At 40.3% G+C, this 61,625-nt stretch overlaps 1 protein-coding gene across 1 annotated transcript; it reads left to right on the top strand.

Annotated features, from left to right (window-relative positions):
- The first annotated feature begins 24,632 nt into the window (after positions 1-24,632).
- Sord (sorbitol dehydrogenase) lies at positions 24,633-60,165 on the top strand. Its single transcript, XM_046461003.2, has 9 exons — positions 24,633-24,802; positions 38,249-38,282; positions 42,295-42,459; positions 46,617-46,776; positions 51,907-52,025; positions 53,426-53,491; positions 54,569-54,744; positions 57,721-57,842; positions 58,769-60,165. The coding sequence occupies exons 1-9, from the start codon at positions 24,737-24,739 to the stop codon at positions 58,932-58,934; spliced, it is 1,074 nt and encodes a 357-aa protein (XP_046316959.1). The 5' UTR covers positions 24,633-24,736; the 3' UTR covers positions 58,935-60,165.
- Positions 60,166-61,625: the final 1,460 nt, after the last annotated feature.

Raw genomic sequence — 61,625 nt, forward strand, 5'->3', positions numbered from 1 at the left:
CCCTATCTCTCACCATGCACAAAAGTTAACTCAAAATGGGATCAAGGATCTAGGGATTAAACCAGAGACTCTGCGTTTAATAGAAGAAAAAGTAGACCCTAATCTCCATCATGTGGGGCTAGGCCCCAACTTCCTTAATAAGATGACTATAGCACAAGAATTAAAACCAAGAATCAACACATGGGACGGATTCAAACTTTTTAAAGTTTTTTTCTCAGCAAAAGAAATAATATGTGAGGTGAATAGGGAGCCTACATCCTGGGAACAAATTTTTACCCCTCACACATCAGATAGAGCTCTAATCTCTTGAGAGCTTAGTAAGATACACATTTAAAAAAAAAAAAAACAAATAATCCAATCAATAAATGGGCCAAAGACTTGAACAGACACTTCTCAGAAGAGGATATACAATCAATCAACAAATATACGAAAAAATGCGCATCATCTTTAGCAATCAGAGAAATGCAAATTAAAACTACTCTAAGATACCATCTCACACCGGTAAGAGTGGCAGCCATTATGAAGACAGATAACAAGTGCTGGCGAGGATGCGGGGGGAAAAAGGTACACTCATACACTGCTGGTGGGACTACAAATTGGTGCATCCAATTTTGAAAGCAGTATGGAGATTCCTTGGAAAACTGGGAATGGAACCACCATTTGACCCAGCTATTCCTCTTCTAGGACTATACCCAAAGGACCTAAAGGAAGGTTTTTATTTCATCATCAAATCTAAAGCTTAATTTTGCTGGATATAAGATTCTTGGTTAGCATCCATTTTCTTTCAGAGCTTGATATATGTTGTTCCATGATCTCCTGGCTTTGAGGGTCTGGGTTGAAAAATCTGCTGAGATATGATTGGTCTCCCCCTATATGTGATCTGATTCCTTTCTCTTTCAGCTTTTAAGATTCTATCCTTATTCTGTATACTTCGCATTTTCATTATAATGTAACTTGGTGTAGATCTGTTGTAATTTTGTACATTTGGTGTCCTGTAAGCCTCTTGTATTTGATTTTACAATTCATTCTTCATGCTTGGGAAATTCTCTGATATTATCTCATTGAAGAGATTGTTCATTCCTTTGGTTTGAAACTCTGTGCCTTTCTCTATCCCAATAACTCTTAGATTTGGTCTTTTGATGCTGTCTCACAATTCTTGGATGTTCTGTTCATGATTTCTTACTATCTTCACTGTGTGGTTAACTTTATTTTCTAGATTGTATACTTTGTCTTCATTATCTGACTTCTTCATTCCAAGTGATCTAGTCTGTTGGTTATGCTTTCTATTGAGTCTTTTATTTGGTTTATTGTTTCCTTCACTTCAAGAATTTCTGACTGTTTTTATTTTTTCAGAGTCTATCTCTTTCTTGAAGTAATCTTTTGTTACCTGTTTTTGCTCTCTTATCTCTTTGTTGGAGTTATCAATTTTTGCCTGTATTTGCTCATTTAGGTCATTCTTTAATTTACAGATCATTTTAATTATGAACCTTCTGAACTCCTTCTCTGACATTTCATCAACTTCACTGTCCATGGGTTCTGTTATTGTAGTATCCTGGTTTGTTTGAGGCACTTTCCTCTCTTGTTTTTTCATGGTGTCTCTGTGTTTGCCTTTCTTTCAGTGTAGATCTGAGATATTACAGATTCTACCCTATATTCTTGTAGTGCCCGCGCAGATTGTCTGTGCCTCACCTTGATGTTGGGCTTCCAGACCCTACTGGTTTCCCTCAATGTATGCTACTGCAAGTATAGGTGGTGGTGGCAATAGCTAAGATAACTCAAGATAATAGTGGAGGTTCCCCAAGATGGATGCAACATCTTACAGAGTTGGGGCTGAAAGGTTGGGCCTTACACTGTCTTTGGGATGCCTGCTCTGAGATGCAGCTGCTTCTAGGCCCTGTCTGTTGTCAAAAAGTGAAGGGGCTACTGCATGGGGAAGGCTATGGTGATGTCTGTAGTGTCCCAAGATGGAAGTGGGTTAGGTTTGGGCTCCCAGGTGGGATGGGGGGTGGTGGCGGCAGACTGGTACCTACCCTGAGCCTGGGTCCTGAGTATGTCAGTGTGGGTGGATCTGGGCCAGGCCTGAGCCTCTGCTAGTTATTTCTGGATATGTGTTTTCTTTTTTCCCATGGTGCTAGAACCCCTCATTTCTACCCAATTGCATAGTACCTAGAATAAAGACCATATTCTCAGTCTCATTTGAAATTAAGTATAGCTGTACCATGATATTTTGGCCAACAGATATATATCAAAAATGACTTTGGGGAACTTTTCTTAAAGATAGATGGCATCTATACTTTGTCCCCCTTTCCTTCCACTCTCACTCTTTCTGTCTTCTTGCAGCTTGTTACCTGTAATGGGGTTGCAATAGTTACTGCTTTGAACCATAAAAACAAAAACTATTCTCTAGGGTTGGTAAAGAAATGACTGAAAAGGAGTCTGAGGTTCCAAGGACATTCAGGAGAAATCTGCCATCCCAGCCCTAGTTGCCTACACTTACAACTTGATGTGAATTTATTTTATGTCAATTACTGCCAAACTAACCATTACAGAGGCTTAAGGGTAGTCTACTGAGCTTGTTTAATGGGAGAGAATTGTGTGGAAGATGCCAGTTATTTGCATCTGTAAAGTATTGATCAGCTTATTACCTTGAAGTTGTGTATGTTACCTTAGTGACAATACATCTTTGTCAGATTTTTAGCAGCTTTAGTAAAAAATCGTTCTTTAAAATGGACTGCTTAGTCATGGGGGTAAACTTCCCAGCATTCTGTGATCAAAAGATTTAGAGATGGGAGGAGAGCTTTGGAAGAGATAATTTGCTTTTCTGTTCACAGTATAATTACAGAGGACAAAAAACAAATGCTATGTTTGATGGAGAGAAACAACCCTTTGGCTAAAACCTCACAGCTGGCTTTCCCCGCCAGGAACTTGAAATTGACCTGTTCCCTCCCCAATGTGATATTCTACTTCACCTACTTGTGTCCTCAGTGAAAGTGGTGATGTTACAGAGCAAGGGTCACCATGGAGCCAAGGCAACTGAGAAGGTCCTCCATTACCAGTTCTTGAGATTTTGCTGGAAAGATTTCAGACATGTTGCTCAGAGTAGCAGGCATGAATTTATTATAAGGGATAGAAAAAAGGAAATAGGGGGATGCTCTTAAGGAAGAGAGAGCCCTCTCAGAGATGGAAAAGATAGTGCACTCCTTCCCTCCAGTTTTATTGAGGGTCCCAGCGAAGTTTCCAGGGTCCTTTCCAGACCCACCTCTTGACTTTTTACTGACAGCAGGATTGCATCAGACTTCCAAGTACCTATTTGTGCATAGTAAAGGTCTAAGGCAACTCTGGGTCACTTTGGCCCATACTGACTGGTCCTAATTGGAACTTGTTTACAGATTTTATGGTTAGGAAGAATTATTTGTAGCCACCCTGAGTTCTGGAATCCTGTCTGTCACAAAAATCTCCCATTTCAGGATAACTTGGCAGGGAGGACCCTTTCAGGCCTGCATTTCTCCAACAGATAACAGACTGTTTGCTGATGAATGTAGCATATGGTATTGACTTAAGCCAGGCAGGGCTCAGGTAAATTTCTTTTCAAAAGAAAGCATGTAGGGGTTGCACAGTAGGTCCAATTTATAGAATTAGTCCCTTAACATCATTTTCCCACCACTCACTCACATCTGTCTCCTACCTTTCATTGACAGTCCTTACTTTTTTTTTGTACTGGAGACTTAACCCAGGGACATTTAACCACTGAGTCACAAACCCAGGGATATTTAACCACTGAGTCACATCCCCAGCACCCCCCCCCCCATTTTAAAAAACATTTTTAGACAGAATCTTGCTAAGTTGCTTAGGGCCATGCTAAGTTGTTGAGGCTTGTCTTGAACTTTCTATCCTCCTGTCTCAGCCTCCCACATTGCTGGGATTACAGGCATGCCCCACCATGCCCAGTGATAGTCCTTACTTTTCGAAGAGACCTGTAATGAACTGGAGTCTGATCAACTTGAGCAAACATCCCTATAATAATGTGGGGACAGTTTGCTTCCTTGGCTGTCATGTCTCCCTGGAGGTAAGTAGCTCATTTGATAAAGAGGAGGAAATGTTGTTACCAAGAGGCTCCCTGGTCAGCAAGGGCCTGTACAGGTAGCTTACCCTGGCTTTCACAATAGCAGAGACTGCATGAGACTTCCCAGTTTTAGCATCTTTAAAGAATTTGAATCCCTGAGTGGGAGCTGGAGGAGGGCATATGCCAACAATAGGATCTGAGACTGGAAAGGGGATGCTCAGAATAGTCCTGCCCCAGGCTCAGGACAGCCTACCAAGGAGGTAAGAGAGTGGCAAACAGTGTAAAGACCTTGGAGTTGGGAGATGTGTTCTGTTCCCAGGAGCCACTAGCTGTGTATCACCAGCAAATCATCTAATCAAAATAGCCTCACTCATAAAATGAGGGTTCTGACTCTCAGATCTAGTCAAGATGGCAAACTAATGTGTAACAGCAGAATATCTAACTCAAATGCCTGTGTAGCAAGTGTATTTAGAACTTTATTTAGTGTAGCCAGTGATTAATGTTTAGCCCCTCTGGCTTCATTTCATTTAACGAGGTTATATAACACCTACTATTTACAAAACATGTGTTAAACTTTGCAAGTGATAAAAAGGTGGAAGGAACAGTGGTCTTTCAGGTCCCAAGAATGCCTCTGACACAAAGCAGGAAGTGATGAGACTAGAGCATATCAAAACAAACAGAGGGGCTGGGGATGTGGCTCAAGCTGTATTAAAAAATTTCTCTCTCTCTCTCTCTCTCTCTCTCTCTCTCTTTAAAAAACAAAAAAAAACAAAAAAACAAACAACAACAACAACAAAAACAGAGGCCAGGCAGGGCTGGGCTCTATGTAGCTTAGTGATAGAATGCTTGCTGGAGGCCCTATGTTTGATCAGCACTGAAATCAATCAATCAGTCAAACAAATGAAGTGTGCTCAGTTATTTAGCAGAATACAAAATTGAAAATAACCTCAATACTTAATAATGAATGGAGTGACACCTTAAATTGTATTGCATCAATTTAATGGACTATCTATAATATAACTTGCATACCATACATTTCACCTATTAAACTATACAATTAAATGGTTTTTTAGCTCATTGACAGAATTATACAGGCATCATCACCACTGTCCAATTTTATGTTTGTTTTTGGTGCTGAGGGTTGAATTGAGGGTCTTTCACATGCCACAATTTCGTTGTAGAACATTTTCATCATCCCCAAAAAGAAATCCCTTGTCTATTAGCAGTCCATACTCCAACACACATCTATATCCCCAGCTCTAGGCAATTACTAATTTACTTTCTGTTTCTTTAGATTTCCTATTCTACATATCTTATACAAATTGAATAAAATATGCTCTTTTGTGTCTGGCTTCTTTCACTGAACACAATGTATCTGAGATTCATCTATATTATAGCATGTATCAATAGTTCATTTCTTTTTATTGCCAAGTAATATAACATTGATATGGATGTCACTTTTTTGTTCTTTTTAGTTATATACGAAGTAGAATGTATTTTGACATATCATACATATGTGGAGTACAGATATACCACTTTAAAAATATTTTTATTATTGACGGACCTTTATTTATTTGTATGTGGTGCTGAGAATCAAACTCAGGGCCTCACACATGCTAGGCAAGTGCTCTACCACTGAGCCCCAGCCTCCTACTTTTTATTTATTCATCAATTGATGGACATTTGGGTGGTTTCCACTCTTTGGCTATTATGACAATGCTGTATAACCATTTCTTGTACAAAAGTTTGTGTAGATTTATGTTTTGTGTTATTTTTAAGGTTTATATTTTGCAGAGTCATATAATTATGTTTATCCTTTTGAAGAACTGCCAAACTGTTTTCCAAATTAGCTGCATCATTTTTATATCTACCAGCAATATACAAGGGGTTTCAATTTTTCCATATCCTTGACACTTGTTATTGTCTATTCTTTTAAATATAGCCACCCTATATAGTGAGTTTGAAGTGGTATCTCATGGTTTTGACTCACATTTTCCTAATGGTTAATGATATTGAACATCTTTTTACATCCTTATTGGCTAGTTTTTCTCCCCCCCCCCCTTTTTTTGTACTGAGGATTGAACTTAGGGGTGCTCAACCACTGAGCCACATCCCCAGCCGTTTTTTATATTTTATTTAGATACAGGGTCTCATTGAGTTGCTAAGTGCCTTGCTAAATTGCTGAGGCCGGCTTTGAACTCTCAGTCCTGCCTCAGCCTCCTGATCCACTGGGATTACAGGAGTGTGCTGCTGCTAGTTTTTCATTTTCAATGTCTATGCAAGTTTTGCCCATTTTTAATATGGGTTATTTGTCTATTATTGAGTTTTAAGTGTATATACTCTGCTTCTAAGTACTTCATTGTATATATTCTTTGCAAATATTTTCTTCTATAAGTTATTTTTCCCTTTCTTGACAATATTGTTTGAAGCACAAAAGGTTTTTAAATGAATTTTTGATTTAAATGAATCTAATATATATACATTAGATTTCATATATGTATATCTGCTTGTACTTTCAGTTTTGCATCTGAGAAAACTGCCTAATCTGGCATCATTTAGATTTATTCCTATGTTTTCTTCTAAGAATTTTATAGTTTTAATATTTACATTTAGGTCTTTGGTTCATTTTTAGTTAATTTTTGTATATAGTAAAGTAGGAGTCAAAATTCATTCTTTAGCATGTGGATATTCAGTTTTTCCAGTACCATTAATTGAAAAGATTATTCTTTCCCCTATTGAAGTGTCTTATCAGGAATGATAATTTTAAAATTTACTTTTATGGGGTCTGGGGGTATAACTCAGTGGTAGAGTGTATGTTCAGCATATGCAAGGCCCTGGGTTCAATCCCCAACACCCACAGAAATGTATTTTTCTTTGTATGGTGTGTTATTATAGAAAATTAAGCATCATATACATATAAAAATAAAAGGTAAAAGATTCTTAGAATGCCACCTCCAAAGATAATTGCTAATACTATAAATGATCTCAGAGGGAACTTTTAGGCTTATGAATGTATAAAATCTTGCTAGGCAAAAATAACTCCCACAAATATTATTTAGCATAAAATCCTATTTAGTGTGATTCTCTGAAGTATTCAAATGAAAGACCTTGAGACCCAGTGATATATCTACCATACCATTGCTACTGCATAGTAGGAAGAAACATCTGAAGTTATTAATAATTTTATTTAAATCTACAGAACTTTCTTGGAATACCTATCTGGGTTTTTTGTTTACTTGCTTGCTTTGCATTCTGCATTATGCCAAGTCAAGCATACTCATAAATGACACTGAATTTGTACACTTTGCCTTAGAGAGAACATCACATTTCAGTGGCAGTATAAGGGAGTAACTAAGAGAAGGGAATCAGACTATCTTGGTTTAAATTCTTTCTATAGTGTTTATCTAGTGTGACTTTGTACTGGTTACTTAATCTGTCTGTGGCTCTGTTTTTTGGTAAGTGGGAGTCCTAATAGGCAATTATAGGTAAATTATGAGGTCTTAATAAGGTGTTACATGTGTAATTCTTTGAATAATACCTAGCACTTAGTAGGTGCTCAATGAAAAAGCTATAGTTTAATTACATTATTACTAGCATGTTCTGGTGTCTGTCACCAAGTCAGTGATAATGATACCAAACTAGTTCTTTTTAAACTCAAATTGAGATTACTGGGTTTGGGGCAATGAGAGTTAGGGAACTTTGTACTCTGTAAGACACAAGTAGTTCATGACAGCTCTATTTTTTCCCTGCAGTATTAGAAAAGACAGAAATTATCAGTAGCCAAAGATTTTTTTAAAAATGCATTTTTCCAAGATTATTACATGCTTGAAACTTTGAACAAAAGCTTTAAAAAAAATCTTGATTAACTGAAAAATTATTTGGAGTAGTTTTTTTAGTAAACACCATTAACATATTATCCCTCATTAACATAATATTCCCTTCTCAGGGAAAATACTTTCTTTCCCCTTTAGGGAAAAATCTATAGTAGAAATGTTAATTATTTACTCTAACTACATTTATCCTAATATAAATAATTATCTTAAAGGTAAGTTCAATAAATAGTTAAAAGACTGCAAATGGCAGTATGAATTTTTAAAAATAATCACATGCTGCTCATACACTAGAAGGAGATTGAAATATTGAAAGTAAAAGAATGGAAAATGATATGCCATGTAAAAACTAACCAGAATAAAGCTGACTTTGCTATATTAATATCAGACAAAGTAAACTCCAAGACAAAAAAGCATTACTAGTGGCTAGGTTCAGTGGCTCACATCTGTAATCCCAGAGGCTCAGGAGGTTGAGGCAGGAGTATTGCAAATTCAAAGCCAGCCTCAGCAATTATCAGGGTTCTGAGGAGCTTAGTGAGACCCTGTCTCAAAATAAAAAATAAAAAGGGCTAGGGATGTGGCTCAGTGGTTAAGTGCTCTTGGGTATAACCCCTGGTTTAAAAACATCATTACTAGTGATAAAGAGAAATACTTGACAAAAAAGGTTGTGTCAGGGACGAGAGGTAGGAGGGAAAGGGAGAAAGAAGGGAAATTGCATGGAAATGGAAGGAGACCCTCATCGTTATACAAAATTACATATAAGAGGAGGTGAAGGGAAAGGGGGGAAAAAAAACAAGGGAGAGAAATGAAGTACAGTAGATGGGGTAGAGAGAGAAGATGGGAGGGGAGGGGAGGGGAGGGAAGGGGGGATAGTAGAGGATAGGAAAGACAGCAGAGTACAACAGACAATAGTATGGCGGTATGGAAAAACGTGGATGTGTAACCGATGTGATTCTGCAATCTGTATACGGGGAAAAATGGGAGTTCATAACCCACTTGAATCAAATGTATGAAATATGATATGTCAGGAGCTATGTAATGTTTTGAACAAATAATAAAAAAAGGTTGTGTTTATCAGGTAGCTACACAAGTAAGTTTGCCTTCACCTACTATCATAGCCTCAAAATATGTAAAACAAAAAAATTAAAGAATCAGGACCCGGGTGTGTAGCTCAGTGGTTGAACACTTGCCCAGCATGAAAGAAACCATGAGTTTGAGCTCCAGCACCAGGAAAAGAATGGGCAAATCCAGAATCATATTGAGAGATTCTTAACACACCTCTCTCAGTAATTTATAAAAGCAAACCAAGCCATTAAGGATGTAGTTTAGGATACACAAACTAAAAAACTTGACTTGATACATATAGAACATCACTCTACAGTTGAGATAATCCCAGCAGCCTGTAATCCCAGTGGCTTCGGAAGGTTGAGGCCTGAGGATTGTGAGTTCAAAGCCAGTGTCAGCAACTTAGTGAGGCTATATAATTTTTTAAAAATATACATAGAACATTTACATAAATTTATCATGTTCTATATAACTATCGATGCATTACAAATACCCATAATTGTAGAGTTTAAAACAGCAATTTATTATTATCTCTTAGTGTTCTATGGGTTGCCTGGACTCATGGGTGGTTCTTACTTGGGGTCTTTTATGTGATCTAAGTAACATCTGGGACTATAGTCATCTGAAGACTTGAATGGATTAAATGTCCAAGATGCTTCCTTTAGTCATGTCCTGGCACAGTGGTGCTCATTGGCCTCTCTTTTCTTAAGTGTCTCATTCCTCAGGTTTTTTCCAACTGGCTTAAGTCTCATGGCATGGTGATTGCAGGGTAGTCACATTTCTTCCATGGTGGCCATCTTCCAAGAAGCTGGGAACAAAAACTATGAGGCCAGCTATTTGACTCTCAGTCAGTTACAGGGCCTATTTTCTCTTGGTCAGTAAAGTGGCAAGTCACAATGCAGAAGAACATGTGACATGGGGGATATTTTTGTGGCCATTCAGATAGTATGCTGGGCCATAAAGCAACTCCCAACAAATTTCATTTCCTTTATTTTTATGTGGTGTTAAGGATTAAACTCATACATGCAAGGCAAGTGCTCCACCACTAAGCCACAGTGCTATCCCCCCCAAAATTTCAAGAATTGAAATCATTAAAAATATTTTTCCCTGAATTAAGTACAATTAAGTAAGAAATCAATTTAAAAAACTACAACTAGAAAATCCTCATATTGGATGTGGGGAAAAAGATACACTCATACATTGTTGGTGGGATTACAAATTAGTGTGACCACTTTGGAAAGTGGTGTGGAAATCCCTCAGAAAACTTGGAATGGAACCCCCATTTGGCCCAGCTATCCCACTCCTTGGTCTATATCCAAAGGACTTAAAATCAGCATACTACAGTGACTAACCATACCAATGTTTATAGCAGCTGAATTCACAATAGCTAAACTGTGGAACCAACCTAGGTGCCCATCATTAGATGAATGGATAAAGAAACTGTGGTATATATGCACAATGGAATACTACTCAGCATTAAAGAGAATATAATTATGGCTTTGCATAATTCATAATTCTAAATGGATGGAGTTAGAGAATATTATGCTAAGCCAAGTAAACCAATCCCCAAAAACTAAAGGTCGAATGTTTTCTCTGATTAGTGGATGCTGATCTATTATGGGAGGGGGGTGCATGGGAAGAATGGAGGAATTTTGGACTGGCAAAGGGGAGGGTAGGGAGGAGTTATGAGGGTAGGAAAGATGGTGGAAAGAGATGGACATCATTACCCCATGTACATGTGTGATTACACAAATGGTGTGTTTCTACACTGTGTACAACTAGAGAATTGAAATGCTGCACTCCATTTATGTATGATGAAATGCAATCTGCTGTCATGTACAACTAAGTAGGACAAAAATAATAATAATTTAAAAAGAAAATCCACATATTAAAATATTAAAAAATACTTCTATATATTCTATGCATCAAAAAAGAAATCACAATGAAAATTATAAAATATTTTAAACTAAATATTTAAAATATTTTAAACTAAAAAAAAGTTGTGGAATGCAAGATAAAGCTACATTTTAGAAAATTTTATAGTCCTAGATAGTTTATTTATTTATTTGTGGTTTTGGGGATTAAACCCAGGGGTGCTTAACCACTGAGCAATATCTCCAGTACTTTATAACTTTTTATTTTAAGACAGAGTCTGGGGGCTGGGGATGTGGCTCAAGCGGTAGGGCGCTCGCCTGGCATGCGTGCGGATGTTGTGTCTGCTGAAAACTAAAAAAAAATAAATAAATATTTAAAAAAATTTCTCTCTCTCTCTCTTAAAAAAAAAAAAGAAGTCTCATTAAGTTAATCAGGGCCTTGCTAATTGCTGAGGCTGGCTTTGAACTTGTGATTCTCCTGCTTCGGCCTTCTGAGCTGTTGGGATTACAGGTGTGCACCACTGCACCTGGCTAGATAAACTATATAGATATGAATAAAGGCTAAAAATCAGTGAGCTAAGAATTCATCTCAAGAAATTTTTAAAAAGTCACCAGGTACTGTGGCACATGCCTGTAATCCCAGTTGTTCGGGAGGCTGAGGCAGGAGAATTGTGAGTTCAAATCCAGCCTCAGCGATTTATTGAGGCACTTAGCTCCCCCATGAGACCTTGACTCTAAATAAAATATATATTTAAAAAAAGGGCAGGGGATGTGGCTCAGTGGTTAAGCACCCCTGGGTTCAATCCTCAGTACAAAAAACAAAAACTAGAAATTAGAATACAGTCATCAACTAGCCAGCCTGAAAAACCCCCAAGAAAATGAAAGGAAGGAAATAAAAGATAGGAGGATAAATTAATGAAATATGAAACAAAGTTTTTATATACAGGATTATCGAATCAAGAACTTATTTCTTTGGAAAGACTAATAAAAATAGATATATCTCTGACAAGACTAGAAAAAAATTAAAAAGACTTGGAGAAAAAAGGTAAGAAAAAACAACTAAAGTTAAAAACAACTAATTTTAGAAGTGAAAATAGGAAAAGATCCCAGTCCTATAGATATTTTAAAAATTGTAAGAGGAAGTTGTGATCAAATTTATGCCATTCTTTTCAGTACTAAAGATTGAACCTTGGGCCTTATGCATGCTAGGCAAGTAATATATATGTACATATTATACAAGTCAGAACATTGCCCACATCTCCTGTGTCCCATAAAATTCTTTTCAGCATATCTGCTTTCTTCTCATGTTTTCTCTATTACTCTAGGGCTTTGTTCAAATCTGACTTGGCACACTCTTTAAGAGATTTCCCTTTCCTTTTTAAAAAGAATTTAACCTTTATTTTATGTGAAACTGAGGATTGGACCCAGGGCCTCACCCATGCTAGACAAGGGCTTTACTACTGAGCTACAACTCCAGGCTGATTTCCCATTTCTTGATCAGAGTGTTCATTTTTGCAGTCCTTGCTTCTGTCACCCTGAGCCTGTGACTTAGGGCTACCTTATGTCCTTATGGAATCTCCAAATTCGAGAGCTCTTCTTCTTGGTGGTGTTGCTGAGTACCAGGGTGCCTACCAGCTATGGAACTCTCACCTCTGTTAATGGGGTTTGTTACCCTTCTTCTCTTGTGATTTCTTCCAGTTTATTCTTTACAGTCAAATTCATTTCCTTGTTTTCTCAATTAGTCTCTTCACCACACTCTTCTGTGTTGTTTCCTCCTCATTTGTCAAATTCTTAAAACTTTTCCTTCCTCCATTTCTACTTATATAAATCCTGTTCTTCTTTCAGGCATTATCTCAGAGGATATCCCTGATTAAAGCCTCTTCTGCAACCTCTTCTTCTTGTACCTCTTCCCAGAAGACTTTTATTCCCCTTACATACACTTAGGTTACTTAACCTAAAATTACAATTGTTTGTATATACTCATCAAAGACCCTTCTCTGTTGCTTGGGACTTGGGAGCAAGAATTACTTATAACCCATAATTTATATATATATATATATATTTTAGTTGTAGGTGGACACAATACTTTTATTTTATTTTTATGTGGTGCTGAGGATCGAACCCAGTGCCTCATGTGTGCTAGGTGAGGGCTCTACCACTGAGCCACAACCCCAGCCCCATAACCTACCTTTGAAGCTCCCACAGACCAGTACAGTCCCAGGAGTATGAGAATTGAATTAATTAGCAGGAGGACCCAGAGCAGGAGGAACCATAGGATAATTGGATTAATGAGCAGGAGGACCCAAGTATTCCCTTCAATTTCTAGGCTGGATTCCAACAGTTCCTATATGGGCTTCACTGTTTATTAAGAAGCTGCTTATATGGACTGTAGGTACTAGATGAAACAAAGGTTTCCACAATACATACTCTTATCTTCCTTGTAAGGGGGAGGGGGTATCTCATTTATTTATTCATTCATTTAACAAACACTTATTGATGACTAAGTGCTAAATCCACAGATTTTATTTTTTTTCCTGTAAAGAAAGATGACAGGGAGTGGGACGCTGCCATTAAGACATTTATATTTGGGGAGTCTGAAACATAACAACTGACTGTAGACAAAGTAAAGTAGGTCCAATAATAAAGTATAAGCCAAATTACCTGGGAGCACTTTTCTTAATCTCGAGAGGAGAGAGAATAAAGATACTGGAATAAAGATGTTTCAGAAGAAAAGCAATTTGCTTTTCCCAGTGGACTCATAGCATCATCATGACAACAACAAAGCTCACCCTTCAAATCCCTGGCACCATCTCTATGCTTAATGGGAGTGGAGGTAGATTGGGAAGGAGAAGGTAAATAAGTTTATTCAAGATGTGTGCTGTTTATTAGTAGTCAGATATAGCTATTGGGCACTTGAAATGTGGCTTATATATAAGTATAAATTGGGCATGGTGGCATACCTATAATCCCAGCAACTTGGATGGTTTCTTCCTCCCTCCCTCCTTTCCTTCCTTCCTTCCTTTCTTCCTTGGACACAGGGATTGAATCCAAGAGCATTTACCCCACTGAGCCACATCCCTAGCCCAGCCCTTTTTATTTTTTATTTTGGGACAGGGTCTAACTAAGTTGCTTAGGGACTTGCTAAATTGATAAGGCTGGCTCTGAACTTGCCTCAGCCTCCCAAGTTGTTGGGATTGCAGGCATGTGCCACCTTTTTTATTTTTTAATGAGAATATTTGAAAATTTATGATTAGGTATGGGACTCTTGTTATGTTTCTGTTATTCAGTGCTGTTATAAAGGCTAATCCACAGGGTTAGGTAGCCCAGGATATTTGGAAAACTCTTGAGGTGCACAGATTTAAAATATATATATATATATATTTTAGTTGTAGTTGGACACAATATCTTTATTTTATTCTTATGTGGTGCTGAGGATTGACCCCAGAGCCTCGCCTGTTCTAAGCGAGCGCTCTACCACTGAGCCACAATCCACCAGCCCCAGATGTTTTTGTTGTTGTTGTTAATTTTCTCTTCTCATTTCTTCTTCTTCTTCTTCTTTTTTTAGTTGTCAATGGACCTTTATTTTATTTATTTATATGCGGTGTTGAGAATCAAACCCAGTGCCTCACACATGCTAGGCAAGCACTCTACCACTGAGCTACAACCCCAGCCCCAAACAGACAGATCTTGATATTAAGTCAGGACCCAGGCCTAGTCCTGACATGAACCCATATCCCAGGGCTTCAGAAGTCCTATAAGTCATCACTTGATTCTGAGTTGGGGCAGCGTCAGGCCATAGACAGAAAACTTCATTTTCTTCCTTCTGCATTTCTCTATGTCTTAGACCACAGACACAAATATGACAGAATGTGGGTTTGTTATCTGTTTCTTTCAAGCAGCTTCCTTGGAGAAACAATAGCTTTTGAATGGCAGATGTAGAGCTGATCTGGTGAAATCTTCAGTGATAGCAACTAGAATTTTGTTTTGCTTTGTTTTAGCATTGTTAGGAATAGAACCCAGGGCAGGTGCTCTATCACTTAATTACATCTCCAAACCCCTGCAACTAGAGTTTTGATCAATAATCAGTATACTGCTTGCTTGCCTTGTGACTTATTTTTATAAAATTGTTGACTGATCTTTATTTTGTTTATTTTTTGGAATATTTTTATTTTTTTTTAGTTGTAATTGGACACAATACCTTTATTTTATTTATTTTTTATGTGGTGCTGAGGATCTCGAACCCAGGGCCTCGCATGTGCTAGGCAAGTGCTCTACCACTGAGACACAACCCCAGCCCCTATTTTGTTTTTTTTTTTTTTTTGGTAGTTTATTACAAATACATTTTTGTATTATTTTTATTTGTTTTTTTAAGATATACATGACAGTAGAATGTATTTTGACATATTATACATACACAGAGTATAACCCATTCCAATTAGGATCCCATTCTTGTGGTTGAATACTATGTGGAGTTACACTGGTCGTGTATTCATATATAAACATAGAGAATTTATGTCTGATTCATTCTACTGTCTTTCTTATTCCCATCCCCTCTCCCTTTTCTTCATTTCCCTTTGTCTAATCCAATGAACCTCTACTCTCCCCTGACCCTTATTGTGCATTAGCATCCACATATCAGAGAGAACATCCAGCCTTTGGTTTTGAGGGATTGGCTTATTTCGTTTAGCATGCTATTCTTCAGCTCCATCCTCACTGGCAAATGCCATAATTTCATTATTACTTGTGGCTGAGTAATACCCCATTGTGTATATATACATTTTCTTTACCATCCATCTGTTGAAGGGCACTTAGTTTGGCTCCATAGCTTAGCTATTATGAATTGAGCTGCTATAAACATTGATGTGGCTGCATTACTATAGTATGCTGATTTTAAGTGTTGACTGATCTTTAAGACATTGGAGATAATATGTATTACTAAAATAAAACCCTGAGGTGTGAGAATATCACAGTGGAGATGCTCAAACCCTTGATTACTTATTAAAGCTGCCCCCTCTTTGCGCATCCAATTTCCTCACTGGCTCTACTCCATTGCCCTTCCTCTTTGGTTCTGGTCTCTCACAGCCTTTTGACTAATGTTCTCAGATACTGCCTGCCCACTAATACCTTAATACCCTCCCACCTCTAAGCCTTGACTCCTGATATTCTCTTTGCCAGGAATATTTTTCTGCTTCCCTTATGCCACATTGTTTCATGATCCTATTTAACAATGTGTCTTAATTAAGTTCTTTTTCAAGAATGAAGATTTAACAGACCACTTTTAAACAATGAGTGGGTATTTAAAGACAGGCAATTAGGCAAACCATCCAAATATAAGAATTGTAACTCTTTGAGATCCAAGATGGCTCTGTGAGTTTCAGTGGCAGAAGTTCATGGATCTTCACTGTACTGTTCTGCCATTTGTATGCCTCAACTACTAATTAGATTGGGCTTTTAGAGGGGAATTCCCCAACTTTCCTGACTTTTTCAACATATATTTTATATTTTTTCTTATCCTTACCACTTCAGCTTATTCATAGTTTCTTCTTCCTGATAATTTAGCCCTACTCAGTAACTACAACCAACTTGCTTTTGGTCTTATCTTTTTCTCTCTTTTTACATCTTTTTAGCATCAGCTTCTGCCATTAATTGCCCAATTTCCTCCTTATTTCCCACTTAAGATTCTAGAGGGTAATATATTGCTACAATTCTTTTAAAAAATCTATTTATTTATTCATACTAATTATGTATATATGACAGCAGAATGCATTTTGATTCATTGTACACAACTGCAGTACAACTTTCATTTCTCTGGTTGTACATGGCTACCTTACTGTTTAGGTAGAACTTTCTCCACTAAGCTGCATCATTATTTACTGATCAGGATATGGATTTGACTGATTTAAGGGCATCAGGTACCCATATATGGTTCAATCAACTGTGGACCAACATGGCTTCCCAAGCTCCCTCTAAGAAGGGGTTGTGGACATGCTATGTATATGATGCCATGTGCACATTCTCTCATTTAAATTATCACAACAATCCTGATAGCAACCTATTTTCTACAGATGAAGAAACTGAGGAAAAGAGGGACTACCTAGTATGCAAACTCAAATCTGCCATAAAAAAATCACTATGCATGGCTGGGGATGTAGCTCAGTGGTACCACAAGAAAACAAAGAGAAAAAGAAATCACTACAGCAGCCTGCTTTGTTCTTGGATGGAAGAAATCACCATGTAGGGGCTTCGTTGAAGAATTTTAAGTGAATTTTCTTGAAACAAAATTATAAGGTACAGAACTGTCAAGAAAGGAGAGCACTACTGCTGCCCTCTATTCCTTTCACAACTGATTACAAGATAGGTGTTCCTAGGAGAGCTCACTCTTATTGATGAGGGTGTGAGTGTGTTACTGTCCTGTGGGTTCATACTGGAGATATTATTTACTACAGATGGATCTATTGTAAATAATGGATCAAATCTAGAACAGATCCATCTTTTACTATGACCACCTTAAATATGGATGCATCATCCTAACCTAATGTATTCAGATTTACAAAACAAGTCAATGGAAAGATATTTTTTTCCCTGTTGCAGATTCTTTCTTCTTATACCCTACGCTATGGAATTGGTGGGACAGTAGTTTGACAAAAAGCCCTAGCTCAAGACTCTTCAGATCTTTCCCTGGGCCAGAAAAAAGTGGGTTTCTACATGTGGGTACAAGGTACATGGAGACAAGGTATATGTGGTAGGGGCCAACTTAGGATAATAGATTAATAAGTATGATCCATTAATATACCTTCTCACAATCAATGAGAAGATGGGAAAAGGTGAGAGTTAGATGAAATAATAGGAGGGAAGCCTTTAAAATAGTGCCTACTTGTATTAGTTTCCTCTGGCTGCTGTAATAAATTACCACAACCCTGATGGCTTAAAACAATACACAGTTATTCTCTTGAAGTTCTGGAGGTCAGAAGTCTGAAATTAGTTTCACTGGACCAAAGTCAAGGTGTCTGTAAGGCTGAACTCCCTCAGAGGCTTCAGGGGCTATTTCCTTTTCTTTTCCAGCATCTTGAGCTTCATTCTTTTGTGGAATCATCCTCCATCTTGAAAACCAGTGGCATAGCATCTTGTTCCACTTGTTACATTGCTGTATTCTGTAGTAATATCTTCTTCTACCTCCCTCTTCTAAGAACACTTGTGATTACTATTATAGTCTACACAGATAATCCAGGATAATCTCCCTATCTCAAGATCCTTAACTTAATCACACCTAAAAGACCCTTTTTAAAAAATATATATAAGGGAACATTTTCAGGTTCCAGAGATTAGTACCTGTATAACTTTGAGACTGTTATTCAGCCTGCCACACTGGCATAAAGTAAATGCTCAAGGAATGCTAGCTATTATCATTAATGTTCTAGGCACTTTACATATGCTCTTTAATCCTCACTATAGCCTTATAAAGTAGAGGATACCTAATAGAGAGAGAGGTAGTTATCCCTATTTTACAACAAATCTACTTAGACTCTGATACTCTACATAGTCATCTTCTTTACACTTAGCATCCTTCACCCCACACTGAGCTGTGACTCACCCCAATATGGACTCCTCATCCTTCTAACTTTGACACACTGTGTTATAAACAGTCCACTGTAAGGATGCCCTTCTGATCCTACTCAGGCCTCCGCACTTGTGTTGTTCCACCCTTACTTTCACATAGACTCCCTTGCTAGACTTCCTCCATACTTGTATGCCCATTTCAGTTTTATGGAAAACTATCCATCACAAGATTCATTTGCTCTTTCAAAAATTTTTTTTTCTGTCAGAATGTCCTTCATCTGCATTTCCTTTTCCTCTTCCTTTGTCTCCACTGTAGCATGTTTATAATCTTTACCCTTGTTCTTTACTAACTTCTAAATGGGTGTTAGGTGGATATGAGGTTCTAAATTAGTGAAGGAATGTTGAAGATGAAATGACTGGATTGTGAAAGCTGTAACCTAACCAGTCCATCATAGTTTGAATGAACTAACTGGGTGATAATGTTATGTAGGTGGGTTGTGGCTGGAGAAGGTGGGTCACTGGGAGGGTTCATCTTCCCTAAGACCTCTTCTATCTTTGTTTCATGGCTACCATGAATGAAGCAGCACTCTTCCACCACACCCTTTCACCATGATGTGCTACCTTACTTTAGGCCCAGAGCAATGGAGTTGGCCCACCATGGACTGAATCTGTAAAACTGTGAGTCAGAATAAACTTTCCCTCCTAAATTGTCCTTTGTCAATATTTTGGTCACAGCAACTAAAAGCTGACTAATACAATAAGGTTAGTTATTTCTGAAATAGGTATTTGCAGATATGAAAAGAAGGGAAGAAGACAAGACTAAATTCTAACTAACAGTAATTGCTTCTGTGAACTAAGATTTTTTATAAAAAATCTTTTAGTTTCTGCTTCTCCTGTCCATAAAGATATGGAGCTGTAGGGCTGTTTATAACAGCCCAAAGGCATCTCTTCATTAAACAGATCATCACAGAAGATAATCAATTCTTTGACAATCTGCTTAATGACTTCCATTCTCTGAAGTGGGGATTGTATCTGTATTATTCACTGAGTGAGTAATGATCCCATCTCAATATGGCTCCCACTCCCACCTTTCCACCAAACTCCTTGTCCATGATCACCAATTACCTCCTTGTATTAGTCATTTCTATGTCACTATAAGGGAATACCTGAAGCAATCAGCTTATAAAGAGAAAAGTTTTATTTCAGCTCCTGGTTCTGGAGGTTCCAGTCCAAGATTAGATAGTTCCATTGCTTTGGGACTCTGGCAAGGGCAGCACATCATGGCAGGAGTGTGTGGCAGAACAAACTGCTTACCTCATGGTCAGAAAGCAGGGAAAGACATGAGGGTCTAGGGTCCCACAATCCCCTTCAAGGGCACACTCCCAGTGATCTAAGGACCTCCCACCAGGCTCCACCTTCCCAAAATCCATAGCACTTCCCATTAGCTCTACCCTGGAGACCAAGCCTCTAACACATGGACCCTCAGGGAATACTACCCACATCTAAACCATAGCACTTCTTGTGCTAAATCCCTTTGATACTTTTTGGTTTTCATCTTGACTTTTTGTCGGGATTAAAAAGTTGGCCATTTTTTTTTCTTAAAACATTTTTTTTCCTATTATGGATTCACTTATCCTCAGTGTCCTTTCCTTGTCCCTCTTCATTTACCTAGTCTCTCAATGTTGGATGCTCCATGCTTGGACCTGAGCTGTCTTCGTTTTTCAGTCTACCCTCTCTGTCTGGATTGTCTCATTCTCTCTTATTGCTTAATACTGACTATACACCAATGACTCAAATTTAGTCTAAACAAGCCTAGACTTTTCAATACTCTTATATCAAAATATACCCTTATATCACCAAGTCATTTCACCTGGATGTCTCATAGGCATCTCAAATTTGGCCTATTCAAAGTTATATGCTTCATCTTTCTCTCCAATCTGTTTTTCTTTCTCCTGTCTTGCCCATATCAGATATTAGCATATTCAACCATCCTGTTAGTCATGTAAGAAATCTGGGAGACAGCCTTTCTACTACCTTCTCCTCAATGCCCATAAGCTAATCCTTTACTAAATCCCATGGAAACCATCTTCACAATAAATCTTCTATCTGTCTACTTCACCCCATTTCCATTTCTACCATTTATGCAAATCCAAGTTGCTATACTTATCTGGCATAAAACAGTAACTTTTTTTGTGTGTGTGGTGCTGGGGATTGAACCCAGGGCTTTGTGCATGCAAAGCAAGCACTATATCAACTGAACTACATCCCCTGCCCAACAGTAACCTTTAATTGGTCTCTTTGCTTCCATTTTTCCTGTGCCATCAACATTGCCCCACTGCCACCAAGCACCAGTCTCTCCTGGATAGTTCTAGACCAAATTCTCTCTCTCTGCATTTAAAAATTTTATTATAATTAGTTATACATGACAGTAGAATGCATTTTGACATATCTTACATAAACGGAGTATAACTTCTCATTCTTCTGGTTGTACATGATGTAGAGTTACATTCTTCTATCTACTATCTACTATCATTTCTACCCCCATTCCCCTCCCCTCCCTTCACTACCCTCTGTCTAATCCAAAGTACCTCTATTCTTCCCTAGGTCCACCCCCACCCCTTCCCGCTTATTGTGGATTAGCATCCACATATCAGAGAAAACATTCAGCATTTGGTTCTTTGGGATTGGCTTATTTTGCTTCCTGCTCTCTTATTCTATTTTCCTAACCCTTTCTAAGGTTTTACTCTAGGTTTGTTAGTGAAAGTTATGTTAATAATTCCTAAGGATGACCTCTATTAATCTCATTCATTGCATAGAGATTTTTACTAATTTAACTTTCATTGATAACTATTTTTTAAGTTCTGTAAGAAACTTCCTGGGTTTCTGTTGACTTTTTAAAAAATACTATTATTTTTTAGTTGTAATTGGACACAATACCTTTATTTTATTTATTTTTATGTGGTGCCGAGGATCAAACCCAGGGCCATTCTAGGTGGGCACTCTACTGCTGAGCCACAACCCCAGTCCTTCTGTTGATGTTTTTATTGCTTCTTTCTTTCTATTGTTGTAAATAACTGGGTTTGCGTAATTGCACAGTTGATGACTCCATGGAAAAAGCTAGAAATCAAGATTTTACAACTGATCTTTTTCACAAATCTGAGTCTTTTACCTCAGTCTTGCCCATATTAGATAATATCATCTTTATTCATCCTGTTAGTTACTTCAGAAATCAAAATTTGGGAGTCAACCTTTCTACTTTGGAACACCTAGGACCTGTGGGCACACTGGTTTTTCTTGTTAGTACACTATGTAATCCAGACCTATAATAGCCCAGTATTTGTGGTGACAAGTTACTCTCCCTTCTTCTTGATATGTGGCCCCAGAGGATAGTATGATTTTTTAGATTCCAAATAAGATTTCACAGCAGAAATTTATCAATGACTTGTTAAAGCTGTATTTAGTAGAGACAGTGTTTCAAAGTACTGTGATATTTGGGAAAATAAAGTAGGGGCCCAGAAAAGCTGTCCAAACAGGTTACCAATAAAGGCAAAGACAACATTCTAAGGCTTATTTAGTAAAATGTCTGCTCCTCATTATTACCAATGCTGGCCTCTGATGAGAAATTATGTTAAAATGTCACAAGTAGTTTAAACATTATAACAACTTGCTTTTTTATTTTAAAAAATCAGATTCTTAAATTTACTTAGAATGAAATATTTCCTTTTTTTTCTTATCAGGAATTGAACCCAAGGGTGCTTTACCACTGATTTACATCAGCCTTTTTTATTTTTTATTTTGAGACAGGGTCTTGTTAGGTTACTTAGGGACTTGAACTTGCAATTCTCCTGTCTCAGTCTCCTAAATTACTGGGATTACAGGTGTGTGCCACTGCTCCTGCCTTTTTTTTTTTTTTAATGGTGGCATTCTTATGACTTCTTTAAGTGCTCTTAGCTCTTCCCAGAAGTTTCTCTTTTCTCATTTGAGTTTTAGCATCACTTAAGTTATGCTTCTAACCTTGTATAATTTGTAAGCTTGCCTAGAATTAAGACCATCATTAACTACCACAAAAGTACCAAAGAATATATTTTTAATTTTTTTTTGTAGTTTGTAGATGGACAGATGCCTTTATTTTTTATTTTTCTTATTTTTTATGTAGCACTAAGGATTGAACCCAGTGCCTCATATATGCTAGACAAGCACCCTGCCACTGCAAAAGAATATTTTAATGCTACAATCTTTCCTATTGCTTGTAGAGTTTCTGCTGAAACGACTGAGGATTCAAGCTTGAAAATGAGGCAGAAAAAGGAAAGCATGTTGTTCACCAGGATACTGTGGACTTATATAACAAGTTGATTCAGTATACCAGAATTTTATTCCATTCTGTTCTTCTGTTTTTTTTTTCTTCTTCCTTTTATAATGCAATTAACTAGTCCCAGATAGGATATTAAATTTTGTTTTATGAACTGTCATGGCTCCATTTAGATTTTTGTCTTTTTCTTGCAATTGGTATATATAACTTTTAGAGCTCTTATACTTGTAAGGCTTGGAGGGCTTAGATTTGAAATGATATCTTAGTTCCACTGTTTTTGTTTTAAACTAAAGCTATATAAACCTTGTGAGTTGAATAAATTTCTGAATTTGAAAATGAAAAAAATCACTTTCTTAATTCTTATCAATTTACCCTTGTACCTTTCTTATAAAAAGTTCTAGTCAAAGAATATTTGTCTCTTTGCCCTCCAAATCTCTGCCCCCAGTTAGGCACAAACCTTCAAGACATTTTCAAAGTGTCACTGCTCAGGAGAAAACAAACACCACTATAAGTGTGTAATTGTGTTCTTATTCTAGAGAACACTACTTTGGTTTTAGTGTTTTATTTTCATAATTTAAGTCAAGAAATGTCTACTTCAAGCAGCCCTGAGTTTTTAAGTCATTCCTGGTGCCTTCTCCTTTAGCTTTACCCATCAGAACACATGCCTGGGAGATTGCAAGGGAACCCCACAAGACAAGCAGGGGAAATTGGGTTCTGATTTCCGTGAGGGAATGAAGGCCTGAGCCTCAACTCTCTACAAAAGACCTGCTTAGCTGCTAAATGCAGGAGTTGCTGGAGGACCCAGCCAAGCACAGCTAAGCCTTGTAGTAGGTCTCTCAAATCAATGGACCTGATTCTGTGAATAGTTCCATGCAAACAAAATGATATAAAACTGCTTTGTTAAACCTTGTAACACTCTCTACCTTGCATCCTCTCCCCTGAGCCTCACATTTCCCTTTTTATCATTATTGATCCATCGTCATCATCAAATGCTTTTTTAAGTTTCTGCATGGTACAGAACACTTTCCCTGGTTCTGGTTAAAAAAATGAGGTCTTTCCCTCAGTGGACCTCCAGTGCATCTGGGGAAGGGGTAACACTCAGTGAAAGTACAAGCTGTATCCCACAGGTTGGGCATGCAGTCAGTGCCACAGGGAGACGTCTTCGAGGGTTGCAGCTCTGGGGAAAGACCTCTGGAAGAGATAAGAAGATTGGTAGTGTGGCTGAAACAGGGAGGGAATGAAGTCCTGACAATGCCCTTAAAGGAGGGACGAGTACTTTATAGTCGGGCTTGCCAGGAAGGCGGCTCCCTCCCAGAGAGTTAACCCTCACTGTGTCCCTGAGAGGGGAGACCTTGAAGGAGCTTGAGTTTGTGCCTCAACTCTTGTTCAAATAGAAGCAGCAGTGCAGTTAAAAAGAAAGGTTCTCACAATTTCCATTTCACAGCTTCTTTATAAAGATGTATCAGGCCCATGGGATAAATCAGGCCCATAGTATGATGCACGAATTCATTCACTTATGCCTTGATGAGAGACTCTGTGCTGGGCACAGGGGACAAGGCGCCAACATGGATACTGCCATCAGTATAGCGCCTGTTTCTCTAGATTTACTGTATAAGAATCTCGGTACTGGCCCAGAGAATCTGCATTCTCAATAGCTCCCCAAATTCCTGGTGCCCATTTTTCCTCAGCTAGCGTTTGAGCATGCCGGTTTGCTGGCTTTAACTCTGTAGGCTGCTTTCAGGGCAGCAAAGTCTGAGCCAAGCAGAAGAACAGTGCAGACAGAAGCAGGGGGCCTCGCGGATCTCTCCAGCTGGTGGTTCTGAGGGAGCTGGCAGCTCCGCCCCTGCACGCCAGCCCCGCCCCGGCTGTCCAAGAATGAGAAGGCTCCGCCCCCGGCCGGCGCGCGCCGCCGAGCCCAGGCCCCACCTCCCACTTCTAACCCCGGACCCTCTGCAGGGCAAAGACCAGAACCATCCACAGGACCCGTACCGCCACAGGCCCTGCAGACTCCAGTACCACACGGGAGCTAGAGAGTGACATGGCGACGGCGGCCCAGCCCGAGAACCTCTCCCTTGTTGTGCACGGACCTGGGGACATTCGCTTGGTAAAAGAGGAAGGAGGGTGGGGAGCCTACTCGACCCTTCCTCACTCCTCTCTGAGCCCAGCAGGTCCCAGCTCTCCAGTTCCAGCCTAGCAAAGGCCCCTCACCTTAGGTGTTTTTTGAGCTGGTTACCATAGGGGTTAAAGTGGGGGTGGGGGTGAGGGTGGGGGTGGGGTAGAGGTAGTGATTAGTGGTTAACGATTATCATTAAGGCAGGAATATTGTCTGTGCCTCTCTGAACTTAGCCCCGTGACTGGCACGTGGCCTATATCCAGGACTATTGCAAATGAATTGAAGCCTTTCCCCTCCTTTGCCAGCTGCAGATTCATTGCACTTTTCCAGCTGCAGATTCATAGTCCAGACTCTTGCCATTGCACTTTTCAGAAGAGATGCAAGAATGCTGCCTGGATTAGGAACTGCCCAGAACTGCTCTTCTGGGTAGAGCACAGGGTAGAAAGAGAAGATAAACAACACCAAAACCAGCCTTTTGTGGGACTGATAAAAACCTCCCCTGCAAGATTATTATGATTTTGAGAATACCCAGCACTTATTAAGTGTTCAGAAAATGATAGCTTTGGCTGGCAGTGTAGATAATCACCCTTAGTTCGTTTTCCAGTGATTTGCCTCTTTGATCTGGTTCCCTTGACCTTTTAGGAACTTTCTGTATACATCTGTTCTTTACACCCTGACTTCTGCCCTCTGCTAAGGGGACCAAAGTTCAGGGAGCTGCTGAATCAGCCCAGTGGTCATGCCACAGTTCCATTGACAAAGTCCATTTCAAATGGCCTGGGATGGCATTTGGCATGTGGACAGGTATCAGCCATCTTTATTGCTCCTAAGAACTTTCTTCCCTTCAAAGAACATGCACCAGGATCTAAATTGGAGAGACTCAGAAGATTATAAAGATTAATAGTAATTGACAGTTTAAGAATCTGTGATGGTCTCTCTAAAGAATGCACACAGACTGAGTTTGGTGGCAATTTTGTTCAAGACTCCCTTTAATGCCCTGTATATCTCCCTTCTATCTGTGTAAGAATCCTTATCTGAAGGATTCTCTCCATTTCCTTTGTTGAAGAAAGTGCCATCCCCAAGTTGATAGGCTTGGTTAGTTAACAGAGCCAAGACAAGAATTCAGATGTTCAAACTCCCATTCTAATGCTGTTTCCTCTTATTTTGTAGTCTCCATCCAAGGTCCTGAATTAAAGTGACACTATTACAGTTTATTACAATAAATGCCTCATCAGGCATTATGAGGAAGGGAAATTGGTACTACTTTATATAGCTTATAGAGTGATTTCAAATGCAGTTCTTCAAACATTTATAAGAGGTTACCTTCCATGTGCCAGGCACTGGACCAGAACGCTGGAGGAAGAAAGCTCCCAAGTTTACTGAGGGAGACAGATATGAAGTAAACTTTTGAAGTAAACAATGTAGCAATGTGAGGGCTTTGATGGTCATGGCAATGAGTAAAGGTCTCACTGGGAGTGGCCTTTAGCCCTTGGCCCTCTATCTGTTCAGAGCCTGCTTGAGGCCATGCACCTAATAAGTAGAAGCCCTAGAATTATAACCCCAGGTTCTGTTTGCCTTCACTCCTAAACTCATGCTTTCCCACTTCTCAGGCAGACTACCCCCCCTTTAAGAGGGAGCTCACCTTAAATTTCCTCCATTGGTTTTGCATTAGGACCCACTCTGATTAGAATGGGGATTGGGTTGAGGTGACTGTGTTCTAACGGCTCTAAAAAACATGAGAATTTTATGTGCAGTTGTGGGACTGGTACACAGTAAAAGTGTTCAGGGGCATAACCAGGAGGACTCCCAGGTTTAGTTTTAAGACTTGTAGGTGCGTGAGTAATTTACTAGTCAGAAGAATAGATTAAAATAATGAGATTAGCTTTGAAAATTTGAGTTTAAGATGTTTCCATGACAGATTACAGATTAACTTTGAGTGGTTCCCTTGGATACAGGAATGCACCTGGGCTGGTGATGTAGACTTAGGAGTCATTTGTTTCTCTGCTGAGCGTACTGCACCCATTCCCCAGGAAATATTTGGAAATGTATCAGGGGGTTTGGTTGTCACAATGATTGAGGGCAACAGCTGATAGATTTTATTGGAATTTATTGGATTCACTGTCCTGCACAATAAAGAATTGTCCTGTCCTAAATAGTGCTCTATTAGGAAATTGTGGATGGCTGAACAGAACATGTATAAGCAGAACATGTAGGAGGAGAAGGAAAGAAGCAGGAGACATTACTCTGGAGAAATACCCAATACTGGAGGGAAAGGGACATAAGGGTTGTCAGCAAAAACTAAACAGAGGCCCGTGACTCCTCAGGGGTGACTACAACACAGCACAGGCTTTCTGGGCCCTTGCACTCCTTCCCAAGCATAGTTTCTCCCTGTTTCCTCCATAAGGCTCCTTCCCCCCAGTAAAGTATTTCTGCCTATCCACCCTCTTCCTTGAGGTGAATAGGCTCAGTGATCTAGGATTGGGTTGATGGTGCCAGTAATGAACCAGAGATAGAGACAGAAAGAAACATCATGGGGAATCTTTGAGGGCAAGAGACCTGTTCTCTCTATAGGAGAACTCAGGATTTCCTGAGCCTAATAATAGAGTAAGTCATTAGTGACATTTGAAAAGCCATAGGCTAGGTTGAATATGAATTACAGAAGAGAAGACTGGGAAGGGGGAAGAATTGGAATGTCCCTCACCCCCAGCATTTTTTTTTTTTGCCTTGAGTACTGAGGATTAAACTCAGGGCTACTGCATGAGTACTAGGGCAGCTGAGTTACATCCCCAGCCCCTTTTAAAAAATTTTATTTTGAGAGAAATTCTCACTAAGTTGCCCAGGTCAGCTTTGAATTTGGGATTTAGAAGAGATCCCAAAAGCCTTCTCAGTAACTGGGATTATAGGTGTGCACCAACATGCCCAGCTGTTTTGCCTTTTTGGGATAAGACCACCAAACAATAAATTTAAAACTCTTTTCACTCTGGGAATTGAGGCCCAGTGCCCATTTAGGTGGATCAGGGGTTGGTCCCCTGAAAAAAATGATCCTTGCCTCAAGAACTCATGTAAAGGGAATTGTTTGTGGAAATTTCTATTCCTAAAACCTGAAGCAGGATTCTGCAGGGTTCTGAAGCAAGAAGGAGGGCTCAGCTTTTGCCAGTGCTGCCTTCCTGCTTCATGTAAAACCAGGAACCTGCCCGTTCAGGGGGGTGGTTCTGTGGGAAAATGTGACCTGGGCCACTTCACTCTATCTAGTAGAAACAAAACCTTAACCCAGAATCCCTCTTGCCTGTGGAGAAGACATGACTCCCTTTTCTTTCTTGATGCAGTAGGGAGCTGCAGGAAACAAAACTTAAATTTGCCTGCTAGTTGGTTAGTGGTAACAGCAAAGAGGGAGCATTATAAGTTGTGTGGTAAATCAGAGAGAGAGAAAGGGAGGGAGGGAGGACATAAACATACTGAGAGATTGGCTGTAGTCTTTCATAATGAGGAAAATAAAACAAAAATCTGAGATTTAAAACCTTCTGCTCCCCCTCCCCATTTTAAATAGAGAAAGTTTAAGGCTTCCAGAGAGTAGGAGGGAGAGGTGTGGAAACATTCATAAAGAAGCAAACAGCCACCGGCTGGGGTTGTGGCTCAGCGATAGAGCGCTCACCTATCGCGTGTGAGGCCCTGGGTTCGATCCTCAGCACCACATAAAAATATATAAATAAAACAAAGGTATTATGTCCAACTTCAACTAAAAAATAAATATTAAAAAAAAGAAGCAAACATCCAATCAGCAAACAATATCAGTTTGCTGAGATCTTTAAATGGAAACAATAATAAGGTCAAAGCCAAGGTGAGGGATCAGAGTGGGATTTAGTTCTAGCTCTATTGCTGCAAGTTGTGTGATTGGACAAATTATTTTCTGCTTCAATTTCCCCATCTTGAAAAGGGGATAATAGTAGTATTCATCTTTTGGTTGTGTGAGAATTCAATGGCATCATGAATGTGAAAGGCCCAGCACAGCATCTAGCACATTATCAAGAGTATATGCTAACTGTGGAGTTAGGCAGGCAGCAGGCTAGAGGCATTCAAACGCAGATGATTTTTAGCCAAATTATTTTAATGTGTCCCGGGCAATTACTTCATATTCAATTGTTAATAGTTTATGATTATTTAGTCAGTCTAGAGAAATTTAGAAATTGCTTTTTTAAAATTTATTTTTATATTTTATTTTTAGGTGGACACAATTTTTTTTTTTAAGATGTGAAACTTTTTTAAAATATCTATTATTTTTTAGTTGGACACAATATCTTTATTTATTTGTTTTTATGTGGTGCTGAGGATCGAACCCAGGGCCCCACACATGCTAGGCGAGTGCTCTACCGCTGAGCCACAACCCCAGCCCCTGGACACAATACCTTTATTTTTATTTTTATGCGGTGCTGAGAATTGAACCCAGTGCCTCATGCATGCTAGGTGAGCACTCTACCACTGAGCTACAGCCCCAGCCCCTAGAAATTGCTTTTTATTGGGAAGTGAATTACTAATTCATGAAGCTGGGATATAAAACATTCAAATTAGTTTTTCTGTGCAGAATCTTTGTTTGGTGGTGGTAGGTAGGCTTTTTTTGTTTGTTTGTTTGCTTTTGGTACTGGGGATTGAACCCAGAGATGCTTTACAGATGAGTTATATATATATTTAAATTTTTAAATTTTGAGACAGAGTTTCACTAAGTTGCTGAGACTGGCCTCAAATTTGTGATCCTTCTATTTCAGCCTCCTGAGTTGTTGGGATTACAGGTGTGTGCCACCATGCCCAGCAATGTGCTATAATTTTAATGCTCTAGGGTTTGCTAGAATGGTAAGGAAACTAACAAAAGGGGATTAACATTTTGAGTGCCTACTACATTCCGTGCATGTCCTAGGACTTTAATACAGTGCTTCATGAATTTCTATTATGAAAGATTCAATTTTATTTGTATTTCCAGTTAACCACGGACTGATGCTTGCATTGGCTGCACTTGGATGTAGTGTAGTATCAGACTGCTATAACCATTTTTAAGCGTACCTCTCCACTTCTTTATGTATTGCATAAATAAATAACAGTTCATCATAAGTAACAGTTCATGGACCACTTCTAAGTGCATGTTATATCCCTTCTTCCTGAAAATCAGCTTTTCTCCAATTTCAGGCATGAACATCTGGACAGGGAGAAGAATGGGAATAAAACAACTTCCCCATTCCAGGGACCTGAGCACCCTGGAGGGGAAGTAGTCAGATTTTTGTTTTATGATTAGTTATATGAGTAGATGGCAGGGTAAAGGAAAAATAATTATGAGTTGATATTGTTTAATTATAACAGAGAAAATAATGCATCAATATCAAATTTAGAGATTAATCAGAGTTCTTAAAGATATTTCTTGAGATTTTGCTCTTTGAGGAAATGTAATATACTCCATGTCAATAGTTTTTTAAAAAACAAGACAATTCTGTATCTAATACAACACATTAAAAGTGTCCTGTCCTTGCCACTTATGCTTTACTGTTAGGATTTTTGAATGAGGAGAATGGGATTATATAATGAGGTGTCATGAACCCCCAGCAGCTCAAATGCTTCTAGGCATCATGCATCATGTGTCTTTTTTTCCTTGCGGTGCTGGGGATCAAACACAGGATCTTCATGCATGCTAGGCAAGTGCTCTGCCACTGAGCTGTATCTCCAATCCTTACATCATGTCTCTTTTCCTGATTAGTTTTGCAATTAGTGGACAGCCAGCTACTTCTATATGAACAGATTAAAGGGCACTGATAGTCCTAATGAGCAGTTGAGAGATCACCTGGAGGGAGAAGAAACAGGCTGCTTAACCCTTTAGTATCTGAACTAATCTTATCAGTCAGAGGTAACTTCCAGTGATAACATAATCCCAAACTCCTTCAGTAACAGGGGAGTTAAGTAGTAGCAAATAGCCCAAAGAAATCCCCTCTCTTTATCTAAATTGTTTCAACAATAAAACCAGATAAACAATTTCAAATTCAAAAGAGGAAAATAAGTCCAGCAAATTGCCATCTCTGTCAGCTGTTATGAAAAGGCAATGTCTTTGTCTGTAAAAGGCCAAGAGACACAAAGCTAACATTTTTCCCCTCAAAGCAGCAGGAGCAGTAAACAACGTCAGTAATAGGATTTTAACATTCTGTAAAAGTAACTCTATTCTTAGGGGAGAAACTAGAATTATGGGTGTGGGGGAGATTTCTAAAATTGCATGACAAATTAAGAAGAAGAAATAGGTACATATATGCAGTATTGGCATCCAATTTAGAAGTCTCTGAGCATGGATATTAAAGCTGGAAATTTCCCCCAAACCAGATTTTTTTTTTGCTGCCATATATTTATTAATCTATTTATTTTTAAAAGTTTTTATTCTAATTTGTTATATATGACAGCAGAATACATTACAATTCATATTACATATATAAAGCACACTTTTTCATATCTATGCATGTATATACAAAGTATATTTATACCATTCCTGTCTTCTTCATACATGTACGTAGGGTAGTGATGTTCATCTCATTCCACCATCTTGTTTTTACCCCCTTGCTCCCTCCCTCGCCTTTTCTCTATCTGGAGTTTGTCTAATCTTCCCATGTTCCCCCTCTCAACCCCGCTGTGAATCAGCCTCCTTATATCAGAGAAAACATTAGACATTTGTTTTTTGGGGATTGGCTAACTTCACTTAGCATTATATTCTCCAATTCCATCCATTTACCTGCAAATGCCATGATTTTATTGCTGAGTAGTATTCCATTGTGTATATATACCACATTTTCTTTATCCATTCATCTACTGAAGGGCATCTAGGTTGGCTCCACAGTTTAGCTATTGTGAATTGTGCTGGTATAAATATTGATGTGGCTGTATCCCTATAGTATGCTGTTTTTAAGTCTTTTGGGTATAGACTGAGGAGTGGGATAGCTGGGTCAAATGGTGATTTCATTCCCAGTTTTCCAAGGAATCTCCATACTGCTTTCTATATTGGCTGCACCTATTTGCAGTACCAACAGCAATGTATGAGTGTGCCTTTTCCACCACATCCTCGCCCGCTCTTATTGTTGTTTGTATGCTTTATAGCTGCCATTCTGACAGGAGTGAGATGAAATCTTAGAGTAGTTTTGATTTGCATTTCTCTAATTGATAGAGATGTTAAACATTTTTTCATATATTTGTTGATTGATTGTATATCTTCTTCTGAGAAGTGTCTGTTCAGTTCCTTGGCCCATTTATTGATTGTGTTATTTGTTTTTTTGATGTTTAGCTTTTTGAGTTCTTTATATATTCTAGAGATTAATGCTGTATTTGATGTGTGAGGGGTAAAGATTTGCTCCCAAGATGTAGGCTTTCTAATCACCTCACTGATTGTTTCTGTTGCTTTTTAGTTTGAATCGACCCCATTTATTAATTCTTGATTTTAATTCTTGTGCTATAGGAGTCTTGTTAAGGAAGTAGGGGCCTAATCCAATATGATGGAGATTTGGACCTGCTTTTACCCTATTAAGACATAGGGTCTCTGGTTTAATTCCTAGGTCCTTGATCCACTTTGAGTTGAGTCTAAAACCAGATTTAATTTTTTTTTTTTTAGTTGTAGATGGACTCAATACTTTTATTTATTTATTATTTTTATGTGGTGCTGAGGATCAAACTCTGGATCTCACACAAGGTAGGCAAGTGCTGTGCCATTGAGCTGCAGCCTCAGCCCCTCAACCAGATTTACACAAAAAAACATTGATAACTGGGGAAAATATGTTCAAATTTTGCAAAGTGATGTTCACTTCAACAACTTAAAAAACAGACGCTGAATAAATGTGTCTCTAAAAAAAAGTAAAAAACATATAAATATTCAATTATAAAGACCTGAGCACAGTAAGTACTTAATAAATGTTTTAATAGACCAGAGCATCCAACAGAGCTCAGAGATTTCATATTTTTGCTTAAGATAAAGATCCTCATAATAAATTAATGGTTATGATCTTATATGTTTGGTTAGAAGGAAGTTTTTACACATTTATCACTGCTGAGAAGTAAATAGTTCCTTAACTACCCTGTGTGGTTTTAGTGTTAGGTGGAAGGAAGTTTCAAGAAGTAGTTACTTTACTAGTCTGGTATGACAGGGAAGGTATCTTGTAAGAGATGATGACTGAGCACCAGTTCTAGGAATACAACTGCCTAATGGACAGGTCCATTTGGATGTCCCTAGACCCCTCATTTCAACACATCCAAACCTAAGTCTCCCTGAGTTCCCACAGGAATTAGGATGCCTCACTTCCAGTTGCTTCACTTCCTATGTCCTGTGAGATCTTGAAGGAGAGGGAAAAAAGGCTCCCTGTGAGGGTGACCCAGTGTAGGGTTTGGCAAGGTTGGAGGTAAGATGGAGACATAGTGGCTGCCATGTGAGTGGTTTAGGGCCACTGGGGACTGCAAGCAGATTTGCATTTTAGAAAGATTGTTATCAGCAGAACAAAGACTGGATGGAGCTGGGAGAGCCTGGGCAGGGAACCAGCTCAGTGGACTTTGGAGAGTATCCAACCCCCTACTTTGACCCCCTACTTTGAGTGTGCCAGGACCAGCGGCTAGAACAAAGCCTCTTATGACAAAACAGCCAATTGGGAAATCTTTGGATTTCCCTTAAAACACCCTTCAGGTACTCAATGGAAAGGGAATATGGAGGGAGAAGGAAGCAAAACAAGGTCTCCTGTTTACTGTAAGCATGCAGGACAGCCCCACAAGGCTCACAGGAGGCCTGGCATGTGGAAGCAGGTGTCAGAGATGCTGCTGAGGACCTGGGGCCAGGCTGCTGACTTCCTCACACTCTGTCCTGACAGCAGGAGAGGGTGGCTTTATCCTTTTTCTACAACTGTCAGAAGCAAGACTGGCATCTTAACTTCACTTTCTTCTGAAGACTAGGGCCTTTCAAAGAACAATCAGATTTCTCTAAAGTTGACATAAAAACAATGGGAATACAACTTTTCCCCCCAAACAATTTAAAGTACTTTTCAAAGGGGCAAGGTTATCCACAGTTGGTTCAACCATAGTGTGAGGTAATTATGGAAACAGAACTTGGTTATTTCCTTTTTTCCTCTTTCCACCTATTCTATTTGTTGCATTAAAGTGGTACAAAATGATGGACTTTGTTGCTACATATTTGTAAATGCACACAATATAACAATATACTTTGGCCAATATCACTTCCCAGTCCCTCCCACCTCCCACATCCCACATCCCACGTCCTGGTCCCTTTCCTCTACTGATCTCCCTTGATTTTCATAAAATCCCCCCCCCCCCCATCACTTTTCCTTTTTCCTCTGTAGCTTCCACATATGAAGGAAAACATACAACCCTTGACCTTCTGAGTTTGACTTATTTTCCTTAACTTTTCAAGTTTGACTTATATCGCATAACATAATGGTCTCTACAGAACTTTGTTATTTCTTTTGTTTTTCTTCCTTTCTTCCTTCCTTCCTGCACTGGGGATTGAATCCAGGGCTTGTTACATGCTACGCAAGTGCTCTGCTACAGAGCTACATTCCCAGCCCTGTTATTTCTTTTGCAATAAGCCTGAACTTATGTACTATGAGTTGGCTCTCCTTTTTATGGTTATCTTTGTTATACAGAAGAGGAAATTGAGGGCACAACAAGGTTACATAACTGCCAGAGGTACATGCAGGTGTTGGGGAGCCTGCAATGCACTTGGACAGGTGATTCCAGAGTCTTGATTCTTCATGGTCCCACTCAGGTTGGCTGAAGGAGGGAAAAGGCATCTTCCCCCAATTTCTCCTTGTATTGAGGCAGTGGCTGCAATGCATGCAAGACTTTGAGAGAATGAATTCAGTTGTGCTGGTAGAAGTGGAGAAATTGGGGCCAATAAGGGTACATTTAGGATTATTTGCAAACATCTATTTAGGGAAGGTGAGATAACATTTAGGATGAAAGGAGCACCTGGCATGATCCCATGTGTCCAGAGAATTCTTCCCTGAGTATTTTCATGAGTTACTGTGTAAGGCGGAGGGTCAGGGGGTGAGTGAGCTTAAGGAGAAGAATAGGAGGGAGAATATGTATGAGATCCAGACAGGATTTTGTTATTGTTGTTGTTTCTTTGTCCTGGGGTTGAACCTAGGGGCACTTACCACTGTGATACATCTCTAGTTCTTTTTTAAAGTTGCTTAGGGCCTCACTAAGGTGCTGGGACTGGTCTTGAACTTGCAATATTCCTGCCTTGGTCTCCCCAGTAACTCCAATTATAGGCAAGTCCCATGATGTCTGGCTTCAGATAGGTATTTCTAATTTGAATTGAAAAGTGCGGAATGGGATGTAGTTCAGCGGAAAAGGGTTTGCCTCACCTGTGCAAAGCCATCGATTTGATCCCCAGCTCCAAAAAGAAAAGACAAAAAGAAAAAAAAAAAAAAGTATTAGAACACTAACATAACTACAGTAAAGAAGTTACTCAGTTCTTTTTTACCTTCTCATTACTATCATTCACAGAAAGGTAAGAAATCCTATTTAGGAAAACTTGAATATGTCTAAGACTACAAAACATTTTTTTTTTTTTAATTTCTTGCAGTGCTGGGGTTTATATCTAGGGCCGCGTACATGCTAGGCAAGCGCTCTACCCCTGAGTCACGCCCCTAAGAAGCCTTGGGAGATAAGAAATTGGGTAAATGAAAGCATATCACCACTAAAATCTAAGACTGAAAAAGAGATTAAGTAAATGGGATTTCTTTTTTTTTTTTTTTTTTTTTTTTTTTTTTTAATTTTTTATTGTGGGTTGTTCAAAACATTACAAATTTCTTGACATATCATATTCCACACTTTGATTCTAGTGGGTTATGAACTCCCACCTTCACCCCATACACAGATTGCGGATTCACATCAGTTACACATCCATTGGTAAATGGGATTTCAACCAACATCATGCCAAGAACCACAATAAAAAAGCAAGGATTTTTAGTAATCGTGTATGACAACTTTGTAAAACCTGTGGGCTCCACGGTGGTGCTTAGACAATATTTACACATTTATGGGCTGATCTTAATATGGGCTTGTGCTCAGGTAGCATGTCTTCTGTAGATGAGAGGCAGTAAACAAGCCTGAATTATAAAGGTGATTAGAGTTAGCAAGAAAGAGAAGGGAAAAGAAAGGGTGGCAGTACAGGGAAAGTATTTGAAGTTCTCCATGAAGTGTTTCTGCTACCAAGAAAAAAAAAAAAACAAATTATTAGTACAGCACCATCTAGTGCCTGGAGAAGTTACTGTAGGTTTTTCAGAGAGGTAAGAGCAAAGGGCTTTTTCAGAGATTACAGTGGTCATTTCAGTGACCGAGGGCTTACTTGGTTCACCCAACTATTGCTCTGAGTTTGAATCTCCCTAACTCCCCACCCCAAATGCAGTATTCAAACTTAATACAGATAGAGGCAAGAATATGAAGATTAGGCTGTGTAATCAATAGTCTCTCAGTGCCTGGGAGTTTGCCTAATAACACAATTGGTGGAAGGGTAGAATACTGTTCCATGTTTGTCTTTATTTCAATTTAACTTGCAGTTTAAAATTTCACCCAATATAACAGAAACAACTTTACATAATATTTTCTGATATATAATGTCAAATGTGAACTGGGTGTGGTGGCACATGCCTGTAATCTCTGTAACTTTGGGGAGGCTGAAGCAATAGGTTCATAAATTCAAGGCCAGCCTCAGAAACTTGGTGAGACCCTGTCCCAAAATAAAAAAGTAAAAGGGCTGGAGATTACAGCTCAGTGGCAGAGTGTCCCTGGGTTCAATCCCCGTATTGCAAGGAAAAAAGTCAGATATGAGACCAGTGACTCCATTGGGGAAGGTTTTGGTGACAGTTATCCTAAAATGGCCATTTTTAGATGGAATTCCTTCTTGACTGCCTGCCTTCTTTCCTTCCCTTCTTTTCTGTCTCTTCTTCTTTCTTTTGCCCTTCCCTTCCCTTTTTTAAATTGAGGTTAAAAACAAAATAACCAAAACCTGCCTTATCCACCTTTCTTCTACATCAGATTATTTTTTTGTTTGTTTGTTTGTTTGGTGCTGCTGGAGATTGAACCCAGGAGTATTCCACCACTGAGCTACACCCACAGTCCTTTTAAAAATTTTTAAATTTTGAGTCAGGGTTTTGCTAAATTGCCTAGGATGGCCATGAATTCGACAATCCTCCTACCTCAACCTCCTGAGTAGCTGAGATTATAAATATAATCCCACTCCTGTTCAGATTGCTTCCTGCCCCCCAGTACTGGGGCTTGAACTCTGTGGCACTCAGCCACTGAGCCATATCTCCAGCCATATTTTATATTTTATTTAGAGACAAGGTCTCACTGAGTTGCTTAGTGCCTCACTCTTGCTGAGGTTGGTTTTGAACTTGTGATCCTCCTGCCTCAACCTCCCGAGCTGCTGGGATTACAGGTGTATGCCACTGTACTGGCTCAGATTGCTTTTTTGTTAATATTTATTTTGTTAGTTTTAGGTGTATACAATATCTTTATTTTATTTTTATGTGGTGCTGAGGATCAAACCCAGTGCCTCACACATGCTAGGCGAGCACCCCACCACTTGAGCCACAAACCCAGCCCTCAGATTGCTTTTTGAACCTGTGAGAGTATTAGAATGCAGGTCCTATATGTTCCCAAGAGGCCTCTAAAACTCTACCCAGGAGGTTTGGAAGATAGAGTACCAGTTATCAGTCTGTGTGCTAATATAAAGGGAAAGGGGTGGCAGCATAGACATTCTCCTGTCTTGAGATAACAGTCCTCACATGCACCTGCTAGAAATGCTCTCATCCTTTCCTTATAGGAGTTTGCCAGAAACAAACTTATATCTAAGAATGTGTTTTTCCAGGATAGATGATTCTGATATGGAAAGCAGATCCAGAGACCCAGAAGCAGCCCAGATTTCTTTTATGCCTGAGGGCACATCTAGTAGACTTTTTTCTTAGTCCTGGGCAAGTTGGGTGGGTGGATGAGGTCATAAATTAAAGTCAGCTCTTCCTGGGCCTGAAGTTCTCTAGCAGAATTGGGCCTTTGGCTTTAGGGCAGTTGGCAGTTTCCCTGGGAGGGAACCCAGCATCGGAACAGTATCCCATCCTGTGACATGACACTGGTGACAGCCAGTGTGGTTCTCTGTAAGATTGTGAACATATGATGTATGCCATTGTTTGGATCATTTGCTCTGTTAGAAAAGTGGTGAAGAGCTGGGTAGGTTTTTCTAGCCTGCCATTCGATGAGCCCTTCAGTATACACCTACAGCCCGGCAGCAGTATGGTCTGAGCTTACATTAATTTTGTGAAGACTAAATGAAACTCCACTTTAACTTTTTAATAATGGAAAGTGTTCATAAGGTAAAGTTATTATTCAAGCTAAATGACTTTTTCTTTTTCTTTTTTCTTTTTTTAGGAGAACTATCCCATTCCTGAACCAGGCCCGAATGGTAGGTCCTTGCAAAACTGAACTGGTATTTTTTTCCTATTGTTTATGTTGGAGACATGTGCCTTATTTCCCTGCCCCACTTTTTTCCTAAATTTATTACTTTTGCCTTCATTAAAAACAAACCAAAGACTATGCATTTGTTAGGCTGAGAACCTAGTCTGTTTTCTACAATATGACTAGATGGGTAGGTTTATCTTGACTGCTACATTAAATAAAAGAAACATTAACAGAACTAGAAAAAAATTATATTAGCTGGGCATGGTGGTACACACCTGTAATATCCGCGATATAGGAGGCTGAGACAGAAGGATCACAAGTTCAAGGCCAGCCTCATCAACCTAGGAAGGCCCTAAGCAACTTAGCAAGACCTTGTCTCAAAATAAAAAATAAAAAGATCTAGGATGTAACTCGGTAGTAAAGTGCCCCTGCATTCAATCCCCAGTATCAAAAAGTAAATAAATATGTAAAGAAAATTAAAATTTACTGAATCATATTACTGACTTGTCTCAGGGAGTTTTTGATGCAAAGTGCATGAACCCAAGGCAGAATTGTTCCTCTTTTGACTTAATGACCAATTACCCTATCTACCACGTTAGTATTGCCAAATCATGTCTTAACGCTAGCCCAAACATTGAAAAGCAGTCTACAGAACTTGATCATTAGCAAAGAGAGCATCTTGCTAGTATTCCCATGAAGGCCAGTGGAGCAGTCTAAGCCTGTCAGGTGGCTGGGGGAGGGGTTGCAAGGAGCCCTGCCCCCTGCCTAAATCAACCAAGTACTGAAAGTGAGCACACTGGGGCAGGGCTCCGGCACCTTTGCTCTACTCCTTGCAGGCCTCTCAGTGGGTGAGCCCTCAGGGTGAGCTGACACATTTCCTGGTGTGGCGTCTACCTGGGGTGGTCATGCCGCCCAGTTGCCTAGGGAAGATCCCTGCTGATTGTTTTCTAATCTCCCCCATCTCCAGAATCCTACTTCTTTATAATCGGCAGGACCCTGAAGTAACTGGGAATCGTGGGCTAGAGTATCTATAGATGGGTCATATCCAGCCAATTAGGCCCCCTTTCCATTTGTCCTTGATGAGTTGGGATGTCCTCCCCCACCCTGCCACACCTCATCCCAGAACTGCAGCCTCTGTGTGAACATCAGATTGAAGGCAGCTTTCCTGGTGGCTCTAGAGGTTTGCTACTCAAAGGTCGGTTGAATTTATTGACTTTCAGTGATAAGATACAGTCAATAGTTCTTTCTATCAGTGTTTAGCAAGTGATGTATTTTCAGGGTTTATAGAGTCACACCAAGATACCATGTTCAGAGAAGTGAAGGAGGCACCTCTCTGTGTCCTGATATGTTGGTATTGATATGTTGGTTCCACAGGTGGCCAAACAAGGGCCATACATCTTGCATTCAGAAGAATCCCAGTATAGCTTCTCTCTGAATCTTTCCTCATTTTCTTGTCTCTTGTTATGCTTGAATTGGAAATGGGAAAGAACATATTTTAGTGAGCACCCTAGCAAGTCAGATCTAATCTCTTGCTACAAATTGGTGACTTCAAAAGAGAAAACTCTAAGATAGTTATCCTAATTCAAATGTTTCCCTAATTTTTGGGGGGTGGGGGGTGAGTATTGGCGATTGAACCAAGGGGCACTTAACTATTGAGCCACATGCCCAGTCTTTTTTATTTATTTTATATTTTGTACTGGGACGGAACCCAGGGGTACTTAACCACTGGACCACATCCTCAGCCCTCTTTTTCATATTTTATTTTGAGACAGAATTTTGCTAAGTTGCTAGGACCGCTCTAAGTTGCTAAGGCTAGCCTCGAATTTGTGATCCTTCTGCCTTAACTTCCTGAGTTGCTGGGATTACAGGTGTGTACCACCACATCTGGCTTCCCTACCTTTGATCTCAGAATTCACCCTGCTATTTCTTTCTCTGTTCATGAAAACCAAAGATGAAGAATGTTCTTGAGCCACATCTGCTGGATTTTGCCAATAGTTTTTTTGTCAACTTGGCTAGAGTATGGTGCCCAGTTGTTTGGTTGGTTAAACACCAGTCCAGATGTTGCTGTAAAGGTATTTTTTAGGTATATTTAACATCAGTAAGACCAGATTGTTCCCCACAATGTGGGTGGAACTTACCCACTCTCAAGAGTAAAGACTGGGCTTTCTTTCTTTTATTTTTAATATATATTTTAAAATATATATTTAAAATATATATTTTATATTTATATATATTTTTAAATATATATTTTAAAATATATAAATATATGTGTCAGCTCATCTCAAGGTGAGCTGACACATTTCCTGGTGTGGCGTCTAGCTGGGGTGGTCATGCCACCCAGTTGCCTAGGGAAGATCCCTGCTGATTGTTTTCTAATCTCTCCCATCTCCAGAATGGGAAAAAAATTATATTAAACTTGGAAAACTGACAACAACAAGATAGTGTTGGTCTCTACACATGTGAACCTTACCTTCCATAAGTTGACATAGTTTGTGGCAAGGGCAGTGTGTAAAGTGTCTGAAAGCATAGCAGAGCTTTAGGGTCTCGGTCTTTCTAAGGCAGAGCTTTTTCTCGGGAGATATTTGTAATGTGGTCAGCTCAGTCAGACCAAGTCTGTAATCCTTTAGTGCTTATTTCAGCAGAGAGGCTCAGTAGTATCATTATCTTAAACTTGGAAAACTGACAACAAGGATACCACCAAATCCCACTTTGTTTAAACCCTTGGAGGGAAATGCCTTTTGAAGTCTTTGGATGATTTAAGTAAAGCTGCGGCTTTTTAGAAAACAAGAAACATGAGGAACTCAGTCTGATAGCTCACCATGGATTGCCAAACTGAGATTCTGTCAGGCTTATTCTTTTGGATAAATAAGAATCAGATAGAGTAGTAATTGTCTGGAAACAGTTACCTCCTGAAAAACAGTTTGTTCTTTTAAGAAGTTGGCACATTTCTTCCTCCTAATAATATCTTATTTACACTGTGATTATTGGTTGGGGTTCTCCAGACAAACAGAACAAATAAGATATGAATGTATGTATATGTATGAGTGTATATATAGAGGTGGGGGAAAGGGAGAAGAAGAGGGAATTTTATTTTAAAGAATTGGCTCATGTGATTGTGGGTGTGGGGACTGACAAGTTTGAAGTTCGCAGGGCAGGGCAGCAGACTACAAACTCAGGCAGGTTTCTTCTTCCTCTTCCCCTTTCTCCTCCTTTTCCTTCTTCTCCCCATCTCCTCCTCCTTATCCTCCTCTTCTTCCCCCTCCCTTCCTCTTTCCTCCTTCCTTCTTCTTCCTTTGCAGTACTGGGGGCTGAACTCAAGGCCTTGCATTTGTAAGGAAGGTGCTCTACCATGAGCTACAGTCTCAGCCTTTTCAATTTTGAGTTGGAGTCCTGCTAAGTTGCCCAAGCTCCCCAGCTCAGGCAGGTTTCTATGTTGCAATCTTGAGGAGAATTCTTTTCCTTTAAGAAACTCCAGGGGCTGGGGTTGTGGCTCAGTGGTGGAGTGCTCGTCTAGTGCGGTGAGGCACTGGGTTTGATTCTCAGCACCACATAAAAATAAAATAAAGTTATTGTGTCCACCTATAACTAAAATATATATATATTAAAAATAAAAGAAAGAAAGCCCAGTCTTTACTCTTGAGAGTGGGTGAGTTCCACCCACATTATGGAGAACAATCTGGTCTTCTCAAAATTTACTGATGTTAAATATACCTAAAAAATACCTTTACAGCAACATCTGGACTGGTGTTTAACTAACCAAACAACTGGGCACCATACCGTAGCCAAGCTGACACATAAAATCACCCATCACATACAGTTCACTTGTTCTCTGGAAACTCTTCTATCTTGCCAGACTTAATCAGGATTGCTATTCAGCTTGTTTTCCTCTGTGGTCTAAATTTTGTACCTGGACCCAGCCTATCTTTTATCCAGAGAGAAATCATTAGGGCTCTTCAAAGTGATACTGGGGTTGTTTTTTTCCCTCACTTTTTTCTTCTTCTCCTTTCTCTTATCAGAAGTGCTGTTGAAGATGCATTCTGTTGGAATCTGCGGCTCAGATGTCCACTACTGGCAGCATGGTCGAATTGGGGATTTTATTGTGAAAAAGCCAATGGTGCTGGGGCATGAAGCTTCAGGAACAGTTGTAAAAGTGGGATCATTGGTAAAGCACCTAAAACCAGGTCAGCAAAATCCTTCAGCTAACTGATACATGTATTCATTCCACATAATATTTGTGTGTGCTTCCTCTCAACCAGGCACTCTGTTAAGCACTGAGCACAGCAATGAACAAGATAGTGTTGGTCTCTACACATGTGAACCTTACCTTCCATAGCAGGAGACAAACCTGGACAGACAAACAGGTCCTTTGTGGCAGTGTGTTAAGGGCAGTGGAAGAGAATGCAGGGTGTAATCAGCATGTCTTACCTAGACCTCTGGCTCCTTTGGAAAAGATGCAGTTTACCCAATACCTGAAGCCAAGTGAGAAATAAACCAGATAAAGGGATAGAGAAAATGTTCCAGGAACAAAAGCCACAAACTACCTCCGTGTGCTTAGAATCAAGGCTTTAGATAGAATCTTTGATTTTTTGAAAAAAAAATATGCCTTTTAGTTGTGGATGAACCTTTATTTTTATTTATTTATTTTTATGTGGTGCTAAGAATTGAACCCAGTGCCTCACACATGCTAGGCAAACCCTCTACCACTGAGCCACAACCTCAGGCCCAGGAATCTGTGATTTTTATTGGAGGATTGGGAAATAACCAATATTTTCCCTAGATTTGCTTAATTCATTCTGCCTGAGGGGAGGAATTTTTAGCTGTGGCAGACTATGTTGTTCCCTTACCAGTGAACTAAATCTGAATTGTCTTGACGTACCCGGTTGTTAGCTTTAACTTTCCTTTGCTAACAATGTCATTATGTCCTGGAGATGATGTCAGATCACTTGGAGGAAGACAGTGGTTAGCAGTATGTGCCATCTTGTGTTAGTCATAAGAGCCTCTAAGCCACATGGAAGGGGATTGGCAAGATCAGAAATTATACATGTGTCCCACTTAGCATTCTTAGGACAGGGCCTCCCTTCATCATTAGTGGAAGCTGAGGAAACTGTAGTGTTACAGGGTTTTCCTAAAGTTGAAAGTCCATAAATTCCAACAATCTCTGATGACTGGTTCTTATGAGACCAGGTATCTAAATGTAAGTTAAAGCATGGAATGGTGTCTGCTAAATGTAAATTCTAACAAGTGTTTAGTCCAGGTCCAGTCTTGTGCCAGGTGCTTTAAGAGAGATAAGAAAAGAAAATATATGATCCCTAGATGCTTAGATCTAGTTAGGGAGACCAGACCTTAGGACTTATACCAGTACCAACAAGTAGAGAACAAGACTCTGGCCCTAGAAGTCAAAGGGCAATTGCTATAAGCAGAGGTGGTTGAAGAAGGTGCCTGGAGGAGATAGGTCTTGGAGCTGGACATATGATAGTAACAATAATAAGAAGGTCAGAATTTTTGATTTGCTATTCATTAATCTCCAAGTTAAACATTTAGAGACAATTATTTATTTCATTCTTGAAACGAGTCTATGAGGTAGGCATTATTTTGCTTATTAGTAGATGAAGAAATTGGAGCTTGGTTTTTGTCCCAGTGTCAAACACTGGTTAGTCTCAGAGCTGAAATTCCCACCCTGTTCTTTCTGACCCTAGAGCAAGTACTCAGAACCATCAGGCTGCCCAGCATCTTTAGATTTGAAGAAGATTTTGTATTTGAGTCAGTGAAGAGGTCATAAAATAATATTCTGGTTAAGAGGAACAGAACAATGAGATTACAGAGGCTATAGTAACTAACCTGTCTGGGTTGCTTATATGTCTCTTTTTCTCAGAGCAGTTGTTTTTGGTTGGGGAGTTAGTGGAGATGATAAAATTGCATAGTTTTTATCAAAGTTCCTCTTTAAAAAAACACCATACAACTGTGAATTGTATTATTATAATGTAAAATAATTATAGTAATATAAATTATTACTGTAATAATTTATTCAGTAATAAAATTGAACAATATAAAACTACACCTAATCATGGAAAATCTTGAATGTCAAGTTGGAGACATCACCCTTAATGGTATAATTTGCCAAAAGTTCACTGGGCAGCAGAGAAAGTATAGGGAGTCAGAGAGGGAGAAGGAAGAGACGTACAGGTGAGGAATGCATTATAGTGGTCTCAAGGGATTTCTGTGAGTACTTTTTTTTTTTAGAATACAAAGCTTTTATTTAAAATGATTCATGAGCTAATTTTTCCCTCCAGGGTTGCTATACCACTGAGTACTTTATTGTAAGCCCTTTTTATTTTTTATTATAAGATAGTGTCTCACTAGTTGCTAAGACTATGATTGCAGGCATGTGCCGCTGCACCTTGCTCATATGCTAATTTTGATTTCAAGTTCTAATCAACTAATCCTAAGAGAAGAAAACTACTCATTGAATATTTCTTAATAGTTGTTTACATAATGTAAACTGATAAATCTAAGGCATGAAAATATTTCTAATTCATATATAATCTAACTATCTTTTTTTAAAATATCTTTATTTTATTTATTTATTTATTTTTTAATGTGGTGCTGAGGATTGAACCCAGGGCCTCACATTGCTAGGCAAGCGCTCTACCACTGAGCCACAACCCCAGCCCCCTAATCTAACTATCTTATAGTTTGAAATTCCTCTGCAATAATGCCAGTTCAGATAATTATAATAATGATAAATACAATAAAAATAAGTGTCCTACTATTATATATTACTGTCACTATTATTATCATCACTGCTACTAACGAATACCAGATGTTTAATAGGATCTACACTATTCCATGGATACATTGTGTTGTGTTCCCGGCGACTTAAATACTCAGGGGTCACTCCAGGGAAACTGAAATAATTGGGCTGCATGAAATAACCACACAAGAGAAAGAAGTACCTTTTTCTTTGGGGGTACTGTGACGGCTCCTCTGACCTTAAGGGTCTGCAGAAAGAAAGAGAGAGCACTGGCTGACCCCTTTTATTGAGGAGAAGCCATTCAAATGAGGCAAGGAGTCAGGTTTCAAGGGGCTGAGTCTAGCTTCATGATGTCTGTTGTCAGCAGGTTGACTGACATCTAGGAAGGCCACACCCAAAGGCAGAATAAGAGAAGGAGACACACAAAGGGCGTTTCCATGGAACATTCAATTCCAAATAGGGCAAGGTGTAATATCACAAAGGAACAGGTGAGCATAGCTACCTGACTACCAGGTGAGCGGGGCTACGTCTATGATTACCTAGGGAACCAGATCACAAGGTGACCGACAATACCACACCCATCAAAAGGGAAGACAAACGCTGGTCACGCTGATCACGTGCTATGTTGGCTGCCCGCAAGATGGAACACAGAAAGACAGCAGATAGCTATTCAGAGAGAAGATTGATGGCTGGAGGAGAGATGGGTAGATGCAATGGGAGAGTGGATAGATAAATACAGGACAAAGTGAACATAGCTAAATGCTTCTTGAAGAACCTAGGTAGAAGGTATCTGGATATTTACTTAAACAATTCTTTGAACATTGATGTATGTCTCAAATTTTTCATAATAAAAATATAGGGGGGATAAAGCAATTGGAGAGCAGTTCTTGGGCTAGGTTTCCAAGCAGGATAATGAGACATAAAAATATGACAGACTAGCTATTCACCAGCCTTGAATATATTACCCTCTATTGTACAGTCTGGGCCTCTACAGGTCCTTGGCCCTCACAGTTCTGCCAACCAGGAATCAGTTGACTCCTAATTATTGTATAAACACAACCATGCTGAACATAAAACAGGCTATAATTATAATTCTTGTCTTTGTAGAGGTCTTGTCCTGTGTTTTCAAAACAAGTGAAGAAAAAATGTCTGCATGTTCCATGCACTAGCTGCCCCTTTCACAGTGGATTTGAGGGGGAAGCCAGACCTGGTTTGCCTTAGATATAGGACTGGTTCTGTGTTTCCCAAGCTGGAAAGTGGCTTGTGGAGCTGGAGAGGCAGGTTGGCTTGTCACAAGGCAGGCCAAACCAGTCTTTGGAGAAGTGGGCTGGCTCTTTCCTCCCAGAATATGAACCTTTGCTGCATCCTGTGTTCCTTTTGGAAACACTAGCAGGCTCCGCCTGTCTAGGGTACCCTGGGTCCCCAAGGAGGAGGGTGGCTCCTTAGGCTAGATTCTTGCATTTGGCATCAGCCTAGGAGCTGGCATGCCTTCACCATATCTCTATCCTGTTCTTGTTTTCAAAGGTTGGAAAACAAGAAGCCAAGGAGGGGTCAGGTGACAGGGTGCCACCATATTTTCCTCTCCAGGTGATCGTGTTGCTATTGAGCCTGGGGCTCCCCGAGAAAATGATGAGTTCTGCAAGATTGGCAGATACAATCTGTCACCATCTATCTTCTTCTGTGCCACACCCCCTGATGATGGGAACCTCTGCCGATTCTACAAGCACAATGCTGACTTCTGCTACAAGTGAGTGCTCACCATCCAGCTGTGCCATTTGGGACCTCTTTCCCTTTGTTTTTTTAGTGCTCTTTCTTCTAGTTTCCTGTGGTGATTTCAGCTCAAATTCTAAACATGGGGCATTTCCCTGGCAGGCGTGCCCTTCTTGGTGGTACTGATGAAGGGACTAAAATTGACTCACAGTAATTGGTTTATCATCTTTTAGTTTGGAGCAAAAATAGAAAATTGCAACTCAAATCACTTGAGCCCTATAATCATCTTGGAGAGAACTTGCCATCATCCATCCTTCATTTTGGTTTCTTCTACAGCCACCAGAAAGGGAAACTATAACAGTGACCTTGACAACAACAGCAAACAGTGACAGTGAGGCTTACTGAGGAGGTGTAGTGTGGTGCCAGGGCTTGAGTCTTGGCATCCTGGATGCAGGCCCTCCTTGTGAGTGACTTTGGGGAGATGACTTAACCTTCCCCTGCTTCACTTTTTAATCACCAGAAGACTAAAGAGGGCAGTGCATGTAAAGCCACATCTACTATTACCACATGCCTGCCTTTATGCTAATAAGTGCTTTATATGTGAATCTTATTTAACCTTCCCAGGAGTAATGGTGAGGTGGACACTGTTTTGCACTTTTTTTAAGTATATTTTTTTAAGTTGTTGATAGACCTTTTTTTATTTATTGAACCCAGTGCCTCACATATGCCAAGCAAGTAAGCTGTTTTGCACTTTTTACACAAGCGTTTACTGAGGCAGAAGAAGGCTAATAGATTCAGGTATAGAGCAGAGCCAGGAGGCAGACATCCCTATGCCCTGTGTCTACTACTCTACTACAACTCATGCCTGAAATAGTTTTGAGTTAAGAAGCTGTGTTCTAGAGAAACAAGGTGTTGCACAGTCCTAATGAGTTTCTGCTTTGGAGCTCTGGGGTGCTGATGGCCTCCTCTTCCTCTGACCTGACCCAAGTATGTTTTCCTTCTATCCCAGCCTGGCCCCATTGGTGGCTGTCAGCCAATATAGGGCTTGTCCAATGGAAACCGCGTGCCAGTCCCAGGGGCAGTCTAACAGATCTGAGTTTTTCTAGTGCTCACTGGAAGCCTTGAGAGGAGTTGTAGGCCAGAGACCTTGTGATGAGTTTAAGTCAACACCTGGCTTACTTCAGAAGAAAGCAGGTTTTTGTGGGCCGAGTTCACCTATCAGCAAGTGGTTCCTGAATCAGCCTGTCTTTTCCTGGGCCCTTTCCAAATCAAGGTGTACACAGTGTTTTCATGGAAGGAGGAAGAACATAGTGGTAAAGCTCAAGACTAACCACTAGTCTCTGCCATTTACTCACTGTGTGACCTCAAGCAAGTTCTTTAAATTTTATAATCTCAATATCATTGGCGTAAAATGGACATTATAATAGTATCATTCTCACGGAACAGTTGATAAGATTTAATGAGAAGGAAATAGTAGGTACCCAGCACAAAGCCTGGTGCTCAATAAATGACACCAAGGTATGTCTTAGCCATGGTCTTGTGGTCTGGGGGACAGAGGTATAGGATTAGGTCTGAGAAGGGAGCCTTGTGCTGGGGATAGGGTGGTGGTAGTTTGTAGAGAATAGTGTGTGGTAGTGAGGGGGTTCTGGTTAGTAGTGGCAATAGGAGGGTTGAAGAAGGTCTCTGGGTGTCATGTACAGCTCACCTCTCCTCTCCTCTGACCCTAGCATAGCCCTGGGCCCTAGTCTGCTTCATGCTCCCTAGTCTGCTTCATGCTCCCTCTTGGCTTCTTGATCATCCTTTAACCACTTTTGTCTGTTCCCCAAACACTATTGTAAAATCATCAAACTGCCTTGCTATTTATTCTCTGGTGTTTATAAAGTCCAGAAAAGTTAGGGCTAGAAAGGAACTTGGAGTTCTGTCATTCCCATTCCCTGTCAGTTCCCACTGGACAATATCAGGGAGGGAAGACCCAGTGACCTTCCCATGGTCAATGGCAGAGGGGCTAGCCCCAGCACTCCTCATGCCTTCTGTGTTTTTGCCTCCATGCCAAGAGGTTTTCTCATATAGTTGGCTGTGTTGGGTACAGGTATGAGGAGGCAGCTTCTATCTGATGGGTAGAACTCTTAATCAACCAGGTGACAGTCTAACTCACCACCATTCCCATCCATACCTCCACCCACTTTTCTTTGGTGTTTTTTGTTTTTGTTATTGGTCCCCCCCCCACCCCACCCTCTTCCTGTAGTACTGGGTGTTGAACCCACTGAGTACATCCCCAACCTTATTTATTTATTTATTTATTTATTTGACATAGGGTCTTGCTAAGTTGCTGAGGCTGGCCTTGAACTTCCAACCTCCTGCCTCAGCCTCCTGGGTAGCTGGGATTACAGGTATGCGCCACCATGCCCTGCTCTTTGATGTTCTTATTCCAAGGGAAGTCAGAGACAAGATACCAGGAGCACTCAGTTTAGAGCCATTCTGAGCTCTGTGGGAGGCCCAGCTGTGAGGAGGCAAACTATTGTGTCTGAGAGTGTGGAGTGGGATTCCTTAAAAGGGTTTAAGAGTCTTTATTATTTCATTATAAACCTTTTTCCTTTATATGGAATCAGCACCTGTAGGGTGAGTAGGGTTTGAACAGCAGTCAGAATGAGAATGAGTTGGAGTGGGGGAAATTATGTGAGAGAAGCAGAGGGGAGGGAAGGGGGAGAAGCCAGCTGAACATAGGCCTTGTGATTTATTCTGTCAAGGACTGGTAACAATAACAAAAAGACTGTGGAGATGAACATAATGTTGGGCTACCATGTTGATTTTCTGTTTATAAGTTGAAGGTTTTCATGTTTCTCTGTGTAGAGATTTTGAGGGCATTAGGTAAATACTGGACAATGATGAATTAGCAAAAATTAGCTATTAGCCATAGAACTGCTTGTACCAAGAGGGAGCTGATGTGGGCCAGGCAGAAGGTGTGGAATCAGGACACTGGTTCAAGTCTTGATTAGAACCAACCTTGTAACCTTGGGCAAGTCTCTTAATGTCATTGAGCTTCAGTTTCCTCTAATGTAAAATAAGGATAAAAAGAAAGCCTGTCCTTCCTGCCTGACAGGGTTATCCTGTGGATTAGATGAGATAATGGACGAGAAAACTGTCTAATCCGTAAAGCCTTTTGCAAATGTTTGCTGTCTATATCAGTGGGATTGTTGATGAGGTGGAGATGCCAGTGGATTCAGAAGTGAAAACCAAGAACCCAGTGGTGAAAGTGATATAGCATTTAATCAGCTATGTGGAACAGGCCCTGTTCCCTTCTTAACCACTCCTGGGACAGCCAGGCAGCTGCTGTCACCAGATGTGGTTTTTCTGGAATGGGGACAAGTACCAGAATGATGCCCACTGTTAAGTCACTGATCTTCGAAGCTGCTGATAGTTGAGATTGTTTGCTAAAGTGAAGCATGACACATGGAAAGTTTGAAAAGATGATGAGATGCTGGAATGTTGGCTATGTTAACCCCTTGTTAAATGAACTTCTATTAATGACAACCACTCCATACCTTAGCTTGAGTAGCACATTACAAAATAATATGGAGTTAGGTGCAGTGGCACAAGCTAATAATCCCAGTGTCTTGAAAGGCTGAGGTAGGAAGATCACAATTTCAAGGCCAGGGCCAGGGATGCATCCCAGTGGTAGAGTGCCATTGAGTTCAATCCTCAGTACTGCAAAAACAAACCAATAAATAAACAAAATCACAATGTGGGTTGGGGGTGTAGCTCAGTGGTAGAGCACTTGCCTAGCATGCACAAAACCCTGAGTTCAATCCCTAGCACCACAAAAGGCAAACAAATTAAAGCATGGTGTGATCACATTCACTGAAGTGATTTCTCCAAAGAAAATCATTTTCATAGGGGAAAGAATAAAATGGGTTCTGGAATCAGACATTACTTCTAATTGGAATTTTGTGAGCTCCTCATTATCTTTGGACCTTTGGGACAAGTCATTTAACCCTTTAAACTCAGTTTCCTGAAAATGGAAATAGTAGTACCCACTACAGAACTGTTCTGAGATTGAAATGAGTGAATGTGTGTAAAGTGCTTAATGTATTGCTCTACACATTAATAAGTGCTCAATGTTAGCTATTGTTACTGTTGTAGTGACATTGGACATATACAATATAATTTTTTTACTTTATAAATTTTTAAATTTGTTTTAATTAGTTATACATGGCAGTAGGATTCATTTATACACTTTGCAATATCATACATAAATGGGGTATAAGTTCTCATTTTTCTGATTGTACTTATTGTAGAATCACATCAGTCATGCAGTCATATATGTAATAAGGTAATAATGTCTGTTTCATTGTACTATCCCTCTTCTCCCTATCCCCTCCCCTCCCTTCACTCCCCTCTACCTAATCTAAAATAACTCTGTTTTTCCTTACACTGCCCCCGCTTATTGTGAGTTAGCATCCACATATCAGAAAAAATATTCAGCCTTTGGTTTTTTGGCATTGGCTTATTTTGCTTGGCATGATATTCTCCAACTTATTTATTGGCAAATGCCATAATTTCATTCTTCTTTAAAGCTGAGTAATATTCCACCGTGTATGTGTACCACATTTTCTTTATCCATTCTTCTATTGAAGGGCACCTGGGTTGGTTCCATAGTTTAGCTATTGTGAATTCAGCTGCTATAAACATTGACGTGGCCATGTCACTATAGTATGCTGATTTTAAGTTCTTTGGGTATAAACCCAGGAGTGGGATAGTTGGGTCAAATGGTGATTCCATTCCAAGTTTTCTGAGGAATCTCCATACTGCTTTCCATAGTGGTTGCATCAATTTGCAGTCCTTTTTCTCTACATCCTCACCAACATTAATTTTGCCTCTATTCTTGATGATTGCCATTCTGAGTGGAGTAAGATGAAATCTTAGAGTGATTTTGATTTATATTTCTCTAATTGCTAGAGATGTTGAACATTTTTTCATATATTTATTGATTGATTGTATTTCTTTTTCTATGAAGTGTTTTTAGTTCTTTAGCCCATTTATTGGTTGGGTTATTTGTATTTTTGGTGTTAAGTTTTTTGAGTTCTTTAGATATCCTAGAGATTAATGCTATTGTTGCTATTATACTTAACCTAGAAGATCTAACTGTGCATGTTGAATGACTCCTCAGGCTTCCTGACAATGTCACCTTTGAGGAAGGGGCCTTGATTGAGCCACTCTCTGTGGGAATTTATGCCTGCCAGCGAGGTGGAATCTCCTTGGGGAAGAAAGTCTTTGTGTGTGGAGCTGGTAAGAAACAGTTGACACTTTATTATGGATGCAGTGACTGAGGATATGGGGACCCCTTGTCCATCTTATTCCCCTTCCAAAGGCTGGGATTAGTTCTAGAATCTTTATGAGTAGGGTAGGATTATAGTGTTTCATTCCCTCAGTGACTAGCACTTTGTGGAATAACTAAAATGTCTGCAGACATGATAATAATTAGATTTCCTAGGCAACATAACCCTTTTATTCATTTTAAGAATGAATTCTGGGGCTGGGGTTGTGGCTCAGTGGTAGAGCACTTGCCTAGGATGTGCAAGGTACTGGGTTTTGTTCTCAGTACTACATAAAAATAAATAAATAAAATAAAGGTATTGTGTCTAACTACAACTAAAAAAAAGTATTAAAAAAAGAATGAATTCTACTGGGCATTGTGGCACACATCTGTAATCCCAGCAGCTTGGGAGGCTGAGGCACAAGAATTGCAAATTCAAAGCTAACCACAGCAAAAGCCAGGAACTTAGCAACTCATTGATACCCTGTCTCTAAAATAAAAATACAAAATAGGGCAGGGGATGAGGTTCAGTGGCCTAGTGCCCCTGAGTTCAAGCCCTGGTATCCACCCCAAAAATGAATTCAATGATTGTTTTTGAACCTGTGACAAACCTAGGAAAATGCTTTTGATATTGAAGGAAAGGATAAGTTTTGGAACTTTGGAGTCACACTAGAAAAGTGATGGCCAAGCCCCATCCATGAACTGTGAATGCAGAAGTGAATGAATGTATTTTTTTTTTCCTAGGGGAGCTCATAAAGTTGGTTTCAAGGGTGTGTACAAAACATGAACCCAAAAGATATTCTTTTTTGCTCCATTTTGTGGTTCTAGATTTTATATTAAAGCCACAGTGTCACCTAATACGTAGATTCTGTGGCGAAACAGGTGATTTGGGGCTAGTTCTTGGATACCTGAATATCCTGAAGATGGTCAATCCAGAAAGCCACCCCACTTAAGGATTCCCTCCAGAGGATCCTTGGAGGACACCCAGAAAGGGTATTTCTCATGGGGAAACATGATGATTTCTTATGAAGTTTAGGGTAGGAAAACATCTGAACCTTCTGGTTCTAATTTGCTGAAAAAGTATAAATCCTCTGGGTCTTTGAATTTATCTTCAAGCAATGCCCCAGTATAAGTGGAAAATTTATAGTGCTGAGTTATAAGAAAATCAAGTAGAACCTAGTGCTAGGAGCATGTTTCATGTAGAGAACATTTACCTCTGCATTCACAAACAGTTGTTAAGGTCTTAATATGTGCCAGGTGCTGGGCTAAATGCTAGCAACACAAAAGATGCAATTCTTGGCCATGGCCTGGGCAAGGGAATGAGCTGATATATAATAATACACAAACTTCTCCCTTTTTCTGTTTTGCTTAGGGCCAATTGGGCTGGTCACTTTGATCGTGGCCAAGGCAATGGGAGCAGCTAAAGTTGTAGTGACTGGTAAGATTTTCTTAAAATCTCCTTGAGGGTGAAACAGCTGGACCCACAGTTTAGGGCAGAGGCATGAGATACATTCCCTTCCTGTGTTGGTCTATTTCCTGTTTCTGTAAAAATAAAATAAATACTGGAGACTGGGTACTTTTAAAGAAGAGGTTTATTTAGCTTACCATTTGGAGGTTGAAAGTCCAAGATTGGGTAGCCCCATTAGTTTGGCCTCTGGTGAGGGCCCCTGGGCCCATAGCATCACAGTGGCTGGAGCATGTGTGAAAGAGATCATATGATGAGACAGGAGACCAGAGAGATTCAAAGGTCAGACTCACTACTTTAAGGAGAATTAACTCACTCTGCAAGACCAGCATTAATCCCTTCTGTTGGCAGCACTCCCAAGGACCTAATTACCTTGTACTAGGTCCCACCTCCAAACTACTGTGTAGGATACCAAGCCTCTGGCACATGAACTTTTCAGGGACAAACCACATCTAAACAATGGGTTCTGATTCTAAGGGGGCTCCTTCTTTCTCTGGGTTTTAGGATTGAAAAGTCTACGTAGGTATGACCAACTCAGGATGGAGCCTTTTGTGAAAGGAGGGAGTAGCTACTCTGGAGAAGAGGTTGTGTCTCTTTCTGTGTGGACCTCCTATTTCCCTCTCAGTTCTAAAAGGAAACTTAGCTCTTGGTCTGTTTGGCCAAGCTTAGGAGATCAAGAGGATGTATTTGTATTGGGGAGTTGGTGGTGTGCATCATATACCCATCCATCCATATGTACTGCATACATAAGGTTTTGTGTGCGTGTGTGTGTATGTAAAAAGTATGAAAATGTGTGTAGCTGTGTGGTATGTGTGGGGCTTTGTGAAGATGTAGAAGGGTGTTGATTATGTGTCTTGTGTGAGAAGGAATTTATGAACGTGTGTGTGTATGTGTGTGTATGCGCACGTGTGTGTGTGTGTGTGTTAGTGCAGCAGTGTGTAGGGGTCAGAAGCACCACTCACTACACTGGAGCTTGCACTTCTGTTTTATTTTTTTTTCTAATCAGTCATTTGATTTCTCAGTTTAAAAGAAACTTTTGCTCATCTTTAGATCTGTCGGCCTCTCGGCTGTCCAAAGCCAAGGAAGTCGGGGCTGATTTCACTCTTCAGGTCTCCAAGGAGAGCCCTCAGGAAATCGCCAGTAAAATAGAAAATCTACTGGGGTGCAAGCCAGCTGTCACCATTGAGTGCACAGGGGCAGAGTCCTGCATCCAGACGGGCATCTATGTGAGTGGACTGCGAGCGACAAACTGTCGGGCTGCTTTGGGGAATCAGCGTAGGGCAGTGAAGGGAGCAGAAGTGAGAAGTCCCACTGTCAGGATTCTCCACCCACTGGCTGTTTGACCCCCAAGCAGAATTGATTAGTCTCTCAGCATTTTGTTTTCTTGTCTGGAATGCAGAGATAGTAACTCTTATCATGGAGTCACAGGGTGCCCAACTCAATGACAGACACACATGAATGATGTTAGTAGCTTGCAGCTTTAGAATGGAGTTGCCTTCAAGGTCATTTCGTGGTCATTAAGGTACCCTCTTGGTAAAACCATCAACAGGAGGAACAGCTAGTCATGTCTTAGTTGTGTGGTAAATCCCTATCTTGTTTTATTGAGGAAAACTGTACTTTCGGGTCACTGATACAAAGTGACAGCCATTGATTAAGTTAGTCACAAAGGTGAGGTGAATTTTCAGGGCCATAGTGGCTAGTGTTGTGCTATTTCCTAGAACTGGAACGTATAAGCTGCATATGTCTGATATGCTCCTTGAGGACCCACCCCATCAGCAATTCATGGAAACTGACAAGCGTTGTAGGTAAGGGGAGGGAGGAGCAATGACAGATCAGAGTATGAGGAAAAAGGGAGAAAGAGAATAACTTCTAGATTCCAAATCTTACTGTATGCCAGGTCCTCTTCTGGGTACTTTATATACATGAGGCCTAATCTGTGCAATAGCTCTGAAAATCATTTATCATTTTATGTGGAGAGGGTCCTGTAGACTTTGCTTCAAGCATATGACTGTAAGTGGCTGAGTCAGGTTCAAGCACATCCTGCCTGCTCCAGGGCCTAAGCTTCCCCTATCCTGCCCTGCTGCTCAGGAGAGGAAGGGAAAGAGTAGATGAGCAAATGTGCTAGGATGGGAGGGCCTAGGCTGGGGAGGGCAGCAGGCCAGGGACCCCTGCCCCCACCTTCCAGAGTGCTTCCTCCCAATAGTGTGGGCTTCTGCCTTCCTTCTGAGTCACACAAGGTTACTTTGCAGCATGTGAGATATTCTGGGTAAACTCACACCTACAGCTATGGCATACCCTCAGGCCCAGCATCCTGGAAGAGCTACCTAGCCCTCCTCCTACCAAAATGCCCAGTGGCATTGGGGGCTAAGGACATAGTAGAAGGAAGGAGCAAGTAGCATTTTACCCTGTCCTGAGTTACAACTGGAATGAGCTAGCCCTCTGTTCACTGGTATAGACAGGTTGCCATATGGGAAAGGGCAAAGAGAATCTAAAACTCAGATGATGGGATGTGTGTCATCTCCATTTGTTGCCAGTGGGGGCCTGTCTGCCAGGCTACTTGAGGTTGGCATGGAGATGAATGTAATCCTATGGCCTTACCAGGCCTGAAGAGATGTCTGATCTAGGGAGTAGCACCAAATATAGACATACCTGAGCATCACTTTCCTGCGCAGGTGATAACTGCATGGTGTTTGGGAGGAGGTATGGCATTATGCCTTGGGGTAGAATTAATGTCACCTTGGTCCAGACATCACACCCACAGCAGAGTGGTCAGGTAGTCTGAGCATTCCTTGACCTATGATCAGCAATTGCTGGACCCTGGCATCCTGGAGTGGCTAGTTTGTGGTAGAGAATTGCTGATGGGGAAGAAGTTTTCCTGGAAAATTTCTCAGTCAATAGCTTTTGTGGCTTACCCACAACTTTGACCCCTTTCTCCCATATTCCAATGTGAACAGCAGCATCTTCCTGATTCATGTATGTTCCCTGGTGGCTTGTAAGTAATTCTGTGTATCAATAAAAACACAAAACAGCCAAATGTTGAGACCACACTAGCTGAGCACTGTGATTGTTACACACAAGAGACTGGCTGAGAGGACAAGTCCAACTCAGAAGCTGCAGTGCTAGGAGTCAGTGCACATGGCTGCAACCTAGAGCCCTACCTTTGCTCCTGACATTGCAAGCCTCTCTTCATGGTGTATCCTTCCCCTCCAAGAGTGGATTGGGCCATGCGCCTTTGTGTAATTCTGTTTATCACTTAGAATAGTTCTGGTAAGTGCTTGTTGCTCCTTCTGACTATCATGAAAACTTAACCGTGAATGGGTTGTCCATTTTTCTGTCTCTCACAATATAGAGCACAGTGATCCCCAGAAAGCTCTGGAGGAGGCACAATACTCACGTGGAGTTACATGAAAATTGTCAGGAGAAATTCTGCCACCTCTGACCCTCCTTTGAGTGGTCCAGGGAGTATGTTACTAGAATCTATAATTCCGTGTCCTTAGCAGAGCACTCATTTTCCAGATAAATATTCAGGGAAGACCAAATCCATTATGGCTGGGACTATTGGGATGAATGCCTCTGGAACAAAAACATTTCTGCAAACCTGCTTGTAGGAAGATGCTTTTAAACTTTATAATTCCAAAAGCCCATTTGTACAGTAGCTGGTAGTTTTTTACTGTTGGTGAGGTCAGAGGGTTGTTGCTTAGAGGTGTATGAAAGGCCTACCTTGTGGAGGGGTGGTCTGCAGGAAGAGCAAGTGTCAAGACATGGAAATCGGGCTGGGATTGTGGCTCAGTGGGAGAGCGTTTGCCTGTGAAGTGTGAGGCACTGGGTTAGATCCTCAGCACCACATAAAAATAAATAAATAAATAGAGAAATAGATAAATAAAATAAAGATATTGTATCCATCTACAACTAAAAAATTAAAAAAAAATACTGATGCTAGTATTTGGTGCTGTATTTATAAAGCTTTGTAAGATGTTCTCTTGGTCAAGTGTAGTATTTCAGGTTATTTAAAGATGATAATGTTTGCTTTGTTGAGTTTTTTTCTCATGTTCTGCAGCATAGCAGGACTTATATTCTCTGAAATTTTTTGATATTCACCTGATGCAGTCAGAAGACATTTGTGTGACAATAGTGTGTTAACATAAATTGTATATCCACATTCTCTTACCTTCTGAGTTTTCCTGGTTTTACTTTCTCTTCAGGCCACTCGTTCTGGTGGGACTCTGGTACTTGTGGGAATGGGCTCTGAGATGACCACTGTACCCTTAGTGCATGCAGCCATCCGAGAGGTGGATATCAAGGGCGTATTTCGATATTGCAACACGTGAGTATGTTGTGGGTAAGCCGGGGTGGCCAGCTGCCAGCAATACTGGGGCAGGCCCCACACTGACTCTGGGACCTGTTTATTCATGAGGGGCACTCCCTGACCACACTGACTGCTGTGTGATATGATAGAGATCCAAAGAGAGAACATGTACTTCTCAAACAGAGGGAGGGACATACAGGGAGGGGATTTTGAAGCATGCTCTTATTAGATGTCTGCCACTCATCATCCAGCCCTCTCTTTTCTTTTTTCTTATGAGACCAGACCTCCATTTTCCCTCTTTAATGGGAAGAAGGAGAGAGAGAGAGAGAGAGAGAGAGAGAGAGAGAGAGAGAGAGAGAGAGAGAGAGAGAGAGAAAAGAAATCAAGTCCCTTTGCCCTCATTTCTGAATTCCAGGGCCCATCCTGGGGAACTAGAGGGCCTTAATTCACCTCACCCTTGTTCCTCACCTTCAGCCTTTCCCCTTTGAGGGCCCACTGTCTGGGACATCCTGCTCTAGCAATGTCCCTTACTCCCAGCTTAAGAATCTATAATTCCATACCTTCAGCTAAGTACCATTTTTCCAATAAGCTCTGCCAACCTGAACTGGCAATGGTGTGACTTGATTATCCTGAACTGCCTCCTTGAGGCCTGCTGCCTTTTTGTAGCGGCCTCTATAGTCTTTCTCATTCAGCCTAAGGAATTCTAGGTTTCATGGTAGGCATTGCAAAATGAGGGAATAGGAGGTAAGGAAGCAATTGGAAACAGTCTTTATGCCTGCAAATTACAAGCCACAAAGTCATTTCCTGTTGTTGGTCTGTAAAACTGGCCTTGCTGAAGCACAGCGCTAGAAAGAAATATGGCCAAGTAGTTCTTACGCTTGATACCTTTGGGAACCTGGTCTTTTGTTTCTGAAGGTTGAATGTAATGCTTGTATCTTTTACAGGTGGCCAATGGCGATTTCGATGCTTGAGTCCAAGTCTGTGAATGTAAAGCCTTTAGTCACCCATAGGTTTCCTCTGGAGAAAGCCATGGAGGCCTTTGAAACATCCAAAAAGGGATTGGGGATAAAAGTCATGCTTAAGTGTGACCCCAATGACCAGAATCCCTGATGTGAATTAAGCTGTACCCTCATCCCCCTCTCAGCATCTCAGGGCTAAATGGCTGGGGAGGGATCTGCCTTGAATGCAGAACTTTGTTTCAAATGGTAAGAATAATTAAAATAATTCATTATAAAGAGAGAGTCTTATAGAGGAGTTCGTGTGCCTTAAAGACACAAATAGGGATGGTTTTGGGAAACTTGTAGCCAGAATGACCTGCTCATGCTGAACAAAGTTCAGCAAGTAAAGCAGAGCTTAACAAGCAGCCGCTGAGAACTCTCCTTCTATCCTGGCCTTCTTTGGGTAAGGAGACAAATATGGAGACAAATATGACTGGCTGGGGGATGGGAGCTGAGTTATGAAGAGACAACTTTATCAAGACGTACCCAGCCCCAAGGCTGATTTTCAGGGTCTGGGTTGAGAGTTATCAGCAGTTGTAGTTCAGAGCACAATTCCCTGTGGTTTGACAATAAAAGGAGAATAAGAAAAGAGACTATAACTTCCTGGATCTAGTGTAATTTTTAACCAACCACATGAATAAAATAAAATCTCATGTGAGGTCAAACCAGCTTGCATTCCCCAAATGTAGAACTAGTGAGAACACATCTCAGCTCTACAGATTGCCTCTACAACTCCTGAGAATCTTGTCATTCCATTTGCAAGGTAGAGAACTACCTTCACAACTCTCTCCACCCCTATCCTGAGGTATGGTGCCTGTCACTAGGCAACCAGGAGGCTCCCACCTAAAGACAGTGGCAGGAAGTCCTTAAATTCGGACCAGCCCAGGAGGATTTGGCCAGCACACCTGACTGCCTGATTTCCCTACCCCATAGCCTTAGCCTCCCCTCCTAGGCTCACTGAATGATGATTATTAGACAATTCCATTAATTCTGATTGTTGTAGACAGAAAACTTACCTCTTCTCATAGCCAATTAAGGCTCTTGTCTCTTCCCATCTATTGGAAGGATATCTCCAAACTTGTCTTATTTTAGTCATGGAGTTTTTCTGTATATGGTTTGAATCCAAATCGCAACATGTTTCCTTGTGATTTTGAGATTATTAATCAAGGGTAAGGCTATAGTAATAGCTATGACAACTGCAGCCTTTTTCCCCCCTTGCTTCAGTGGTGGGTGAAGGGAGAGTCTGAAGATGCTTGAGTTTTCTTATATCCAGGGAAGGCCATGGCCAATGCCTGTAATTCCTCAAACTGGTTCAGGTAATAAATTCTGTTGCTGATATGTGACTCCTGCTGTCATTTATGCCTCTTTAAGGAAGAGTGGACTTAGATTGCCTGTTGAACAGAAGGAATAATCCCAGGACTTTTCCAGAGGACACATTTTCTGCACTAAATACAATTACATTGACTGCTGGAAATTTGCATAAATCTTCTATAATCCTCACAGCAAACCAAATGTATAATGACTATTTACAGATAAGGAAATAGAGAAAAGTAATTTGATTAAGGTCACACACTGCTTTTCTTTTATCAGAAGAAGGGAGGGATGGGGAGACTTCTGTGCACACACACTTAGCAGCCACGCAGCCCAACCCACTTGCACTTCCTTCTCTTATTTCTACATAGTTGGGGCCAGACTTGCCACTTGTCTTCTCTTAAAACTCTCCTTCCAGCTTAGTGGTGCCCAAAGTTTCTTTAATGTGAAATGAGATGGAAGACTCATCAATGAGATGGAAGACTTTCTAGATGGAAGACTTCTAATAGAAATTACTCTTGAATGGGGCAGATTTCATTTTGTTAAATTCACAAGTAGCTGATATTGTTCTGATTATGGCGGGATGGAGGGAGGACACTGAACCTGAAAAGGATTTCAGAGCTGCAGAGGGGACAGCAGGAAAGGTAGCATCAGCAAGGACAAAGACATATCACTTTTTCCATAGTTGTGTTTGAGCCTGATCTTCTAAGCCAATGTCTATCAATGTCAACATCATCTCCATTTTCTGGTCTCTTAGGTGGGCTTCAGGATGCCTGTGCAATTATAAAGAGCAAATGGGCCAATTGAAAATAGCAGTTCAAAGGACTCTCCTCATTTGCAAGGTCTTCCACAGCTCTCAAACTATTGCTTCCCATGCACATCACAAGGGCAGAGAGTGGAGGCAGCAGAGGTAGTGTGGGGGACCAGCTTGGTGAGAGCACTACAGAGCTGGTGCCGAGACTCCCTCTCTTCATCCTTGTTCAGATGGCACTTCCACCACTTGGAAGGGGCTGCAGGAAGCCTGGGAATTAATTTCTTAGCACCACCTCCACAAAGTTCTCCATAAACATTGATTGACTCAGTGAATCAGTCCCGGAACTAAGATGAATATGAATTTCCCGCAAGTTCCCCAACCTTGGGAGGCCTGGTGGCCTCTGTGTGCTCTGTTACCTGTGCCCGGCACTGGTTCACTCTCAGTCAACACTGAGGACCCCGCCCAGCAGGCACTCCCAGCACATGAGTGGAGTGGGGTGTAAGAGTGGAGAGCTGGGAAGAAGGACCCTAGAGGCAACCCCAAGGGTGGAAGAGAGAGGCTGCCTTATGGACCCCTAAAAAGGAAGGGGGTGTGCATTGGCTCCAGCAACTCCCTTTTGTGGTGTACTTTTGGCCACTGCACATGATTTCTATTCATCTCCTCCCAGTCTCTTGTGTAGCTCAGTCTTGCCTTTTCTTTCCTGGTTTCTGTTTTGCACAAAAAAAGGTTTTTTAAGCA

This window comes from Marmota monax, unplaced genomic scaffold, assembly GCF_021218885.2.
Source record: "Marmota monax isolate L192 unplaced genomic scaffold, Marmota_monax_Labrador192_F-V1.1 WCK01_AAM20220418_F8-fsc00001, whole genome shotgun sequence".
NCBI classification, from domain to species: Eukaryota; Metazoa; Chordata; class Mammalia; order Rodentia; family Sciuridae; genus Marmota; species Marmota monax.

What these genes read in the sequence shown, in the direction of transcription:
- Sord (XM_046461003.2), top strand. Translation starts at nt 24,737, where the DNA reads ATGGCGACGGCGGCCCAGCCCGAGAACCTCTCCCTTGTTGTGCACGGA. An exon ending in GCATCCAGACGGGCATCTAT is followed by an intron (nt 54,745 to 57,720) that starts GTGAGTGGACTG and finishes CTTTCTCTTCAG; the next exon opens with GCCACTCGTTCTGGTGGGAC. An exon ending in GTATTTCGATATTGCAACAC is followed by an intron (nt 57,843 to 58,768) that starts GTGAGTATGTTG and finishes TATCTTTTACAG; the next exon opens with GTGGCCAATGGCGATTTCGA.